This window comes from Herpailurus yagouaroundi, unplaced genomic scaffold, assembly GCF_014898765.1.
Source record: "Herpailurus yagouaroundi ecotype Mexico unplaced genomic scaffold, PumYag 209, whole genome shotgun sequence".
Classification (NCBI taxonomy): Eukaryota; Metazoa; Chordata; class Mammalia; order Carnivora; family Felidae; genus Herpailurus; species Herpailurus yagouaroundi.
This window is the reverse complement of record NW_024412440.1, coordinates 4079153-4151241: the sequence shown is the minus strand read 5'-3', so window position 1 is coordinate 4151241 and position 72089 is coordinate 4079153. Positions and strand designations below refer to the sequence as shown.

The following is a 72089-nucleotide window of genomic DNA, read 5'->3' as shown; positions in this document are numbered from 1 at the left end:
CAGACACAGACTCCTCACTATTTAAATCTTCATAGGGTCCAAACTTCCTGCAAAAATTACAAATTATTTACATTAGAATATTGGACTAAAAGCAGAAAGGCTACTTACAAAAAATGATTAAGAAAGCCTGAATGATTAAAAAAAAATAGCAGTGGAAAAGAATAATGATTGTGTGGTAGTTTTCCTCTTTGAATCTAAGGGTGTAAGCACTAAGGAATATAGTAGAAATAAGAAATTTTAATTTGTCCAAAAATGACAGAGAAAAGACAAGCAGTTATATTATTTTAAAATATTACTTGAACAATTTAAGGTAGGAACACTTCAGTATGCTTTTGTTTGTCGTTGGGACAGCACAGTTCAGATCATAAATTACAGGCCTGGGAAATGCTATAGTTTAGTGAGATTAATTTTTTTTAATCACACAATGCTTTGACATTGCAATCTGTACTTGTGTTTGTGTGTCAAAGGCCTTTACATTACTTTATACGTACTTTATATAGAGAAACTATGTTTGAACTTTGTCTAGGTGGTTAATTGCCCTGATATTCCTAAAGGAAGAATCTTTATAAAGGAAGCTCCTTTTCTTTCTCATGAACGCTGTATCAGGGACTGTGCTAAGCTACCTAAGTCCATACATTTGGGAATCTCTGTATTCTATCTAAGCCACATGTACTGCCTCTAAGTTGGCAGATTCAGACAACTTCTTCCTCCACATCATGGGAAATTAGGAAATAGATGTCTTTCATGGTTAAAGGCTAGTATTTATATGGTTCTCAACAATTAATCAATGAAAATAATATCAACTTAGAAGTTTAAAAAGCTATGAGAGATATCCAAAAAGTGAAATATCTTCCAAAGTAATAATAGTGTGTACCTCTCCATAGGTACACATAACATACACATTAACACATATTCCAAGGCACATACATACACACACCACACTCACACATATAAGTGAAATAACATTTTTAAGGAAATCAACAACAGCTATTTTAGTTTTAAATATAATATAATCAAATACACGAGTAGTCTTATAGGACTAAATATGTTTTAGGAAACATGTTCAGCTTTATTCTAACTGATTTATGTATGAATTCCTCACATAAGTTATATCTATCCTAAGAAATTAGTCAGTGTGGTTAATATGCACCTTAAAAATGCTGATGGGAAATACAGAGAAAGTAGTATCTTCCTCTGTCAAAGGACGTGCATTTAAGATTAGAAAGCAATAAATAGAATTTTTATAAAATAGAAAACAGTGTTATTAAAGGGATTGTCAACGGAAGTTCAAAATACTAAATTAAATAACTTGGTAACACTCTTTAAAAATTATTCCTCTGTTTTAAAAAATATTTTTAAAGCAATTACTCATTCATTAATTTTATAAAATTGTTGGTGTAAATCAGTATTAAATCCTGTAACTGATGCTATACTGTCCGGAGTAAGTAATTTAGTTTTTTTTTTTTTTTTTTTCTTGCACTCGTTTCTATGCAGTGTCTCCACTGTCTGGGGACAAATAGAAATATGTACACCTAGAATATTATTATGAAACTATCTTATCCTAGACAAATACTGTATGGTATCAGCTATATGTGGAATCTAAAAAGTCCAACTCATAGAAACAGAGTAGAATAGAGGTTACCAAGGGCGAGGTATTGGAAGAAATGGGGAAATGTTGGTCAAAGGGTTCAAACTTTCAGTTATATGATAAGTAAGTTGTGGGGATCTAATATATAGCATGGAGATTATAGTTAATAATACTGTACTTGTACTTGAAAGTTGCTAGGAAAGAAGGTTTTAAATGGTCTTATCACAAAAATGAAATGGAAGTTTTGTGAGGTGATAAAGGTGTTACTTAATGCTATGGTCATAATCATTTTACAATATATAAGTGTATCAAATCAACTTGTACACCTTACACTTATATAATGCAATATGTTAATTATGTCCCAATAAGACTGGAAAAATAAAATAGCATATGATTATAATAAAAATTGAAAAGATAGATTGTTTGCATTCATCAGTTATTATGCATAACATGTGGCCCTAAAAGCACTCATTCATTAATGTAGGTGGTGCATCTTTGCATTTTATTCAGCATGTGACATCATGATAGAGTGATACAATTTCATAAAATGTAAAAATATGTAAATTTTACTCCATGCTATAAAAAATACCGTGATTTACTTAGTCTTTCAGAAATTCAAAATATGTTCAAATGTAAGTTTGGTTTGAACTAAATTATAATACAGAATCTAATTCTTTTTTCCTTTGCCAAATCTCAGATCTCCATGTGTGCACCAAGACCCATTTTTAAATCACGTTCAATAAAATAGCTAAATTTATGTTATTTTTCAGTTAAGGATGATGTTTGCAATCTAAGACAATTATCCAAGATGCAAATTGAAAATTTTACATGCTATTATATTAAAACCATTCTGAAGGACTTTCTTTATAATAATACAAAATAAATTGCAAGCATTAACATGGTCTGTGAGATGTTCAATGATATCTCCTCTCCCTACTTCTCCATCCTTATCTCAAGTCTCCAGTTAGCACCTGCTTCATTCTTCATATCAGGGGCTACAGAAACAAAAGTCTTCAGAAGTTTGACAACTTACCTAAATGTGTGTCCACAGTTGGTCCCTCTTCCTTAGGTCCATCTCTGAATTCACCTGCGGCTATAGAAAATGGTTCTTGGCATATCAGTAGCATTTCACTCTAAACACTGCATCTCTCTCCTTTGCTGCGTGAGGGCTAATTCTAACCCCACGGAAGCTTGCTGACTAGGGGCAGTTACAACTGAAATTCTTGAGAATGACTGCTTCAAGGGTGAATCTTCACCCAATGGTGAAGTGTGGACAGGTGGAGGTTGGTGAATAAATGCCCGTCTCTCCATCTTCTTGTGGAACAATTCAGAAGGATGTTCTACATGGTTTCTCAGAGGGTCCCCATTTTGAGCTCCAACTGCCTAAAATGGAAACCCATTTATTAACACACACCTATTTGTGTTTCTTTCTCAGCTCTTTTTCATTTGTGCTTCTTAGGATCATCTCTCAAGCAAGTACCTATTCCCAAGTTCTTGTTCCCAGGTTTGCTTAATTTAACTTAAAAGGAATGGGAAGCATTGTATTCATCTGAAGAATCAATGACCAACACCAAAACATTTGATTTCTTTTAAGCAAACGAACGTGGGGAGGAGGGGGTCTTCAGAGGTATAAGTCCTTATGATTAAGCTTTCTGATACTGAATTGCTAGAAGTTCCCTGCATATATTGTTTTACTTCATGTGTCTATGTCTTTTGTGCTATTTTCTGAATGAAATGCCCTTCCTCAGCTTTTCACTCAGGTAATTTCTTACCTTTAAGAAGCAGTTCAGGTATTCTGAGAAACCCAGAGCCAAATTTCTTCCACAGAAACAGGTATGGATTTCATACTCTACACATTATATTGAGATGATCAGGCTAAGTTCTTTGAAAATAGAGGCCACAACTAATTCACCTTTGAGACTCCAGGATAGCACAGTGCCTGGTATGAACTCGGTACCTATAATACTAAATGAGTTAATACCTTCCCCCCCCCCAAAAAAAGCACATAGATGTCAGGCAATGCTTTAAGTACTTTCCTACATTAACTCATTTAATCCTCATGACAACCTCTTGAAGTCTGTACCATTATTATCACCATATAAAAATGAAAAAGCTGAGGCAGAGTGAGGCCAAGTGACCTGTAGGTCACACAGCTCGCAATTTATGAGCCCAGGACAGACTAAGGCTAGAAGCTGTGTTGTTCACAGCTCCCTGTCATTGCTTCTCATGAATTAAATATCAAACCATAACACCTAACCAATATAAAACACCATTTCCCAAGGCGCCTGGGTGGCTCAGTCGGTTAAGCATCTGACTTCAGCTCAGGTCATGATCTCATGGTCTGTGAGTTCGAGCCCCACGTTGGGCTCTGTGCTGACAGCTCAGGGCCAGGAGCCTGTTTTGGATTCTATGTCTCCCTCTCTTTGTGGCCCTCCCGCATTCATGCTCTGTCTCCCCTTGTCTCAAAAGATAAATAAACATTAAAAAATTTTTTTAATTAAAAAAAACACAATTTCCTATCATTTTTAGAGACCTCTATATCTAATCTGAGATAGTCCTTATTCTGTGTCTCTACCTAGTTTTCAAAAGAAGAAGCAAGAATCCTCTCTCAAATTACACAATACTATTTACAAAAGCACTAGTAAAAAAACATTTGAAATGCAACATTCCTAAACATCATATGATTTGTAAGTAATCATTGTAGATTTCCTTGTGTACCAGAAATTTATTTTAAAAATTTTAACATTCTATGAAAAATAAGATGCTCTGGGTGTTACTGGTTTTTAGAGGTCACTACTCTTCTGAGAAAAGATTCAATGATTATTTCTGAAAAGCGAATGACAAATGATCAATTCTCAATGCATTGTTTTGCTATGTAAATAAAACCAAAATGTTAGGCTCCTGCTACAGATGCTGTTAATGGCAATAGACTTGGTAAATTTCAGAGAACAAGCCTCAAGTGATACTGCAAGTCCTGTTTCACACTGTGTGCATCCTGTTTCCTGTCGACAGTGGCTGTAATGGGCACATAAACCAAAATTTACACACTATTTAGTCTGCAAATGTTCTGTGTCCTTAGCCTTTAGCAATGGAAATATACCAGTATCTTTTTCTTACATAATACCCTATCTTTATCAGATTTGAGGCAATTTTATCTATCATGGAATTATAAACTGTTAATGTCATTTGTACATTAGGAGGCTCCTAATAAACTTAAATCCAGATAAAGAGTTAAACTTAAATTATACCACAGTTATCTGATCAGAAAAGCCTACAGTACATATCTAAAATATATTGCATTAAAAACAACTTTAAATGCATAACCTACATAAACTTGAGAAATTATTTACAAATTTAGGAGTCCTTGGCCAAATCTCCACTGAGAGATGAAACTTCTAATAGCATTATCTAAATGAGTAGGGCAAAGTGAAGAGATTTATTTTGTTAGCCAAATCATATAATTTAACATTGACCTTTACTTTTTTCCTTTCCTAAATTTTCTATAATCTCATTTAAGCCATTATTTTAGGTATATGATTTATTCACCACATTCTTCCTTTCTAAGTAAATCTTAATAAGCAAACAAGATTTTTTAAATGTGATGATTATTTAAAATTTCAAACTCTTGTTTTTTCTAATAAACATTCTAGTAATAATTTACCAGAAACTACAGAGCAGAATAAAAAGGAAAATTAAATGAAAGGCTATGACCATACGTAGAGTAGGATATTGACTTACTGACAGCTGAGTTTATATATCTCACCAAATACATTATTTTTATTTTTCTAAGAGTTATTTTCCAATTATGTTTGTCATAAAGCATGGTAATCTCTCCAGCATAGAGAACTACTCAATGAAACAATGTACTTTAGGTTTTAGGTAGAAATTTTAGAATTGTTATGAATGCCTTTCTTCATTTGTATGGAATTGGGGTTTATCAAAAGTGGACGTACTATTTCTTGAAGGCTTAAATCAGGGATGAAATTTGAAGACAGATTTGGCTTAACAATTTTAAAAATTTGATCTGAGAAGTTATGAGGTAATTATCAAGTAGCATTAATGAGTATATCTTAATTCTGTAAAATAAATGAATTTTAAATTATTTCTTTAATGTTATACTAGACAACTACTAGATGGGAATAAAAAATCAATTTATTTGCATATTTATGTTTCAGAATTATCAACACATTTTCCTTGTAAATTTCCAGATTCTTGCTTATTTTGAAGTGTCAAAAATGAGGCAATAGTATTTTGCAATGCTGTGAACAAAAATTGTGTTGTTGATGGAGATTAAGAAGATAGACTTGAAAGGCTTTTGACTTGTAGGAAGTGGTTTGCAATTTGCATTTACCATGCATTTCTGGAGTTCAGAGTTAACTACAAAGGACCTGTGAACTTGAATATCTATGTGTACAAAACTGCATAAAATGAATACGTAGATAACATCACACACTTCTTGTTCCATTGCCTAAAACATATGCATGGTAAGGAATGTAGATACTTACTTAAAGCCATTAATTAAATCACAGTATTTTTTGTTATGATATATTTCTCGATCAACATATGCTGTAAGTATCACAACTAACTTGGTATAAAATTGCAATGGTATTATAAAAAAAATCTTCATATTCAAAACACTTCGGAAACTTTCCACCAAGGGGAAGACTTGCCACCAAGGAGAAAATTATTTATACGTTCAATTTCAGAGTATTTACTGTTCATATTGACTGATGTAGAGAATAACTTCAGTATGTCATTGTAGTAAAAGAACCACTTTCTACGAGGAGTGAGGAGGTCAAGGACATGAATGGATTGTAGAGACAAAAATTCCTCTTCATTCCACATTTACATTTTTACTAGAGATCTGAACTGTAATATTTAGGCATCAGTCAAAGAGACCATACAAGAAAAAACAATTTAAACAATGAAATGTATGCAGACTCAAAATCATTCTTACTTTCAAAAGTATACACTGTCATTAAACCAAACTCTCAACTATGAGGATAATTGAAATTTACCCTAATCCTGTTTTATGGGCTTTTCTTGTTATGAATGTATGTGTGGTAGAGAGACTAATGGTCTTCCAAAAATGTCCGGGCCCTATTCCCTAGAGCTTTTTGATATGTTTCATGGCCAAGGGGAATTAAAATAATAGACAGAATTAAGATTGCTAGTCAGTTGATCTAAAAATAAAGAGATTAGCATGCATTATCCTTATGGTACCAGTGTAATCACAAGGGTACTTAAATGCGGAAGAGGGAGGCAGAAAAGTCAGTGTTAAAGTGATGCCAAGGGAAAAAAAAAAAGACGTGGGGCTCCTGGGTGGCTTAGTCAGTTAAGCACCTGACTCCTGCTTTCAGCTCAGGTCATGATCTCACCATTCGTGAAATGGAGCCCCGTGTCAGGGTCTGTGTTGACAGTATGGGGCCTGCTTGGGATTCTCTTTCTCCCTGTCTCTGTTCCTCTCTCTCTCAAAATAAATAAACATTAAAAAAAAGAAAAAAGCGTCAACTGGACATTGCAGTTTTTGGAGCAGGACCATGAGCACCTCTAGAAGCTGGAAAAGGCAAGAAGATGGATTTACTCCAGAGCCTCCAGAAAGCAATACGGCCCTGCCGACACTTTGATTTTAACCCAGTCAGACACATTTTGGACTTCCAACCTCCAAAACTGTAAGAGAAAAAAATGTGTGTTGTTTTAAGCCACCTGGTTTGTAGTAATTTCATACAGCAGCAATAGGAAAGTGATAGAGTATGCTAAGGTCTATGCATTTGATAAATATATAAATTTTCATGACATTTGACATAATGACATTTTTGATATAATGAGAAAAGATGCCCTGCTTGTCCTTAGAAAAGAACATTTGAGCAAGTAGGATGAGGCAGAAATCTGGATAGGTGTATCAAGTTTATGGGGGTGAACAAAGCACTGGACCAAAACTGTTCAATCAGGGCCATTTCAGGACAACTTGGTCTTTGACTTGATCATCACAGCACTGATTCTGCACAGAGACAGGCAGAACAACTTAATGAAACTACATGATTCATAGGCAAGTGTGAATACTCCACAGGAGATGATGGGACTTTCTGTGGGAGAAGAAATCCCTGGGTAGGGGGAGGTAAAGTTAGAAAGGAAATTACGAATTTATTCTGGAAAAGGCAGAAGCAGCTCTAAGTATAATTTTATTATTGAAAAGACTTACATACTCAAGGGTAGGAAGGGCTAGGCATTTGATTTACATTTGAACGTGTCTCAATGGATTAATTAAAGAGGAAAAAAATGCAAATAATAAACGAGGAATGTAATTTATGTATTCAAAACCAGAGCACTTCTTCCCTGGGTCTTCTGTCAAGAGCACTTCCTTTACAGTGCCAAGGCAACCAGGTACTTGAAAGCTCGTGTTTGCTTCATGGACAGAGAATAAGAGCAAAAGAAATAGATGTCCTGAAAGAATATTTTATCTGGCCATGAGAAAACACAATGAACTATCCTTGCTCAAAAACCTTGCTCAAAAACTTTCCAGTGAGTCAAACACTAATGTCACTTGAAATACTACAATATTTCTCTCAGTGTCTTGGACTTAGACTAACCTGGAAAGAAAATGTCAAATTTTAGTATTTAAATTGTTAGAATAAGCAGTTAGTTAGGTCTAACAAGATGCCTGGAGGCCAGCAAGGAGGAAGTCATGGCTACTTATGAGAAAGTTAGAGGACCGTCCTGGTAGCATTCCAAAAGAAAGCCACAAGAAACCAGATCAAACCAGACAGGCCCAAAGTAGCTGGCAAAGTAGGCTGGAATCCCCTGAATAAACAAGGAAGAAAAGGCACATAACCCACATTCTTGGAAGAGACCACCCTGCTTCAAAGAAATCCCCACCTGAAGTAATGAATATTCCACCCATCTGTTAACAACTGTCTATAAAAATAGAAACCTAAACCCAGAATCCAGCTCTCCCTTGAGCTTGTCTGCTCTATGCTTTCACTTTAATAAGTTTTCCTGCTTGTACTGCTTATCCGCTGTGTTGTCTGTCCTTTTAATTCTTTCTTGTGACAAGACCAAGACATTTTGGCAAATCTTTTGGATGGGCTGGGTTGAGGTCTCAGGGTCTAGGTCTCCCAAGTCCACCTAGCAACAGAATCACCTTTATGAACTTATATGAGCCATATTTAAACATAAAGTTATGAAAAATGGCTTAAAACAAAAATATAATTTGTTATATTTTATATTTAGTTTTATTTTTGTCCTAAGGGTAAAACCTGGTCAGCTGGAATTTGAGAGTCTCCTGTCTTCATTAGGAATTCAATTATATAAGCAATATTTTAAGTTGGATTTCTAAAGATTGTCTGTCTCTCTCTTTTTTAACTCTTTCTCATTCTTTCTCCCTGGATATATAGGTACTTTGATTATTATCAGTATCCTTTTCAATTTTGACATCAGCTCCATATCCTAGATATTTTATTTTGGCCATCTATATTCTAATATGAAAAAGTAAAGCAAACAGCAAAACTTTTTTGACTAATGCTTAGGGAATATGCATATGAAAGTTACCAGGTTCCAAAAGCAGAGTAAAACTAAGACCAAAGAAAGTTTTCATTAAAACTGTTTCTCAGAGGTCATTTCTTTCACACACTTCCTAAGAATGACAACATACTGATCACAGAAGAAAACTTAGAATCATAGGTAATCAGTGATAAATGTCAGCACGTCCAATCAAGACCACAAAGGAAATGTAGAAACATCACCCAAACGGTGGCCATTTTTATCCTTAAAAGAGTGGTGTGAGTAAATATGTGCATGTGGAGCTGGGAAGGAATTTCATTATAAAAACACTCCAGGACTCTGTGTGAAATGTTCATGAAATTAAAAATAACAGAATTATGTGTAAATTTCCAACAGAGATGCCTACACTACAATATACACTTAGTCATTACTGGCCTCCTCTGACTGAGACACTCATTTATACTAAATGTGAAAAAATCACCACAATCAAGCTAAAACACTTATCCATCCCTCCATATAGTTACCATTGTGTGTGTGTTTGTGTCCATAAGATTTAAGATCTATCCTCTTAACATATGTAAAGCAGACAATGCAGTATAATCAACTATCATCACTATGCGGTTCCTTAGATCTCCAGAATTCATTCATCTCGTATAACTGAAAATGTGTACCTTTTGGGAGGTACAATATAATTAACTAAATTATTGACTTCACTCATATTTCCCCAATAATTCCCTAAATACCCCTAATAGATGCTTGTTTAATTTTCCCTCGTCCAATGACTAAGACTGAGCATAGTTTCATATATTTAAATCCCACTTACATTTATTTTTCTGTGAACTCTTTTCATAATCTTTTCCATTTTTCCATTGAGTTTAATCTTTTTTTATTTTTAGTAGCTCTTTATTTTTTTTTTCAACGTTTTTATTTTTTATTTTTGGGACAGAGAGAGACAGAGCATGAACGGGGGAGGGGCAGAGAGAGAGGGAGACACAGAATCGGAAACAGGCTCCAGGCTCTGAGCCATCAGCCCAGAGCCCGACGCGGGGCTCGAACTCACGGACTGCGAGACCGTGACCTGGCTGAAGTCGGACGCTTAACCGACTGCACCACCCAGGCGCCCCAGTAGCTCTTTAAATATTAGGGATATTAACCCTTTCTATGTGTTCCTTATTTTATTTGTCCCACAGTTTGTTTTTTGGCTTTTGTTTATGGTTTTTCAGTTTATGTTTGAATAAAATTCTGTTTTTATTTTAATATACTCAAATTTATTAAACATTTTAAAAACTAAAACACTTTCGATTTTGAGTTATTTTTAGGAAGAATTCTATCCTCTCCCAGATTTTAATGAAATCTACCCATGTCTTCTTTTAACTTGTAAAGGGTTGTATAGTTTCATTTTTAATATTTAAGTCCTTGGGGCATTTGGATTTTATCATCTTATAAATAACAAGGTAAGGATCTACATTTATATTTTTATAATGGTTATACATTTGTCTCACCATAATTGTTTTTAAAACGCCAATCTTTTCCCACTGATGTAAAAGGTACTACTATTAAATATTGATTTTCTCTAATATTTAAGTCTACCTCTAAACTTCAGATTTTTTTCTATCGGTCTATCAAAAATTACAACACATTTTTTTAAACTGTGGAAACTTTATGATTTGTTAAGTATAGGCTTCTTCTCTTTGTTATATGACTTTCTTGACCATTGATATGTATTCTTTTTTTTCTGTGTCATTGTTTAAATAGCACTGGGTTGGGAGGCAGGGGCACTGCTTGGAAATAACTGAGATTTTATTAACATCGTGTCCATTTTTTTAAATTAAAAGTAAAGTCTTTATTTGTATTTCAGGAGTGTTTTAATGTTTTTCCCCAGATATATTTTACATATTTTTATTATTATTTTATGTTATATTTCAAAAGGGAACAAAAAGAATATAAAATGTTTTTCTTGAAAATCATCAGTAGGTGGGAATTTTAGAAATTTTATCACAATGGTAATGCATATATAAATACTATACCTAAAAATGGAATTGAATTATTTAAAAAATAAGGACAGGGTGCCTGGGTGACTCAGTCAGTTGTGCATCCAGCTCTTGATTTCAGCTCAGTTCATGATCCCAGGGTCATAGGATCAAGCCCCACATCAGGCTCTATGCTTAACACAGAATCTACATAGATTCTCTCTCTCCCTCTTCCCCACTCCCCAGCTTATGCTCTCTCTACAGAAAGAAAGAAAGAAAGAAAGAAAGAAAGAAAGAAAGAAAGAAGGAAAGAAAGAAAAATAAGGACATAAAGGATAAATAAAGTGTGGCAACACATTGCTAGTTTTAAAACTGAGCATTAAAGTGTATGGGGAATTATGATATTCTAATTCCAAACTATAGCAAACATTGTATGTTTTTTTCAAAGATTTTTTTGTCAGCAAAATCCATCACATTAACTTAAAAATTATTTCAAGAGTTATTGATATCAAAAAAAATTTTGCTTCCCATAGTAACAGTTAAGAAATGAAGTGTATTTAATTACTTAAAAATCCTGCAACAAGGAACTAATTTGAGTTACCAATGACAAAAGCTGGAACTATTGGATATCAAAATGAATACTGCAGTTACTAGATTGTAACTGAAAATGTAAATACACATGAGTCTGTATTGATGGAATAAATTATTGAATAAGTAAATGTAAGAGAAGAGATAAATCTTCCTTACAAAAGAATTAGAAATAATTTGTGTGGATACTTCCTCTTCCAGGAGGTAGAACTTAATTCTGCCCCCCTCCCACTTGAAGGCAGGCTGAACTTAGTGACTTGCTTCCTAAGAATAGAGCATAAAAAGTTTGGGAAAAAAACTTTCAGTGGAAAATCCTGGCAAATTCTACCTAAGCCAAATGATCAAGGTTAGCATCACCAGTGCAAGTCATGTTGATAGTATATACCCACTGATAGGTTGTGATAAAAAGGCATTCCACTTCTTTGGTATTTTTTTCCTAAACTCATCCAGTCTAGTCATGGTAAAAACATCAGACAAACCCAAAGTAAGAGATACTTTACAAAATACCTCACCAGTATTCCTCAAAACTGCCAAAGTGGTGAAAAACAAGGAAAGACTGAGACACTGTCATGGATAGAGGTAACTAATCAGGCATGACTAGTAAATACAATGTGGAAAAAATAAAATAAGTGCAATGGGGAATTCTTGATTAGAACTTGGAACAGAAAAATGGCAGTAGTGGAAAAAAGTGAAATCCAAATCAAACCCAGTTTAGTTCATCATCTAGGCACCAATAGTGATTTCTTTGTTTTCACAAATATACTATGGTAATGTAAGACATTAACAATGGTGGAAACTGAGGAAAGAATATGTGGGGAACTCCTATACTATCTTTGCAATATTTTTATAAATCTGATTCTTTCAAAATAAAATGTTTATTAAAAATAAAAATTTCTAATCAAATTTAAAAACTTAAAATATATTGAGTCCTAGTATAATTAGCAATACAGGATCAGAAAACAAGCCTGTTACAGGTCTGCAGGTGGGGAAGACCACCATCAAACTATGATGTAATAGTAGAGCAAAAAAAGTGGGAGAACTGTCAGAGGACTAGAGGCTAGAAGAGAGGCAGAATAATGGTAGCTCTTTCTTTTAATGTTTCTTTATTTATTTTGAAAGAGAGAGAGAGAACACACAAGTAGGGGAGGGGCAGAGAGAGAGGGAGAGAGAGAGAATCCCAAGCAGGCTCCATACCACCAGCACAGAGCCCAAAGCAGGACTCGAACTCATGAACAGCGAGATGATGACCTTAGCTGAAGTCAGACACTTAACTGACTGAGCCACCCAGGCACCCTGGTAGATCTTTTTTTAATCTAGCTTTTTTTTTTTTTTTTAAAATCCAGTTGCAGGTTAAAGCCCCAGTGGAAGAAAAAAAAGGAATCTTGTAGGAGGCTAGTAAAGTCACAAGCAAACTGGAGTGCTTAGACATGGGACATGAGTAGAGCATTTTCCAAGCCAAAAGCTTTTAGTCACTTTCAGATGAGCTGAGGGAAGGCCCAGGAGTTATAAAAATCTTATTCCATTTTCAACTCTGCCAGTAATATGCTGACAGTGAGCAAGTCATTAAATTTTTCTCATCTTGGTTCTCTCATCTATGGGTTGAAATCCATCCGTAGTTTTGATTCTATGAATTTACAAAGACAAGTTTTTTAATGCTTTTGGAAATGTTAAATGAAGTTGTATATTTGACAATGACATAAAAATTAAAATAGGTTGCAATATAAAAAGGAAAAAAGTTTTGGTCAATATATAAAGGTTTAAATTTTCATTTTGGCAAGTCCTTGGACATGGTCCAAGGTAATTTATCATACGATTACAGCATAGGCAGGTTTGACCATAGTCATGCCTTTAATTCCTGAAGTATTCATCGTGCTTGCTATAATAATGCCTGAAAATATCATTCATAATCAGAAGAATATGTTGAACTGCACCATGAATGTGCAATCAGCAAGATTCAGATAGTGGGGAAAATTATAGCTCAGTTTTTCAACAGATAAATTTTAAGGAAAAGAAGGGGATTGATGAGGGACCTATTAAAAGAGACTTAAAAGTCATAGTAAGTTGAAAAAAGGGAGAGGATAAATATAATATCAAAGGATACATATCTGGGTTATAAAATTAAAAATCAATGATCTTTTTGAAATTCAGAATAATAGTTACCCATGAGAAGATGGAGGGCTGGTAATTGTGGTGTGGCACATGGATGGGGCTTCTGTGTGGCTGGCAAAGTACTTTTTTTTTTTTTACCTGAATAATGATTACAAAGGGTGTTAACATTTAAATAATTTTTATGGCATGCATTTGTTTTGTGTGGTTTTCAGCACTTTTTGTGTGTATTACAATGTGTGATAAAATGTTCAAAAAGGTAAAATTATGATTTTTTTCCAAATGTAAAATAAACATACATCTAAGGTTTTATTTAACTCACTAGTTAATGAGGGAATCAGTAAGACATCATATAGGGGGTTCAAAAGAGAATTGAAAACATTCGCACATATACTGGTCATCAAGAATACTAAAATGAATTTACAAATAGATGCAAAATTATCAACATCCATAGGGCAATAGTCAAATGCATCTCCTTAGGGCTAATCTGCATATCTGTGAACAGGAATCACAGGCATTACTATCCGTGTTCATGATTTATAGAACTGTAATATGCTTCAAAGACAATGAAAAGGGAAGATAACTCTGAAGGGTGAACTGGGCAGGACACTCAGTAATCTTTTCCCTATTTTAAAGTCTTTTACTATTATTCCTGACATTGTAAATACTAAGTATTGCAAAACAGCACCATCCATTGTAAGAATGGCAATGATTTTATATAGCTGGGGTTAAAAGGACAGAATGGATGGGGTGAGAAATGAGGCTGGAAAGATGGGCAGGGCCCATATCATAAAGCTGAGTGATGCCTTTTATTTTGTTTGGCACTGGGGAAGAGGTAGAGACAACTCTGGATGGCCCTGCTTGTCCTCTCCTCTTCTTCTTTTTTTCTGTAGGATAGGAATAATTTAGCATGGCAGTTGTGAGTTGGCTCAGTAGAAGAGTGTGGTAGACTCTGGAGATTCTTTCTTTCAAATAAGGGCATTTCCTCAACCAGTGCACTCCCATTGATACACAGCTGCTATCTGTCCTCCTTTCCTTATAAATATTTTGATGATTGGGGCGCCTGGGTGGCGCAGTCAGTTGAGCGTCCGACTTCAGCCAGGTCACGATCTCGCGGTCCGGGAGTTCGAGCCCCGCGTCAGGCTCTGGGCTGATGGCTCGGAGCCTGGAGCCTGTTTCCGATTCTGTGTCTCCCTCTCTCTGTGCCCCTCCCCCGTTCATGCTCTGTCTCTCTCTGTCCCAAAAATAAATAAAAACGTTGAAAAAAAAAATTAAAAAAAAAATAAGTATTTTGATGATTGAGGTAAAGTCTCTGTCTTGAAGCTCTTCTATGAAGTTGTCAAGTGCAGCTATGCCCATGTCAGACATACTTTTAGGTGAAGTAGTGCAGGTGTGGGAGATCTTTTACGCTTTGCTGTTTCTCTGCCTGTGAGCTTCCTCAGTAAAACATAATATATAACATTTACACTGAAGATGTAGAAACTTTTTCCCCCTTTGCATTAGAGGTAGTCAATGAATTTGTTTTCTGTTTGGTTTTTTTATTGCTATTGCTGGTAGTAGAAATACCGTGATTTTTGAATTAGTATAATCCTGTAGAGTATTGGAAGAACTAGTGTGTTCCAGTATTCACCCTGAGCTGCTGTCTTGAAAAATTACCAAATTACTATGATTGAGAGTAGTTGGGGGTAATTATGGAAAGAGAGACTTGATTTATTTTCTGATATGTAAGTTCTTATAGAATTTCCTCACCCCAGGTGTTTATGTAGTTACTCTTAAAATGGCTAGTAAAATCATATGTCAATTTTGACCACGTGATTAGTAGTAGAACATGGGTGTTTTCTAGATAAAAATCAAATAGACTTCCAGGTCGAACTAATGAAGCAATTAGTTCTTTATTTGAAAATACATATTTGGTTTATAGATTAATATTTTTCACTCGGTCCACAGATAAAATTCTAATTCCCTCTTATTTCAATCACCTTTTCCTTGAAGAAGTGAACTATATAGTTTCCCCCAGTCTGGATCTCACTGATTGCACATTCATGGTGCAGTTCAACATGTTCCTCTGTCTTCTCTCTTTCCTGCTAACTAGCAACTGGGTCCAGAGACTGGATCAAACTCTGATCTGATCTCTTTGGAAAACTGTAAGCGGGATATGGCAAGGCTATAGGAAACCTATAATGTTTGTCTCCTTTTGTGACCTTAGCAACCATTGTCGCTTAATGCCTATATCTAAATATTTGTTTGTTTAAAAAGTTGAAATTTTGATGCTATTATTTCACTTTTCTTTGTTGGTTAGAATAATTTTAAAAGAAATACTTCCTCTTATCTACTGTTTGATTACTCATTGCAGAATTAATAGGAAAGGCAGGAAAATAGCTTAATTCTTATTTTAAAATTTTTATTTAATTTATTTTTTAAATTTACATCCAAGTTAGTTAGCGTATAGTGCAACAACGATTTCGGGAGTAGATTCCTTAGTGCCTCTTACCCATTTACCCCAAGCCCCCTCCCATAACCCCTCCAGTAACCCTCAATTTGTTCTCCATATTTGTTTTTGTCCCCTTCCCTGTTTTTATATTATTTTTGCTTCCCTTCCCTTATGTTCATCTGTTTTGTCTCTTAAAGTCCTCATATGAACGAAGTCATATGATGTTTGTCTTTCTCTGACTGACTAATTTCACTTAGCATAATACCCTCTAGCTCCATCCACATAGTTGCAAATGGCAAGATTTTATTCTTTTTGATCGCTGAGTAATACTCCATTTTATTTATACACCACATCTTCTTTATCCATTTATCCATCGGTGGACATTTGGGCTCTTTCCATACTTTGGCTATTGTTGATAGTGCTGCTATAAACATTGGGGTGCATGTGCCTCTTCAAAACAGCATACCCAGTGTCTTAGAGAAATACCTAGTAGTGTAATTGCTGGGTCATAGAGTAGTTCTATTTTTAATTCTTTGAAGAACCTACATAATGTTTTCCAGAGTGGCTGCACCAGTTTGCATTCCCACCAGCAGTGCAAAAGAGATCTTTCTCCACATCCTTGCCAGCATCTGTTGTTGCCTGAGTTGCTAATGTTAGCCATTCTGACAGGTGTGAGGTGATATCTCATTGTGGTTTTGATTTGTATTTCTCTGATGATGAATGATGTTGAGCATTTTTCATGTGTGGGTTGGTCATCTGAATGTCTTCTTTGTAGAAGTGTCTATTCATGTCTTTTGCCCATTTCTTCACTGGATTATTTGGGGTTTTTTGGGTGTTGAGTTTGATAAGTTCTTCATAGATCTTGGATACTAACCCTTTAACTGACATGTCATTTGCACATATCTTCTCCCATTCCATCAGTTGCCTTTTAGTTTTCTGATTGTTTCCTTCACCATGCAGAAGGTTTTAATTTTGATGAGGTCCCAATAGTTCATTTTTGTTTTTGTTTCCCTTGCCTCTGGAGACATGTTGAGTAAGAAGTTGCTGTGGCCAAAGTCAAAGAGATTTTTGCTTGTTTTCTCCTCAAGGATTTTGATGGTTTCCTGTCTTACATTTAGGTCTTTCATCCATTTTGAGTTTATTTTTGTGTATGGTGTAAGAAAGTGGTCCAGGTTCATTGTTCTGCATGTTGCTGTCCAGTTTTCCCAGCACCACTTGCTGAAGAGACTGTCTTTATTCCATTGGATATTCTTTCCTGCTTTGTCAAAGATTGGTTGGCCATACATTTGTGTGTCCATTTCTGGGTTCTCTATTCTGTTCCATAAAAATCTGGAACACTTCACGAATTTGCGTGTTATCCTCGCGCGGGGGCCATGCTAATCTTTCCTGTATCGTTCCAATTTTAGTATATATGCTGCCAAAGTGAGCACGAAAACTTCTTAATTCTTTATTATTCCTTTTATTAGCAAGTTTCCATGACAATAAGTTAATTTCTATAATCTTCTGAAGGTAGACCATTATTTTTAAATAATATTATGTACCCCACAGATATAAATAAGTTCGATGTGTTCAATCCATTATAATTATTAAAATTCTTCAAATTCAAATGGTTTCATTTTGTTTAGTGGAAGACTTGCAGTGTCAGCCCTTGAATATCTTTTATATCTATTCTATTTGTCTTTGATAGTTACTTGCTAACTGACATGACAAGATTGACCGGCTCAGCATGTTCATTTCCTGTCTCAGACATCAGCAATATCTCCACTAAACCTAAGCTGCTTTTAGTAAGGGGTGACATTCCAAGACCACAATCTGGGTCTTAATGCTAATGAATTAGTAATTATGTATAGGTCTTTATAGTGGAAAGAGGTAGGAAATATTTACAGGTAGGAAAAATATATATCCTGTGTCCAATATAAAAGACTAGAAACTGTGACCAATCAAGTATCAACTTGCAAAGTTGATACTGATTCTTGCAATCAAATTTCAAGACTAAGGAGATTTTATTAAACTATTTCCTATTGCATCTATGTGTCCCTTATTTCACCCTAAGAATTCAGTTTCTCATTGGCACAGGGAATGATAAATTAGAACATCCACTAATTACTCATTTCTTAAATTATTCTCAGAATAATATAAACACTACCTCCACTCTGATTACTGAAATTTAATAAAAATAGAAAAGCTTCCTTGAAACCTGGTCCTTTCTAAAAGCACAAGAAAACTAATTTCACAACAAAAATGTATCAAAAGAAATTAAACAACAGAAATATATCAAATTCAAATTCCATACAAAGTTATAATAAGGAGAATAAGGAACATAACTGTATAAATTGTGTAAGTTCACAAAAGATAAGTATGAAACCCAGCCTAATTTTAATGGGCCTTAATTTTTCCTAATGCAATGGAAAAGAAGGTGAGGATTCCAACTATCAACTTACTACACTGAAGTTATAAACCAATCATATTAGACTGGAAAATAAATTAGAGTATAGCAATTTTACAAGGGTTTGTTGAAAGTACTAATATTTATACAGAATCTATTTATTGATAAATTTAAGAAAACTAATTGGAAAAAAATCTATGAGTTAATTCTATGAGCAATAATAGAATTCAGTAAGGTAATTGGACATATATCTGTCAGGTAAAAGATGGCCAGGATCGTGACTAATTGGCCATGATCATGATGGCCATGGCCATGATTAATTAATAAACACATTACCTTTTGCCAAAAAAACTACAAAACTGAAAAAATAAATGTAATATAACTGTTTCTAGACACTGAGGAATCTGAGATCCTTAACATATGAGAGACAATGAAATGAACCATACAACATCAATCACTTTCTTAAAAGACTGTAGTGTGGGGAAGAAATATCAGTCTCATTTAGAAACTGAGAAGTTTACAGGGGTATTCCTTAAACAGAAAAAAAAAAAATACGATTTTAAGTTGAGGAAATAGCAAGAGTAAGGGGGGCAGAAATTTGCAAGACAAAGTATTAGAAAGAGTATAAGAAATTTGTGCAAGGTTACCTTTGAGTCTGGCTTATTACCAAGCGGCTCACATGCAGGATAAAACTCCATGAGTATTGGCAAAGAATACTTACCATAAGATATAAGTTAATAATTTTCAGAGCTCATGCAGAGCTGAGGGACATTCAATTTCTTAACATCCAAAATAGGAAAGCTTTAATGAACACCCTGGGAATTCATTATAAATTTAGGTGTCATCATACCTCAGTAATTAAGGCTAATATGCACCCATAATATCAAGCTTTTAAATAAAAGTCTTTAAAGACAAAGCTGATACTTAAATAACTGCTGATCAATGTCAACTCATCATCATTAATGAAGACCAACAAAATTCTGATATTTAACATCATAAAATTCAAATACCCAGCATCCAATAAATAATTATTGGACATCTGATGGATTGAGAAACTGTGCTGTCATCAGGGAGAAAACAAATATAAAAGCAGACCCAGATCACAGAGATGAATTTTCAGAAATGAACTTCAATATAGGTACTTAAAATATGTTCAAGAACATTAAAAAACATAATGAAGGTAAAATATTCAAATTATAAAAAATCAAATCTCTGGTGCTGAATTAACATTATTGGATAAGCTTAACAACAAATAAGGCATTGTGGCAAAAAAGATCGGCGAAAATTGTTGTGAAGACATAGCGATGAAAAATATCTGTGAAACAGAGAGAAAAGAGGCAAAAAACTGAATATTTCCTAAGTGACTAATGGGACAATATCAAGAGGTCTGACATACCTGTAATTTGAGTCTCTGAAGTTGTGAGAAAGGGAAACAAAAAATGGAGAGCTAGTACCTAAAAGTTTCCAATTTTGACAAAAATTATAAACCCACAAATCCAAAAGGCTCAACGAATCCCAAGTAAAATGAACACCTTTCATTATCTTAATCAAGTCTTTAAAAACCAGAGATAAAGAAGAAATCTGAAAAGTGGTCACAGTCTTACATTAGGATGTAAGAACTCTTAAACGAATTAGCAGTGACTTCTTAACAGGAATAATGGAGGCCAGAAAACAAAAATACAACATCTTTAAAGTTGCTGAAGGAAGAAAAAACAACTGTCAACCTAGATTCTATCTTGTGAAAATATCCCTCAAACTGAGAAGGAAAAAAAAATTTAAGAGACATTTTCAGAATATCAAGAGCTGAGAAAATTCGTTTTCAGCAGACCTTCACGACAAATTTTAAAGGTGTTCAGGCTAAGGGACTTGTGTACTTCTGCACAAAGAAGTGAAGAGAACTGGAAATCATTAACTTGTAGGTAAATATAAAAGACTGTTCTCATTTAAAATATATATTTAAGAGATTATTGTGCCCAAGAATGCTGGCCACCATGCAGCATCCACCCTTTTCTTTCTCTCCTGCTTCCGACTGTTTGCATACAAAAAGAGTAAATCCACACATCTCATAGTTCTCTTTCAGATCTTTACACAGGCCTTTAATGTAATTTCCTTGTGTCCATATTTTCACAATATCTCTCTCCTTAGTTCTATGAGCTTGCACACAATTTCAACACATCTAATGAAAACACCAGTAAGTTTCTGTCTCTCCTCTGGATATAGTACTTCAAATATAGTCTCATTATAGTCATCAGTCAAGATGAATTTAAAAATGTGTTCAGGGGCACCAGGATAGCTCAGTTGGTCAAATGCCTGATTCTTGGTTTCAGCTCAGGTCATGATCTCACTGTTCATGGGTTCAAGCCCCACGTCAGGCTCTGTGCTGACAGCGCAGAACCTGCTTGGGATTCTTTCTCTCTCCCTCTCTCTTTGCCCCACCCCTGCCCTCTCTCTCTCTCAAAATAAATCAATAAACTTTTTAAAAAATTATAAAAATATGTGCAAAGTAAAAGTTATCGAATCAGGAGGGTGTGTGTATAAATGTATACTAAATATTCTTTAATTTCAGTTCTGTAAATGTTTTGAGCTCCTAGGTGGCATCCCTGTCAACTATTTTCTTGAAATCAATAATTTGAAAAGACTAAAACTAAAACAGGTTTCTTATACATTTGTTAACTTCCTTTGTAGTAGACAAAATTTTAGAGGAATTAAAGCATCCACTACTGGAGATCAAAGACTTTTCAAAAGACTAAATCACATGCTCCTGGTGATCAAAGGCTCCAATAATTCCAGATCTTTTTTTCCACTGACCTCTGGGGCTTTGCAAGAATAAATCACTTAATATCTATCATTCTTGATTTCCTTTTCTACAAAATGTAAGCTATGGACTATATCAGTATTTCTTAGATATGTGGGTGTCTTAAAACAGTGGAATAAGTGGATGTTGAACCAACTTGGAATTGTCATTTTTTTTTAATAAGGATGTAAAATAAACACAAAACCTGCCATCTCTAGTTAAAATGTTTCATCAAAAAGAATTTTTTAACAATCAAAAAGGTACAAGGGCAACTTCAAAATAAGTAAATCCTTCATATTAATATATATGTAGTTTAAGAAAAAACTTACATATTATCTTTTTATCCCCATTTTTACCATGGACTGCTTAAAAATTTCTTAAATGTCTAAAATCATTCCATGAAACTATGCTTAAAAATTATTGAATTAAATGCTTTCTACTGTCTCTTTCAACTATAAAACTCCATGATCTATATTCTTATTTTGATACAATATGTTAATCAAAGGTAATTTACATTACATAGCATTATGTCAAGTAAATGAAATTTACTTAACTCCTTGTAATTAAAATATGCAAAAAAAAAATTAAGAACAAGGGAAAATATCTCCTAATGTTTGATGTAGTACTTCACCACCCCATATTTGAATACACACTATACACATTTAAAGATGTTTTAAAAAGTTCCTGTGGGAAATGACAGTGTCATTTGGGCCGATTAAAGCATCATTCTGGTTGCACAAACTAGAAAGAGAAGTGCCACTGTGGTAATACTAGTCTTTATCTTAGGGACCAAGAGTCATTTTGCAAATTTGTAGTATCATTTCCCTAAACAACTCAGAACCAAATTGCACTTTAGTTCCTCAGTTCTACTTTTTTGTAGAGGCAGACACACAGCTCTGGACTCTTTTTTTGTTATTGTTTTTTTTGGGGGTTTTCTTTGGCAGTGCTGACAGAGTTGAGATAACTTTTTATTGTACCATGTATAACTGTGAAATACCATTAACAAGTGAAAGATGTAATAAACTAGACATCTCTTCCTTTTAGAGAAAGAAGATGGAAACATCTTTGGTTTTCTTTTCTCAATTAAATATGTGTGAACCAAAGGAAAAAGCTTTTTTCAAGTTAATACATGGTTTAGGAAAAGAAGAAACCAGCAAAGAAGCCAAAATCAGGTAAAATCAGTTTTATACTTCTAAAAACATGATTGATGTTGAATATTTGTTAGCAGTTGTTTTTAAAATATCTGGTTGAAAATATATTGACTGTACTGTTAAAACTGGAGGAAAAAGGTCTCTTTGTTAGGCGTAAACAACTGTCAAATCTAAAGTGTTTTTATTTTTTTTAATGCAACAATTTTAACCACACAAAAGAAGTAATAACAATCTTAATTAAAATATAGCCTCAAATACTTCCTAGTCACTGTGGGAAAAAACAAATATATTTCACATATGCTCTCCTAATTCCTCCACAAATTGAATGAAATTCATTAGGAAAACCATTTTGAGTGTGTGGAGAGTGGGTGGTGGATGAGAAGAGATGTTCAGGTGATTACCAATTCCAAATTTGTTCGACAGTCAGAAAGAAAGATTTTAATTGTCATCCAAATAGTCCTGAAGCTGATGCGTTTTCATTTCAGAGCTAAGGAAAAAAGAAATAGGCTAAGTCTTCTTGTGCAGAAACTTGAGTTTCATGAAGAACCCCCCTCCAGCAGATCTGGGAACTTGGCCAAAGAAACAAGGTGAATAACTTTTAATTATTTCAGGGGAGATTTTGCTGATTCTAACATTAAAGGTTTAAGAAAGAGGAAATTAGGGATTTGCATTTTATTGGAAATTACACCGTAATATAAGGAAGGTTAGAGATCTCATTTCAAAAAAACTAGGAATATTCCATAAAACTAAACTATTTTAATAGCTCAAATTAAATAACCTTATAAAAATTTAAAGGTGCTCTTTTAAAATTATATACCTGTCAATTTTAAATGATATATTTTACTCCTTATTAACTGATGAAATACTCATTAATTTAAGAGTTTTCACAATGTAATATTGTCATAGAGGAGAGCTATTCATCTCTTCCTTTAGTAGTTTGAAAAAAAAATTCCTCTAGGTATAAAAGAAAGAAAGCACAAAAAGGGATGTTTTGTCACTTTAGGCCATTTCTTCAATTCAAACAGAAAATGAAATAGCCTTATCTACTAGTATAATACAGATTCTTCCAAAAATGAAATATGACCAATAAAAGATCCAAAACAAATATATTATACTCTGTAAATTATAACTCTAAAATACTTGTTGTATTGCAGCTTTTTAAATATATTTCTTATCCCTTTAGAACTTCATTAGCCAAACTTCCTGTATCTGTTTTTTTTTTTTTTTTTAAATTGCTGCATATTGTGGTAAGAGCTTCAAGGAAATTGCAGTTAAAAAGTTTGACTAAAAGACACCGTCAGTTTATGTTCTTCTAATTGTTGAATTAAACTGGATATGCAGAAATGAATAAATTGTTTTCTTAAAAAAATAAAAAAGATAAGTGACCTGATTTCTTTTCCTTTGTTCTTAACCTAACACATGATTAATTTTAAATAAAATGATTTGTACACTCATGAGAAAATAATGAATGTTATTTTATTATATGTTAAACTTGACCAATGATTTTGAAGTTTCCAATGTAAAAACAACTTTCATTGAATAATAATAAAAGAAGAAACCCCATGAAATATGACTGAAAAGAGCAGTGTAATAGCATATGTTAGAGCAGATCCATAAACAGACTTTCTGCATACTCCATTATAAACATTTTGTTTCTTGAACAGAGTCTCCCCTGAAGAAGCAGTGATATGGGGTGAATCATTTGACAAACTGCTTTCCCATAAAGGTTAGTGGTATTTTCCCCAAATGCTTTACATCTTAATGGAAAACTGCACAACATATGCATGTAACTATACAAAACAGGCTGCAATAAAAATGTAGTCTGATTGGTAATTGATGGCAATCTGAGTTTCTGATCAAGAGAAATAACTAAAAGAATAGTCAACAAATGGAAAGTATTTCTTCAATATTCTAATTTTGCTGAGAAATACTTATTGTGGTTGAAATATTACCTCTTTGTGTCATGATTAACAGTTTCAAATTTTTCATTTATTGATTTTTTTAATGAGGTCCTTGGATTTTTTTATTTTTAATATTTATTTATTATTTATTTTGTGTGTGTGAGAGAGAGAGAGCAGGTGAGGGACAGAAAGAGAGAGGAAGAGAGAATCCCAAGCAGGCTCTGCACTGACAGTGCATAGCCTGATGCAGGGCTGGAACTCACAAACCATAAGATTGCGACCTGAGTTGAGATCAAGGGTCAGACGCTTAACTGACTGAGCCACCCAGGGACCCTAAGATCCTTTTTTTTTTTTTATTAAAAATTTTTTTAATGTTTATTTATTTTGAGAGAGAGAGAGAGACAGAGCATGAGTCGGGGAGGGGCAGAGAGACAGAGACACAGGATCCGAAGCAGGCTCAGTTCGCCAAGCTGTCAGCACAGAGTCCCACGCTTCAAGATCATGACCTGAACCAACATCAGTTGCTTAACCAACTGAGCCACCCAGGTTTCCCAATCCTTGTTTTTTTTAAATACTTGATTATCCTATGTTACTTTTATTTTTAAGTGATCCAAAATGTAAAGAAATTCTTTTATTGGAAATTCAGGAAACCCTCATGAAAATACTTATTTTTCTAAATTTTGTAAATATTTCACTCTTTGTATCAATAATCTCTTATGATGAGTTTTGTAGGTGACATGGAAGGTGAGGACAAATATTGAGTCCTTGTTTGACTATTCAACACTATGATAAAGCATGAGTCAGAAGATAGGCTGCCTAGATTGTTACTCTTTAGTGTCAACTTACATAAAGCAGCAGGGGTGTGAGCATTTTTTGTCTTTATTGAGTCCATGATTCCTTTCACGAAGCAAAATTGATAAGTTTAACTGAGTAAACGATGGGTCTGTGAACCACAGGGTTGATCATTTTCGGCAACCAAGCAGAGTTGTTTCAGAAACACTTTACCATTACACACTTCCTCAAGTGCACCACCTTTACTTGTATCTCAAAATTTCCCTGGTTCCTCACCTCATTCTTTGTCTAAAACACAAACCCTCCTTGCTCTTGCCCAGACCATTCCAAGATGAGGCTAGCTAAACTACTGTACTGTCACTCTACTGTTTATAGTATTGCTAGTGGAGTTCACATTCTAAGGTTTCTGTTGGAAAAAGAGGTTTCTGTTGCTAGGACAGCTAAGAGTGCACTACTTGTAATTTAGCCTCAAGTACTGTGCTCTGTTTGACGAAACACCAACTTTTCTTGTCTGTCTTCATTTTCTGTATTTTTCTCCTTCCTAGTTGTCCATCTCTGTAAGGTCTTGGTGTTCTGTTAATGCTTCCCTGAATTTACTGACACAACAATTCTATTTCTGTACACCATCCCTGAATACTTTCCCTCTTCCAATGAAAATACATTCTACTTCTGAATTGTAATATGGACTGAGAGAAAGAAAAATATAGGTAGAAAAACCAAGGCTTACATTTAAGCAAGAATGTAATCAATGAAAATGACATAAGAAAGAAGTTGATGCTAAAAAAAAAAAAAAGTAACTTCTTACTCCTTTCTCCTTATTTCACCTTAATACTGTATCAGTCCATATTTTGGAGAAGAGTAATTTAAACATCTTTCCTCAACTGCTCACTTTTCTTCATCCCCCATATCCAATCATTTTTTAACTATTATTCCAATTCTTGCTCAATATATGTCAAATCTGTCTTGTTCTCACTAACTCCACTGTCTTGGTTCAGGAATTTGTCAGTTCTTAAGACAAATTACAACAATCTATATAAAACTTTCCTCCATCATTAATTATGCTCCCCAAATTTCTTTCTTTTCTTATTTCTTAGTATTTCCAACATTTGAACACATCCCCCTTTATTCTCTTCACCAGTCACAGCAAGAGAAAAAAGGAATGGAATTCTTTCTTTCTCTTTCTTTCTTTCTTTTTCTTTCTTTCTGGAATTTGATAGTTTATTACAAGGAAGCATTTCATCTGTGGAGGCTCAGCCCAGTCCATCACCTGATAAATATTAAGTTCTTAAATAATATAACCAAATTTGTTGCGAAGAAAATGTTAGCCCACGTTTCCTTTGACATTTGAGTTCTGGTTCTCTTCAGCTACATAATGATTGCGTAATCTTAGTTAAGCTTCCTAATGTCTCTGACTTTCAGCTTCTTCAACTGTAAATGGAGATAACAGTCTTTAACTCCAATAGGAATGGGTTTCTCTCAGGATTAAATGAGATGATGAATACGAAACCAGTAACTGACACTCCATAAATGTGAATTATTACTGCTATTATGAAAAAATTAGAATTATCAACAATGAATTTAATAATCTTTTTCTATTTTCCAGTTCATTCCCAACAGGGTTAAATTTCAATTAAAAGAAATATATAAGCTGTATTTATTTATTGAACTTAATAAATTGGTACATAATAATTTCATCATATTCTCATGACTCAGAGAGAAGAAAGATTTAGCAAGGCTAATTAGTCCTACAGAAAATTCTCCCCTGGCATTCTGTAATCATTTTGCTTTGCAAGTAGTCAAACCTGAATGGAAAAAATTGAATCTGCTGCTGTCTCTCTTTTCTCTGCTGGTGGAAATATTAAAGAGCTGTGAAATAGCAATTTGAATCAAGAGAGTTCAACATGATAACAAAAGTCAGCACTGACCCACTTGGACATTATTATCATTGTTCATGATCAAAGTGCTAATTAAATTATATGGCATTCACAAAAAAATTATGTTACTAGTGTTCGTTTAATCAATCCCTCAAAATCCAATTATTTTTAATTGCAAAGCTTATCATAATATTAAATAATAAAGCTTAAAATAATCAGCTAAAAAGGTCTTTTTGGTTACAATGGTTAAATTCAGCTCAATTCTACTGACTTGACTCCAGACCAAAAAAAAAGGAAAGATCTTACTCATTAGTACCCTCCCCCCCCACACACACACATATGCACACACTTAAAGAAAGATCTTACTCTATCAAATTTTATGTAATTCCCCTTTGGTTAAATGAGTAAGTTTCTCAAATTCTATATGTCATGTCTATATAAAGGAAATAGAGATTGTATTAAATTTAGGCAAATAGGAAATGTAGTGATACATAACAAAATGTAAAATCAAAATACAATGGAAATTTGAGTATTTAGTTTGACAAAAATGGCTGATATTTAAAGCACTGTATGCTGATTATTACTATCTTTAGAAATGGAGCCACAGAGTAGATGGTTCTTACGCTAGATTTTAGGGGATTAATCAAAATTCACCAGCTGGACAAGAAAAGAGAACACCCAAGTGGAGAGTCATCATAGGCGTGGGGCATTAACCAGTTTAACTTAGGGAATTAAAAAGAAAGTAATTCTTTGTTGAGAAACATAATTTGAAAAAGGAAGCATGGCTTAGAGTGACACACAATAGACAGATAAGACTAAAACAGAAAAAGCATGATTTTTACTATATCTTCCATGGAAGCGACAGAATTCATGGAGTATTTAATAATTCCACTATTTTATCCAAATTTCATTCTTCAAATGTAGTTTTACTCTTTTAAAAAAACAGAAGATAAAATACAAGTAAATCTAAACAAAGTATGGACTTTAGTTAGTAAAAAGTTTCAGTATTTGTTTATTATCATATATGTACCTTACAAATGTAAGATGTTAATAATAAGAGGGAACTGGTTGTGGGATATAAGGAAACTGCACTATCTTCATAACTTTTCTGTAAATTAAAATCTATTCTAAAATAAAATATTCCTCATTTGTTTCTATACAGATATTAGGATACATTTTTTCCACCATCCCCGTTTATTGACAAATTTGTCTGGAATTGTGAAATGAATCATAAAAGTCTATAATTTAACTATACATTTATAAAAATCAGTAATTTTTTTTAATGTTTTTAATGTTTATTTATTTTTGAGAGAGAAAGAGAGAGAGAGAGACAGAACACAGCAAGGGAGGGACAGAGAGAGAGGAAGACACAGAATCCAAAGCAGGCTTCAGGCTCTGAGCTGTCAGCACAGAGCCTTGATGTGGGGCTCGAACTCATGAATGGTGAGATCATGACATAAGCCAAAGTTGGACACCCAAATGACTGAGCCACCCAGGTGGCCCTCCAAAAATCAATAATTTCCAAATGCTATTTAACAGAAATAAAATTTATGAATAAATCAAAAACCAATGTCAGATGATATCTAATTCATAATCACCAATTTCATATTTAGTTATCAGTCTCCTCATTCACTGATTGACTTTATAAAAGTAAATGCTATTAATATGAACTTAGCAAACCAATTAATACCAATAAAGTTATATATATACATATATATATTATACTTACATATATATGTATGTGTTTGTATGTATATAGGTATGTTCCATGTAAGACATCTTTGAAAATAAAATCATGATGTTGATCAATATATGTTTGAAAATTCTTAGCTAATTTTATAAATGTTATATAACTTGCAATGTATCATGTAGCCTTTCAAAAAATTTTTAAAGACATTGGATAAATGGGTACAAGGTTTCAACAGGCAGAAGAAAAAATAATTCCTGAGCTGAAAAAAAAGGCAGGAAAAGTGCTGGAGATTTTGTTGTAACTTGGAAAAGCAACCAGTTATCTTTCACTGAGGCAGAGTACTAAAAAAACATATTGGAAAATCAAGTTGGGGACAAATTTTGGAAGAGTTTGTCAGAAAACTCTGATGGACAGAAAAGTAGAATTCTATACATGTAATATGGACTACCCACAAGGTTGTTACAAATATAAAAGCTAACCTCACAGTAAGTGCTATTTTGGAAAGAAAATGGATGAACTTGGTGATTGATTGAATGTGTATGTGTGTTGTAAAGTGAGATGGTGAAGAGATATGAGACGAAGAAAAAGGATAAGCCAAAGTTCCCTAGATTTTATTCCACATTAAATAGGAAGATGACAGTGCCTTTTAAAGATGAGAAAAAGAGGTGGAAGAACAAGATTTGTGAGAAGATAACAGGTCAGAGTTTGAACTTATTTAGTTCCTGGTAAACTACATCAGAAGTTTTGCAGGGTTTTATAAGCATACACCTGGAATGTGGAAGAGTAATCGATCATAAATAGAGATTTTTCTAGCCATCTCACATAATTAATAATTGAGGATGTGAAAGAGGATGTTATTTCCTGCGGGGAGTCTCTATCAATAAGAAAATCTTTCCACTACATAACTGTATATTTTCCTGTGCACCCTTTTTTCCAGTCATTACAAATAATTCCGATATTTTTGACCTTTTCATTAATGAGTATTTGCTTGACTTTTTGCACCCTGAATTGTGGTTCAAATAAACTTAATTCTGGGAATAATTCATAATAGATGAGAGAAATAGAATATATAGGTCATTGCACCCCCTTGATTTAAAAGTATAAACTAATTATACTGTGGAAAATACTTATTACTGACTGAGTAAAGGCTGCAAGGAAATGAGTACTTCACTTTTGGGGAAGGAAATGAGTACTTCTCCTTACACTTTCTACCTTGTGGCTTTTCAACTTGCCCTTCCCGATTTTCGGTTACTGATTTTCTGCACGATAAGGGATTCCAGTGTTCTGCAAAGTTAAATTTCTGAGTCAAGCTGAATCAAGCTAAACACTCAATTTCTTAATCGTTTAAGAATAAAAATAAGTAAAATCCAGTTAAAACTAGGAATGGGTTACATAAGTAAATCATTATTGCAAAAGTAACCACAACATTCTGTGTAGGGTCAAGAGCTATAAAGCCCAGTATTAAAGGGGAAACAATGCAACCTAGTAATACTGTACTTGAGCTTCCAACTTCAGAGTTTCTTGACTTTTTGTTTCATTTGGTTTCTTGGCATCAGAAAAATACTCCAACAGATGCCAGCGTTTCAATTTAGAAACATGCAATCACAAGTGTTTCATATTTGTATGACACATTGAGCCAGCTTCTTCCAGTGTGAATTCTAATCCCAATAGGTTCCATCAGGCACTTATGGCAGCTGCATTCACCACTGCTGCCTCCTAAAGGACTGTTTGGTCAGTTACTCCGTCCGTGTGAGCAGTGGTTCCATGATGACCTGACAATGCAGCTGCCCAGAGTAAGAGAAACAGGAAGTCACTCATGTGCTGGGATAATCTTTCACAACATTGCTTTTTACTGTTTTTTTTTTAAGTTTTTTTTTAAGTTTTTATTTAAATGCTAGTTAGTTAAGCATATTACTTTTTAAAAAGTAATTTACTTGAACTTTTAAAATGAACTACTTCTCATTCATTTTTTTTTTATTTTTTAATGTTTATTTATTTTTGAGAGAAAGAGAAACAGTATGAGCTGGAGAGGTGCAGAGAGAGAGGGAGACACAGAATCCAAAGCAGGCTCCAGGCTCTGAGCTGTCAGCACAGAGCCCCACGCAGGGCTCGAATTCACGATTGTGAGATCATGACCTGAGATGAAGTCAGAGGTCCAAGCGACTGAGCCACCCAGCCACCCCTCATTCATTATTAACTCATTTCTTGAATCAGTATTTCTTCTTCTTTATTGTATTCATATATGCCAACAAAATCCATTCACTTTGATTTTCCCACTTATCAGCACTTTTTAGCACATTGCACTTCTCCTATTCAGAGTTGGACTTCACTCTGAGTGTCCATATCAAACTCAAGACCAATCATGGTAACAAAGGCCTTTTGCATGATATTTCAGAGCACAATGGCAGACATATAGTCAACACTCATATTTTATGAATTACTAAAGGACTGTATTTTAAGAAACATTTGTGCTATTTTCTGAAGTCTTCAATTTGAATTCCATACAAGCTGATTTTCCTGGGCTGCTCCAAATAGAATAAATCACCCCACAAATATCCTTCCTTAGTCCTTGGTATAGAAGTGTGTGCCTTGTCCATTAACCTTCATATTACTCAACACTAGGGATTTTGTTGTTTTATGGCAGTTTATAACTTTGAACAAAATACACTACAGTTCAGACGTCTGCTCTATAGTTTACCAGCTATAAATTTAGGGCAACTTAACTCTTTGAATCTCAACTTCTTTATTTATAAAAATGGGTATAAAAGGACTTACTCCACAAGGTTGACATGAAAATTAAATGGAGCCACACTAATAAAAGTCATATAGCAATGTGCCAAGACCTTAGCAAACACTCAAAACTTCCATTATAATTAATATTATTGCATTTTCAGTATATAATACAGTTCTCGGGCTCATACTAGGTGTTTCATAAATAGATGAAGAAAGTTATTTTTAATATGTAGCAATTTCAGTTGCCTGGCATATGGATGATCCCTTTTGGATGTTAGTGCAAAAATTGAGATCTATTAATAGGAAAAGTAATGATCATATTCTCCCAAAATTATGACATTTATTAAATCACTTTAGGAATAATTTGGCATTTAAAAATTGATCAATCATGCTTATGCATGTCATGTGGATAGAATAAACTGAAATCTGAAAAGTTTTTTCCTTCACTTGGGTCAATGTAACTTTATTCACAAGCCCAATAAAGCTTATAATTTATTTCCTCTTTCTAAACTAGGTTTAACCTGGAACAGATTATTGTCTCATTGTAAGATAGCAGGATTTTTTTTAACGTTTTATTTATTTTTGAGATAGGGAGAGACAGAGCATGAACGGGGGAGGGTCAGAGAGAGGGAGACACAGAATCTGAAACAGGCTCCAGGCTCTGAGCTGTCAGCACAGAGCCCGACTTGGGGCTCGAACTCACGGACCGTGAGATCATGACCTGAGCCAAAGTCGGCGGCTTAACATACTGAGCCACCCAGGCGCCCCATGACAGCAGGAATTTTATTTTTAGTCTAAAACATATACATTTTAGGTATTTGAGGAAAAGCTTCTGTGTATCAAAATGCTTCAGAGAATCATTACCCATTCATATTTCCCTTGCACCTTCTGAGAAAAGCACACTGCTCAACATGAGAAATAAATCTTGAAAATGAAACACAAAGTGAGCTAAAGAAATTAGGAAAGTGGTTAAATATCACCTATATTGATCATTCTTGCTATTCTCAGTGATAAGAATTTGTTGACTCACTCAGGAACTGCTTAGCACTAAGAGCTTTTTAAGAAAGTTCTGTTTAACCAGGAATTATCTTACCAGCATCTAGTGACTGTAGACAAGTTCTGAGTTGCTTGTCAGTCTTAACTGATAGCTTCTCAAATCTTGTAAGCCCAATCTTTGCTTGTCTTCCTAGTTTTTCCACGAACAGTTAACCATCAACATCTGCTCAGTGTTAATTTACTGAGAAAGAAAAATGGCAGAATCTCCCTCTTTATCTCAGTAAAAACGCCAGCGGCAGGAGCAGTGGGTAGAGACATGATTCTTTTGTCATGGTTGTGGTTGGAGTGATGCCATAGTCAATATTTTGGAAATACTTGTAGGTTGTCATGTCATTTTCTGTTCCTGTATCTCAAATATATGTTTTAATTGCTTACAACATTAAAAAAAAATGATGCTTCATGACAAAGAGGACAAGTTCGGGGCGCCTGGGTGACGCAGTTGGTTAAGCGTCCGACTTCAGCCAGGTCACGATCTCGCGGTCCGTGAGTTCGAGCCCCGCGTCGGGCTCTGGGCTGATGGCTCAGAGCCTGGAGCCTGTTTCCGATTCTGTGTCTCCCTCTCTCTCTGCTCCTCGCCCGTTCATGCTCTGTCTCTCTCTGTCCCAAAAATAAATAAACGTTGAAAAAAAAAATTTAAAAAATAAAAAGAGGACAAGTTCTATATATAGGAGAAATAAATGGTGAAATGTAAAGCATCATTTGAGGATTGTATTAGTTTCCCATTGCTACTGTAACAAATTACTATAACTTTAGTGGCTTCAAACAACACAAATCTCTCTTATAACTCTGTAGGTCAGAAGTATGGTATGGGTCTCATTGAAAAAAAAAGTCAAGGTGTGAATAGGCTGCTGTCCCTTCTGGAGGGTCTAGGGGAGAAACCCTTTCCTGCTATTCAGCGTTTTAGCAGAATTCAGTTATTTGTAGTTTTGGACCAAAGTCTCCATTCTCTTGCTGGCTCTAAACTGATGGCCATTCCCACCTTCTAGAAGCCACCACATTTTTTGGCTCATGATCATCTTCTTTCATTTTCAAAGTCATTAACAGTCCTTCTTGTATTGTATCTCTCTGACCCACTCTTCTGCCTTTTTCTGCTTTTAAGGATTTATGTGCTTAGATTGGACTTGATTATTCATCTGGGTAATCCAGGATACTCTCCCCATCTCATGGTCCTTAACCACACTCACTTTTTCCAGGTAAGGTAATGCATTCACAGGTTTTGTGGATTAGGGCATGGACATCTGTGGAGGGCTGTTGCTCTGCCTACCATAGGAAGTGTTACCTTCCTGAGACAGATACACTTCTACAATTTGTTTTGTTTTGTTGTTTGAAAATGAGATCTGGGGAAATTGAACTTATCTGAAACTCAGTTTCCTCATCTATGAAAATGAATATAAGACATATCCCAAGCAACTGTTGTAAAAGTTAAATGGCTAAATGTGGTAGTGCATATAAGCAGCACTTAGCCCTCAGAACCTCTAAACATGTCACAAATGCCAGATCTCTTAATTGCCTTCATTCTACCAATAGATTCATTCTTCTTGCTTCACTCAATATGGAACTTTTTTCTTAATTAAAAAAAATTTTTAATATTTATTTAATTTTGAGAGAGAGAGACACACACAGAGTGCCAGTGGGGGAGGGGCTGTGAGAGAGAGACACAGAATCTGAAGCAGGCTCCAGGCTCCGAGCTGCCAGCCCAGACCCCAACGTGTGGCTCAAATCCACAGACCATGATATCGTGACCTGCTTATCCAACTGAGCCACCCAGGTGCCTCAGAACTTTTTATATTAGACACCATCACTGACCATAAGGAATAGTGCTAGACAGAAGTGAGTATAAGAAATTAATGTAGGTGAAAATGAATCAAGGGGGAAAAAAAGCTATCACTTTATTTCACAGTATTTTTTCACCATAATGCTAGAATGCTTGCTTCTTTTAATATATTGCTAAATTTAAGTCTTTAATATTTTTTCAGATTCTTTGCATCTGTGATCATGAGGGATCTAGGTCTGTAATTTTCTTTTTGCTTTCTTTCTTAATATTTATTTTATTTATTTTGGAGGAGGCAAGTTTTGGTATGAGAGTTATCCTAGCTTCTTAAAATGAGGGGGAAAGTATTCATCCCTCCACTGTTTTAGAATACTTTCTCTCTTTTTTTAGGGAGAGAGAGAGAGAGAAAGAGAGAGAGAGTACACACATGTGAGCACAGGTTGGAGCAGAGAGAGAGACAGAGAGAGATAGAATCGTAAGCAGGCTCCACTCTTAGCTCAGAGCCTGACTCAGGGCTCCATCCCATGACCTTGGGATCACTACCAGAGCCAAAATAGAGTCAGACGCTCAACCACCTGAGCCACCCAAGTACCACTAGAACACTTTTTCTTAAAGGTTTGATAAAATTCACCAAATCTGGGCCCAAAATTTTTTAGGGAGAAGAGAGAATATTTTTATTATAAAATCTGTTTATTAATTGGATTAGGGCAATCAGATTTTTTACTTCCTCGGTGTCATTTTGGGTAGGTTTTCTTTTTTTAATGATTTTCTCATTTTATTTAAGTTACATTTATTGGTGTGAAGTCATTCATAATATTTACAGTCTTTTTACTATATGCCAGATATGTGGTAATATCCCTGATTTGCTTCCTACTATGAAGCAGGCTTACTAGGGGTTCTATTTTATTAACGTTTTCAAGGAACCAACTTTTGGCTTTTGTTAATTTTCTCTGTTTTTTTTTTCCTTCATATAGATTTCTGCTCAGTTTTTAATTATTTTTCCTCTCTACTTACTGTGGTTTTAAATTGTTCTTATTTTCAAGCTTCTTAAAGTAGAAACTTAAATCTTGATTTTCATACCCTTTTTTTATTAGTACAACTTTACATGTAATGAATTTTCCTCTAAATATTGTTTAAACTCTACCCCACAAATTTTGATGTGCCATATTTTCATTATAATACAATTGTAAATATATCATAATTTCTCATGTAATTCTATATTGACCTATGAATTTATGTGTGTATTTTATTTTCAAATATATGGAGACTTTTATAGCTATGTTACTAGTTATAATTTTTTATTAAAACCCTTGTGGGCAAAGGACATACTCTGTAAGGTATCAGTCTTTTGAAGTTTGTTTAGATTTATTTTATACCCTATCTAGCATGTGGTCTGTCTTGGATAATCTTTTCTTGTTCTCTTGAATTTTATAAGTGTTTTATAATTAGCAATTAGGTCAATTTGGTTGATAATGTTTTACATTACTTTATCAATATTCTGTCTACATGTTCTATAAATTTATACATGAATATAATTAAAATCTACAATTATATTATAATTTTTTTACTTCTTTCAGTTCTTCCACTTTGCTTCATTTATTAAAGCTCTTCATATATTAAAGGTCTACAATTAAGATCATGTATATGAAGAATTGTTATATACTACTTTACAATTACGAAATGGAAAGACGCTCTTTTGAAGTCACTGTGTCAGGCCACATCAAATTGTGTTTTTGGGTTTGTTTTGTTTTGTTTTGTTTTGTTTTGTTTTGTTTTCTTCTCCCCTCCCTCTCTACTGAGAGAGAGCCATATCAAATTGTTTTTATACAGATTTCTTATGCAAAACACCTTGTGAATCATTTTCATCTTTTTATACTACCTTCCTGGTATTTTATTTTTAGCATGAGTCTCATAGCCAATATATAGTCGTTTTAATTTTTAATAAAATCTGACCATCTCTGACTCTTAATCAGAATGTTTAGTCCATTTAAATGTAATGTCATCATTGATATAAATGGAATCTATAGATTACATCTTATTTCCTGGTTGTCCCATAATTTTGTGTGGTCATTATTCTTTTCCTCCTTTCCTTTTCCTTAGATTAAATAATTTCTATTCAACTCTGTTCTAGTTTACTTGCCCTTTCTTCTTTAATTTGTTGTCATGCCCATTCAATAACTTTTGACCCCAGATATTTTTAAGATTCAGATCTAGAATTTCCATTTGATTCTGTAGTTTCAGTTTCTATGCTGAGTTTTTTGCATTTATTTACTCATTATGCCTTAATTATTATGTTCTTCAACAAATTAATAATAGCTTTTTTACTGTCCTTGCATGCTACTTCCAATATTTTGGATACTTCATGGTCAGTTTCTTTTTTTTTTTATTTCATTTATTTATTTTGAGAGAGAGAAAGAGAGAGAGAGGGTGGGAGAGGAACACAGAGAGAAAGAGAGACAGAAAGGGCTCACTTCATATGTTTCTTTTCTCACACTGTTTCCAGTTCCTATTACCAGTTGTATTATGCTTGACAACTCCTGCCTTGATACTGGGTCAAGTTTTATGGTTATGTATGGTCAGAAGGCAAATTGGGTTCCTGCTACTCTGTCATGGCCCTCTTATTTATAGTTTAATAGTAAATATGTCTTCTTATTAACATGGGGCTCTGTAGATTAAATCAAGAACTTTGTCTACTTTGTTTAGCTGGATTCTTCAGTATTGAGAACAGTGTCTGTGATATAATTAGCACTCAATAAATGTTTTATTTTTTTATTTATTTAAAAAAATTTTTTAATGTTTATTTATTTTTGAGACAGAGAGAGACAGAGCATGAAGGGGGAGGATCAGAGAGAGGGAGACACAGAATCTGAAACAGTCTCCAGGCTCTGAACTGTCAGCACAGAGCCCGCCATGGGGCTCAAACTCACAGACCGCGAGATCATGACCTGAACTGAAGTCGGCCACTTAACCGACTGAGCCACCCAGGCGCCCCAATAAATATGTTTTAAATAAATTAATGTGTTGCTCACTGGAGAATTTGGGATGAAAACAAACTTACTTAATAAGATAGTTGACCAAAGTTAGGAATACAAAATAGAATTAGGAATATGCTTGAATAGCCCACAGTGATATCCAAAAGGGAGCAATGTACCCCCAGGAAAATATTTCAGCTTGTCTGAAATTACATAGGATGGCATTTACCACAAACTCTAACCTTGAAGGTTGTGAATATTGATGTTGTCATCTTGTTAACACACCATGGACCCAATTCTCAGTAGAAGGCTCACATTGGCAAAACTCACGAGGCCAACCTCCAACTTACTAATAGAGATTCAGAAATAAAACGCATCAGTTGCCATTTCTCTCCCTTTCTGTTTGCTCAAACAAGTAAAATTATAATAAAAATTCTGCCTGAGAAGCTTGAAATTAGAACATTAATTAAATATTTAATAACAATAGGCTAAGATAAGTTTTGACTTTTAAATGAATATATTATTAATTTAATACCTTATGTATCCATATTTATAATATGACAAGATTTTTTGTTTTGTTTCTTTGTTTACTGCCTTTTTATACGTACTGGCTTTAACAATTTCTTTCCTAATTATTATAGAATTGATGTTTTATGAAGAACACAAAACATTTTCCAAAACTTTTTTATTTTTAATGAAATTTTTTCTCATGTATTTAATTATTTGTAGATCATTTATTTCAGTAAGTAATTATTGAATGGTTTCTTCATGTTGGACATTTGGTGGCAAATTAGACAAGGGTCTTCATCTCATGAATCTTAAAAAGTAGCATGAGATATAAAAGCAAGCAAGCAACTGTAGCACAATGTTCTAAGTTCTTGGATCTTAAAATGTGAAAAAGAGAGTGGAAAGAGATGAAGGGCACCTGGAAAATTTTAAACAGTGAAGAAACATGATAAGGTCTATACTAGCAAGATAATACTGACCAGACTGTGGATAATAAACTAAGAGGTTGTGGGAAGAAATAAGGGAATCCTGGAGCCAGGGTCACTAATTAGAAGGTTGTTATAATAATCCATGGGTAAAATAACTCTAATAAGTAAAATACGTTTAAGAAAACCAGCCTCTTTATGTTTTTCAATGGGCAAATAGTTAAACAAATGGTGGCATATTATTATCTTACTTGTGATACTTACTGTATTACACTTGACCCTTGAACAACATGGGTTTGAAATGCACAGGTGTACTTACTCTTGGATTTTTTCAATGAACACAGTGCAATACTATAAATGCATTTTTTCTCTTCCTTATGATTTTCTTAATAATAGTTTCTTTTCTCTAGCGTACTTTATTGTAAGAATACAGTATGTGATACACATACATACAAAATGTGTGTTAATCAACAGGTTATATTAGCTGTAAGGCTTCTGGTCAACAGTAAACTATTAGCAGGATAGTTTTTGAGAAGTTAAAACTTACAAGTGGATTTTCGATTGCATGGCACCCCTAACCCTTGCATTGTTCAACAACAACTGTATAGTTTTGGAAGATGTTACCTTGGTGAAAACTGGGTAAAGAGTACATGGGACCTCTGTTCTCCTACAACAACATGTGAATTTATAATTTTGTCAAAATAAAGAAGTTTAATTTTTTAAAATGTATATAGGCCAAAAAAATGTAGACTATCAGGGACACCTGGATGGCTCAGTCAGTTAAGCATCCAACTCTTAATTTCAGCTCAGTTCATGATCTCACAGTTTGTGGTTCAAGCCCCACATCAGGCTCTCTGCTGACAGTGCAGAGCATTCTTTCTCAAAATAAACAAATATATAATCTAAAAAAATTTTTTAAAAAGTAGAATATCATAAAAAGTTTAATGAGCACTAGTTTTAAAGTCAGTTTGTGTTAGAGAGGAATTCTAAGCCTGCCACATTCTAGCTATGAAAACTTAACCTGACTGAACTTTAAATAAATAATAGTCATCAAGACCATTATCATCACCACCAGCACTGAAACCCATACAGTATACATACTATGTGCCAGTCACTGATTTAAGCACTTTGCATGTTTTAACACTTTTAATTCTCTCCTCTCTTGTTTACTTCTCTCATGGTTTGCTGACTTACTTTAGTGATATACTTGTATTTTGTGTCATAATTTACATCCTTTTATTTTCTTAATCCCTTGACTTATTTTTTATAGATATACTTACTTTTACTGTTTTCGTGCTTTCTACTTTTCTTACTTCTACTTATGGTTTTCCTTTCCTTTCATAGAGTTCCTTTTAGCATTTCTTTTAGGGATGGTTTAGTGGTCATGAATTCCTTTAAATTTTGTTTGTTTGGTAATCTCTTTATCTATTCTTCTATTCTAATGCTAGCCTTCCTGCATGGAGTATTCTTGGTTGCAGGTTTTGTTTTTGTTTCTTTTCTTTTAGCACTTTGAATATATCATGTCACTGTATTCTGACCTCCAAAGTTTCTGCTGAAAAATCAACTGATAGACTTTTAGGGTTTCCCTTGTATGTAACTGTTTTCCTTTTTTTTTTTTTTTTTTTTTTTTTTTGATGCTTCTAAAATTCTCTTTTTATCTCTACTTCTTCCCATTTTAATTTCTATGTGTCTTGGTGTGGACCTCCTTGGGTTGATTTTGTTGAGTCTCTCTGTGCTTCCTGGATCTGGGTTTCTGTTTTCTTCCCCAGACTGGCAATTTTTCAGCTATTATTTCTTTAAATAAAATTTCTTCCCCCTTTTCTCTCTCTTTTTCTTCTGGGATCTGTATAATGAAAAAGTTATTATACTTGATGGTATTGCTGAGTTCCCCAAGTCTATTTTTCTATTTTGTCCTGCTCTTTTATTTGGGACATAGCCCCTGTCTCCTCATTTTGTCTAGCTCTATGTATATCTTTCTATGTGTTAGGAAAGTCAGCTATATCTGCTCTTGAAAGTAATGGCCTTATGAAGAAGTCTTGTGGTTCCCTATAGTGCGATATTCCCTGTTCAGCAGAACCTGGAGCATTAGGGGTGTCTTCTATGTGTGTTATGTGTGTTATACTATTATGGCTGAGCCTGGGGTGCCTGACATGAGGGTCCATTTCTCTCCCCTTTCAGGGCCTTCAGCATCCCTTCCTCCTACAATCGTATGGATCCATTTGACTCCTAACTATGTCTCTTTCCTTCCTACCTACTTCAATGTGTCCTCTTCTCTACATTCTCTACATTTAGCTGTGGAGTGTCTGTTCTGCCAGTCCTGAGGTCATTCTCTTGGTTATTTACACTGATGTGGTTGCTATTTATGGAGCAAAATGAGCTTAGGGTCCTCCTTCTCCATCTTCACCTGAAATCAATGCTTTTAATTCTCTAAACAGCCCTATCTGGTAGGTATCATCATTATCTTAATTTTAAATATTGAGAAAATGAGGCAATGAAAGAAAAGTATTTCACTCAGGACCACATAGTAACTGGCTGAATATGAACTTGAAACCGGGTTATCTTCCAAAAGGCTTGATACCAATGACTAACATTGAAGGAGCTCAGGAAAAAACTAAAAATGGAGACCTCCATACTAAATGTCTAAATGCTTAAGAGCTATAAATCAAGCTAACAAACTGTCAAAAATGTATATATTTCATCCTTCTATTTAGACAAATATACTGTGTAACCATTAAGTTTAAATTTAAAATTCTCAGACTTTTTACAGTTCTACTCTATCAACATGGACTGCCTCTCTTCTCTTTCCACTCATGGTTTGGTTCCACACTGTGAAAATTCTTTTTGTACATTTTTTTGGACACCCCAGCCTGAAGATCCAAGTCCTGTCCTAAGGATATACATACCATTGAGTCAGTGTGCCTTTAGTGGATGAATTTAGGGAAAGAAGACCATGCAAACCCTGGTAACACAGAGCTTTTAGATAGGGAATTCCAGGGTCCTGTATACAAAAGCATAGTCTAGAATTGGGGGGATGAACTCCAGATAGAATGGTTTCTTGACTCTGTAGAATAACGCCCACACCCCTGAGAGAGGCGCTGAGAGATCTGAAAGAAACCCAAGCAAGGTCCTGAATAGGGGTTTGTCACTCTTACTCAGATCTAAGTGTGATACAGCCTCATTTCAACAGGAATGATACTTACCTTTTATAATTGTGAAGATTACAGCTTATTTACATGATGTCCCTCATTATATTCTTCAAGATGTGTGTTACTTCACTGCATTAGAGGGAAGAGGTAGTTATTCTGTTAACATTTGCAATTGTACTTTAATATCAAGTAGTACATTACTGGAGGGGAGTTGGGCAGGGGATGGGTTCCATAGGTGATGGATATTAAGGAGGGCACTTGTTGTGATGAGCACTAAGTCTTATATGTAAGTGATGAATAACTAAATTGCACACCAGAAACAATATGACACTGCATGTTAACTAACTGGAATTTAAATAAATATTTGGAGTAAAAAATAATATTATGTAATATAATTTCTCAGCATTAATATTCTATAGTTAAAATATATCACTTCTTTTCTTGGTAGATGGACTAGAGACTTTTACCAGATTTCTTAAAACTGAATTCAGTGAGGAAAACATTGAATTTTGGATAGCCTGTGAAGATTTCAAAAAAAGCGAAGACCCTCAACAAATTATCCTTAAAGCAAAAGCAATATATGAGAAATTTATACAGAATGATGCTCCACAAGAGGTATAGTAGATGATCGTAAAAATTTAAAACTGTTTGAAAAATTTTTTGAGAAAGTCTGCCTTGATCAAATTGATATCCTCATACATTCCACCAAAAGGTCAATATTTCACTGAAGTAAAAATGGGTATTAATGTAAATTCCTACATACAAACAAAATTCACTGTAAGACTTTGCCATGGAAATAAAATTATAATTGAAGTCATTACTTGGGGTTATTTTTATTCTAGACTAAGAGTCAATGCAATTATTTGCAACATTTAGATTCATTCACTTATCCATATTAATAACCTAAATATAAGCAATGTCTCATCAAAACTAATGATTTCTATAAGTGAGGAAGGCAAGAGAAATTAAGAAGTTTTTATAATGTGCCATTTTAGTGTGAACTCATCTACCAATGCAAAGTTTTGATTGCCCCAAAATAATTATTCCTCCACTTTAAGATAGACTAAAGAAAATTTCGTAATAAATAGTTGAGGGAAACCTAATGTGGCAATGGTTCAAGTAAAAAAACAGTTGTGATTTTCTTTGACCACAAGCTCAATGTGAGATAACTGTGTGATACAACTACTAAAACAATAGCTATAAAACTAGCCAATATTACCTGACTACCCTCAAAAGTAATTTAAATAGAGTTTCTATATTTCTGTGTGTTCAAAAAATAGTGTTTCTTCGCTAAAGGAGTAGAACTGGTAGTCTATCACTGGTAAGAGTTCTGTTTTACTATAAATTACTATTGTCCATGAGGTAGCATCATCTATGTGGATATCATTTCACATGGAATGATGATTGCTTTTCTCGTTTCAGCATGTTTCAGTTGGTTCTGTGTTTCAGTGCATTATTCTGTTTTTCCCATGGCCAACCTTATACATGGATTTTTAAAAACAGCTAGTTTTATGGTGTTACCTATGAGGGAAAAGGAAGGACCCTTACCCGAAAACACCTCTACCAGAATCAGATATAGCAGTAGTAGTTTCATAAAACCATTGAAAGATTTTATATCTTTATAAGATCTCCATTTTCAGCACACATTTGCTTGTAAGAAAGCATCATAATAAAATGAAAAGAGCATGGTGATTTAAAAAAAAAAAGCCCCACATTGAAATCCTAGATATGCCCCAAACTCACTGCCCTCACTCAAAATAATTTGATTTCTGTGAAGCTTACTTTCCACTTTGAAAATGAGCTACCCTGATGGTCTTTATGATATTTACCATGTTTCATTATCTTAAATTAGCAGAAGTGAGAAGGACCAGGAGCGTAGGAAGAGAAGACCCTGATGAAATGCCAACCCAGAGTAAATCATTGGCTCCCTAGACCCATAACAAAGAAAATCACCCAAACATTCAAGTACATTATGCCCACTCCAACACTGGATCAGTCCTGCACTTTGTTTTTCAAAGGTGTTTACTTAAGTAGATTGACTATATTCATGCTTTTTTGTTATTATTATCATCCAGGTTAACCTTGATTTTCACACCAAAGAAGTTATTACTAAGAGCATCACCCAACCCACCCTACACAGCTTTGATGCTGCACAAAGCAGAGTGTATCAGCTTATGGAACAAGACAGTTACACACGTTTTCTGAAATCTGACATCTATTTAGACTTGATAGAAGGAAGACCTCAGAGACCAACAAATCTTAGAAGACGATCACGCTCATTCACCTGTGCTGAGTTCCAGGATGTAAAGTCAGATGTTGCCATTTGGTTATAAAGAAAATTAATTTTGTTTATTTTGATGGCAAATTTGTAATCTGTTTCTAAGATATAGAATATTTACTTTTTACAAGTGGGTACATCTTTTAAAATAAAACACACCATGTCAATGGATTTTTAAAATGTAAATCAAAACTTACATTCTAACAACACATACTGTATCTGCCAATTTATTCTGTAAAACCTTCCATTTGACTTCATTCCATTCATAATCACAAAAACATTACTTAATTAAAAAGAAGTAAAGAAGTAATAATATTTTATGAGACTGTAAAGTTGAATTAAAGTTAAGCTTTTGCAAAATTGTCAATGGTTAGACCCAATATCTACTTTGGATTATTTTTCTAGATTAAACAATTTATTGCTCAGATATCCATATATTCAGAACACAGTTTCCATACTGATGAAGACTCTTTCTCTTTCAGTCATAGAGAGTGTAGAAGTGATCTGGTTCTACAATAGGAGAAGACAATCATTTGCTCTTGTGTTACTAACACTGGTTCATGAATAAGCATTGTGTCACCTCTAGTTATAAACCAGAAATGGGAACTTTGGGGAAGACACATTCACATCTATAGAATTTCCAAGTTCAACATAACCCATATTGATAACTGAGAATAGGATCCACATGTGGGCTCATTCCTAAATAAACATGGGCTTACCCAATAAGTGGAGCACATTTCTGGTGGTCACAGAAACATGACCAGGTCATACATAGCTCCAGGTTGAGACTAGGAGCATCTTCTTACCTGCTAACATAAGTAACCTGCTACTAAAATAGTGGCAGTCAGTGGTTTGAATGACGCCCAGAGGAAGTTTACCCCCAGCTGTAGTTAGGTTTCGTGCTTAGACTTTTAGGATTGGGATGAACGTTAGAAATGAGAGGAGGTAAAAAAGCAAGGAGTCAAAGGCCCTGGAGACTCATGCATCTGCTACATTGGCTCATAGAAAGAAAGTGTTCCCCATTGATCATGTTCTTATTTCAAGTCTCATTGAATCATTTAATTCTATCTTATTCAAAATAAGATTATGGTAATAAATATATGTCTCTACTTTAGGGAAATATTTAATTTTCAATGTGTGCTGCATGTAAATGCCTATATAATTAAAGATGTCATACATTTGGCTTTGGCAAATGTTATATTAGTTGAAATGTAAAATATAAAAATCATGGATTACCTATAGTAATAAATATTTTTAATTTCTTCTTTTGTACAGTTAATGTTTATTTTACCATTAAGTGTTCTTGCTAATTATTGAATATTCTTTCTGTCATCAAATTACACATAGACATATTTTCTTATTTTAGAATGATAATGGAATAGAAAGAATTAAAATGTTTTGTCACTGATTTTAATGCTAATTCAATTCTTTATACAGTTATAGATATGAAAACAAGGTATCATGCTTTTCAAAAATCAACCAAGAAAGTTATTTTTTCTTTGGGTTATTTGTATTTTATTTTTTGTCTGATTGCCTCATGCACAGTTAAGACTTGATACAAGGTACCTTTTTTATGTTTATTTATTTATTTTGAGACAGAGACAGCACATGTGGGGGGGAGGGGCAGGGGAGGGACAAAGAGAGAGGGAGAGAAAGAGAATCCTAAGCAGGCTTTGCACTGTCAGCACAGAGCCAGACACAGGAGTCAATCCCATGAACCATGAGACCATGACCTGAACTGAAATCAAGAGCCAGGTGCTTAATTGACTGAGCCACCCAGGCATCCCTGCAAGCTTTCTGATATCATCAGAAAAATCATGGGCTGATTTTAACAGCATTGTTCTAGGACTACAAATACATATTATGTAGTTTTTTTTTTTTTATTTGTAATACTTCACAGATGTGTCCAATATCTTGTTTAAAATATTCAATGGGACCCTTCAAAAACATACCAAGGATAATGTGGCCACAAACAGAAAATAAAATAAACATTTGGAGCAGTGAAAGAAGCCGAGCGAAACTGTGCAGACAGTACTGAGCAATGGCTGAAGGAATTGCAGAAATATATGATAAAAGTCTGAGATCTTGAGAACCTCAGTGCCTGGGCTCCCTAAACAGATGTATAAGCCTCAGAAATTCATTTAACTTCTAAACATATCTATCTTAACCATGTTTTGTTTAATAAAAGGGCTCAGCATTTCTAATTCTAATCCTCTTTATGGTCCCTACATTTACTGATTCTAAGTACATCACCTGATATTCTCCAAAGCACCTCTTGATTAATGCCCAAGGAAGGAAAAGAGGCAAATATGTATAGTTAATGAAGGAAAACTTCAGACTAAAAGTTAATATGGGATATTGGTCTAATAGTAAGGAATAATTTTATAGAAAACTTAGAAATACATGAAAGGAAAGAAACCACAGGAAATGTAGCTTACATTTTTTTGACTGATCATATGTATAAAACAGAATGTTTAAATGGCTTGAATAAGATAATTTTGAGTATCTTGAAGTCCATAGGCAAAAGTCAATACCTATGCTGCCATATTTTGTATATAATAGAAATTCAATACGTGAATATGGAATCAAATGGAAGCAAAAGGAAGCATTATGAGGAAAATTCACATTTCAGCAAAGAATAAAGGCATACTTTAATTGAATGTGGCATATTTTATTTGAATCCTGGGTCTGCCACTTACCAAGTGTAGTATGTTGGGAAAGTTACCTAAATATACCTAAATATTTTGAACTTCAATTTCTCATTTGTGATATTGAAATAAACATTTACGGTGATCTTAAGATGATTAAATTTTAAAATATTTGTAAAGTGCCAAGTATAGATTCATTGAGTTAGTGCATGAACATTAAAATATCAGAATTATTCTCAATATTTACGTATCACAGTTTAATTATGATATAAATTTTCCTAATGTTTATGTTAAAAACAAATATATGTCCCTTGAGAATAATGAGATTTTTCCTGAATAAAATACGGGGGCGGGAGAACAGTTCTTGCTCTCACCTAATCTTTTATAAATTTGCCCTCCATTGAAAAGTAAGTAATGACATTTTAGTCATATAAAAATATTAGAAAATTATAAGCTAAAATATTCTTCTAAAGAAAAGCTGAAAAAAACTTAACTTATTAATTATGTGCAATGAAGTCCTTCTCTAGGAGAAAAAAAAGGACAAAGCATATTAAAGATACATACTTCCAAAAGTGCTCACAGATTTAACAATAACATTAGCTAAAATTTAAACACATTAATTTTATTTTCACTGTGTTACATTGATTGGTCTTCTATTTAATTTCCTTGCTTTTTAATTATTATCTATCTATAAAAGAGAAAACAAATACAAAGATCCTTGCCAATTTAACCATGGGTTTATTCATAAACATTAACTGGAATCTTTTCAATAATGAAAATTAAAGATAATATAACATAGCCAAACCCAGCTTCTGAATGAATGAACAAATATTTATTGAACACTTTGTGTTTGACTGGTACAGTTAACTGCTGAACATTCAGAAGTGAATCAAGCAGAGTGAAAGGGAGAGAGAAAGAAACTTTCTTCATGGTATGTTCGCTGATAAAATTTGCATAATACAATATTCAGCTAAAAGCCATGCTTTACACAAGATGTTCCTTCATATTTATACCAGATAATAAATCCATCCATGACTGATGATGCAGATATCATTTATCTTTCGAAGCTAAGAGTTGGATAGCTAATTTCTTCACTTGTTTAAGAGAAACACAGTAGTCCCACTAACTTGTACAAATTTCGTGCACCTTTTATAAAATGAAAGCGGAACTAAAAGCATACACATATCTAAGAATACATTTTATTTAAGACTGAGGGGTTATGTTAATTTCATGTGTTTTTACTTTATAAACAACCAATTGTACAAAAGTCCTTTGTAGAGTAAAAAAAAAAATCTAAACAACATTTTAAAAAAACCATATCATTTGAGGAACAATCGAGAAAAATGAACAGCATAAGTAGAAAAATATTGCATATGAAAAATAATGAGCCAGTATTAACTGTGCTTTTAAAAGATATGACCATTTTACAGAAAATACACATATTTTTTGTGGAACCTTACCTTCAAATTGAATTTTGTAGAGTGGAAATGAAACTTTTAGAAGTAATAACCAAGGGAAATATTTAAAATAACACAAATTTAGTAAAAACAACAGTATTAACTTTCAGATAGTCTGTTTACAGTCCATTTCTGATATCACTAGCAATACACAGAAAATAAATAATAATCAAAATAAATATTCTTTTTGCTAGAGCAAGGAAGGAGATAGAAAATATTTGGAAAGATGGCCATCAACATGTAAAACCCAATAATTATCTTCTGAACATTGAACTATTGTTACCTGCAGAGAAATTAGAATATTTAAATATGAATTCAAATGATGTCAAATCAGTATTAACAATATCTGTAATACATTTATTTAATAACCTATAGTTTGGAATACTCTATACCTAATTTATCCTTATTTTATCATACAGAACCCCTGAAGTTCAATAAATATTGGCTATACTTCACCTTTGTTCCAGTCACTGTACTGGATGGTAGGAATGCAAAAGTGAAAAACATAGAGTATATTGTTGAGGATATTACACCTGATGATACTCCTATGTAGGCAAACACATAAACTAGTCATTTCAATCCAACATGCAAAACAGTCACAGATATCTTGCTATCCCTATCTCTAAAAAATTGCCAGACATTTTCATGTGATGTAACAAAACACCGGAGTCATACCTTTGTGTCTTCACAATACGTCTGAGTATATTTTGTAGTATGAGGTGAGATATTGAATTGTTATCTTGCCATTGAAACTTGCTTTAAAATGCTTGTCTCTATAAACCTGAGATCTCATGGAAGAGATAAATGGACTTCATTCACATTATGATTTGATTCATTAAAGGCTACCTTTAAGTAGGAGATTTCAGAAAAGTATTTAGGTTTTATTGACAAAAAAATTACTTAACATAGAGGCTTTGGAAGTAGATCTTTAATAGAAAGTGACAAGCAGAGTATTGAGACTCTGGTAAATGAATATCAACCAAAAAATTAGATGAATGATATCTGAAATTATGAAATATTCATTGAAAAATCATTATTGAAACCATAACATTTTACTTATTTATATTATTTATAAGCATATTTATTGTGAAATAAAATTAACATTCTCTAAAAGGAATCACATGCTTATGAAGGAAACAATAACCTTGCAATTTGGTCCACTAACATTATTTGCTAGCCATTTATAGTGTATTTTCCTGTTTGTTTTTTCTCCAGATGGCTATTTTGCCAAGAATTTGTAAGTAAAAGATGATTTCAGGATGGTATACACATATATATATATAAATATACCAGTAGTGTGATTTTTTAAAAAAATAATAATAATTATCATTATTTTTCAGTCTACTGGGTAAACTCTATTCTCTCTGCCACACAGTATCACAGTTTCTTCATCATTGAAAAAAGTCTTATAGGCAAATGTTTGGGGTGATATAAGACAATATTTATACTTTGCAAAAAATTTTGACTTGAAAATTAGAATCTCTATTTAAACAGATAAAAATAGAGAGAAATCAATAAAATAGTAATTTTTGTGCTTTAAAAATCATATAAAAAGAAGCATTTTTTAAATCCCTGAATATTGCAAATAGTATTGTGTTTAGCAACTGTATCTGCCTAAGAAAGGAAATGATATCATTTAATCTTCATTTTTTCACTTTTCATACAGAATCTATGAATGTTTTAGAAATTTCGGAATAACTTAGATTGGGGCCTCCATTTTCTTGAATGGCTGAGTCAGAAAGATTACATAAAATTACATAATTATCATAGAACATATCATATTCTCAGCTAATAAATATCTTTCTCAGCTAATTTTCCAGCAAATATTTGAAACATGTCCAAGTGGTCTTGAAGTCATCGGTAAAGGTTAAATGGGGAGAAAATATCTTAATTTTAAGAACATGCATATTGGCAACAAAAGCAATGTATACATTCTGGAAAACAAGAATGCATTATAGAAAACTGAAAATTATCATAATCTGAATCACAATCTCTGATATCACATCATGGTTTTAAAAAGTACTATAAACATATCTAAGAGAAACAGTTTTTAATTCTACATATGATTTAAAGACAAATACAATGTATGAAGAAAATAAATTGAAGAAAAAAGACCTAATCTTTCAATTCAGAACAAGCATTTTAGTGCACGTGTATATTTCCTTCTAATTGTTCTAAAATCTATTTACTATTGTCATCATTCTAATGATGGATTATAAACATGAATATTAATTAATAGAATTCTGTTTGTTGATAACAAAAAATTAAATTTTCAAAATAATATTGAAGTTTGGAAAGAATAAATTCTCCTTATTTAAAAAATATAATTTATAATATCAATTTGAACTAGAGCAATAAAGCCATGAACAAAATATAGCCAAATCTCAAACATGACAGGTGATAATATACTTGAGGTAAATCCTAAAAGCAGTATGTGAAAAAAATTAATGGATTACAAGGTATGAAGATAAGGGATGAGGAAGAGTAAAGGAAGTCCAAAAGCAGAAAGATAGACATGAGGTATACAATAATGGCTTTTAAAAGTCAGTATATTTTTAGTTATAATGCTCTGGAGAGGCACCTGCCTGGCTCAGTCAGTGGAGCATGTGACTCTGGATCTCGGGGTGGTGAGTTCCAGCCCCACGTTGGGAGGAGAGTTTACTTAAAAATAAAATCTTTGGAGCACCTGGATGACTCAGTCAATTGAGTGCCTGACTTCAGCTCAGGTCATGATCTCATGGTTCATGAATTTGAGCCCCACATCAGCCGGCTGCTGTCAACACAGAACCTGCTTCAGATCTTCTGCACTTCTCCCTCTGCCCCTCCCCCACTTGTGCTCTCTTTCTCAAAAAAAAAAAAATTTTTTTTAAAGAAAGAAAACATTGCATGTTGGTTTTGAACAAGGGCAAATTGGCAAGAGTTGAAATTTTCTATTCAAAGCATGACATTGTTCTGGTAAGGGAAATCCACTCCAATATGGGGAAACTGCATTGGACAATTTGCAGATTTCTTACATTTTATTCCAACACTTAACACTAGTGCTGAAAGGAGATTTAGAGATTGTGTCCATCAATTTTCACATTTTATAAGTCAGGACAGTAAAGTCATCTCTGGAACAGTTGGAACAATAATAAAGAATTTGTGTGAAAACATGATTCCGATATCAACCAATATAATTTATTTATTCATCTCATCAATAAAAATTTATCAGTACCTACTATCAGGATTTTCTTCTGATATAAAATACATTATCAGATGAGTATACCAAATACACCATCCTTTCAAAGAAGTCATCTAGTTTGCTTTACTGAAAATTAAACCTTAATCAAAAATCAAAATAAAACTAGATTCTACCCTTCAAATCTATTTTTGCTGATTTATATAAATATATAAGTAAATATAAGTATATAAATATATACATAAATTTTAGTGAATACACACATGTATATATATAATTGTTTAAAGACATTAAATTAATTATTTTTGTTTTATTTATAAAATTCTAAAGACATAATTAAATTGAATGGCAATTTTTGAAGCAATGAAAATTCACAGAAGTTTATTTTATGGAAGAAATGAAATAAATTAATTGCCAGGCATACCTCAAAGATATTGCTGGTTCAGTTCCAGACTAGTTCAATAAAGAGAATATCACAATAAAGCAAGTCAAGTGAACTTTTGGTTTCCCAGTCATATAATACTATGCTCACACACTTCTATATTCTCTTAAGTGTGCAATAGTGTTTTAAAAAAAACAATGTACATATCTTAATTAAAAAATACTTTATTGCTAAAAAATGCTAACAATCATCTGAGCTTTTATCAAGTTATAACTATGGATCACGGATTACCATAACAGAATAATATAATGAAAAAGTTTGAAGTATTGCAAGAATTATCAAAATGTGACACAGAGATAAAGTAAGCAAGCACTCTTGGAACAATGGTGCTGGTAACTTGCTCAAGCAGGGTTTCCAGAAGCCTTCAAATTCTAAAAAATGCAATATCTGCAAAGCATAATAAAGTCAAGTTCAATAAAATAAGGCATGTGTGTGCATTTATTAGCATAGTACCTGATTTTTTAGTCATAATTCATAACAGTATTATAATTTTAATCATATGTATAGATAGATAGATAGATAGATAGATAGAGATATATATGTGGACTTCCCAACTTCTTGACCTTGTAACCACTGAAATACTTACTATTATGCTTTACATTAAAATTGTATATTTAGTTTATATGACTACTCAGTTATAATATACTAAGCTAAGTAGTTTGGTATTTGGCTCTTATACTGAGGACGTGTGTCATATATTAAATGGGCTAATCGCTTGAATTCATTTTTAAATAGAAACTACCTTAATTTTTAAATATTTGGTTGAATAATTTTAATAAAACATAACTGGAGCTCTGCTGATTTATTATTTTGTTTTATAAAAAATCTCATTCCTTCTTTCATACTTTATATATACTACATATACTTAAATGCTAGAATGAGTAATGCCAGTTAAAATTAATAATATAAAAAGTGAACATTTAAATTATAAGTTTTGGAGCGCCTGGGTGGCTCAGTTGGTTAAGCGTTCAACTTCGGCTTAGGTCATTATCTCATGGTTTGTGCTTCAAGCCCCATATTGGGCTCTGTGCTGACAGCTCAGAGCCTGGAGCCTGCCTCAGATTCTGTGTCTCTATCTCTCTTTGCCCCTCTCCCTCCTGTGCTCTGTGTGTCTCTCTCTCAAAAATAAATAAACATTAAAAAATTAAAAAAAAATAAATTGTAAGTTTTGACCATAGACATTAATTTTTCTCTTCCATGTTATAAGGCTAAGTCTTTAGCAAAGATATAAAGTGGGTTGTTTGCTCAAGTCTCCTCAAAGGGTAAGTGATAATTCTGACCAGACTTGACCTCAATGAGGAAAAAAAAGGGGGGGTTCAGATACTAAATGTAAAATCACAATTATACATTTGAAAATTTGTGATTAAATATTCTTTTTAAAACCTCTAATTATGCTACATAAAGTAAAGGAGCACGTAAAGTCATAGTAAAACAATGGATTGTATAGAAGGAAATGTAGGATTGGACAAAAATGGAAAGGAGGAGAAGGGAAGTTCTGGGAGAAATGACAATTAATCTCTATGAAAAATTCCTGAAGTGGGAAAGAATTTTGTACGTGTATTGATATATGTAACTGAATCATACAATTTATTAAGCAATTATGGAATCTACTTATATATTTTTTTGTTTCTCAACCCCTAACATCAATAAGCTTGACAATTTTACCACTTCATATATGGCTATTCTTTCTTCTACTTCTTTTAAAATTAAAATTCCTAAAAAATAAACTGGATCTCTTGATTTTATAGATTTGGTTATTTTATATCTCAGACTTCATCTTCCTAAACTAAGTAATAATTGAGATTATTCTAAAATATGTAAACTCTCTTTTTATAGGTGTGTTCCCTTTAAATCTGGCTTACAAACAAAACTTTCTGGGTGCACAAGTAAACACCAACACTTCTATTTTTGATGCCATGCATGATGTTACATTAAAAAATACTTTAATATGAAAATTGAATCAGGATGTTTGGATAAAAGAAATAAAGTCCATGTAATATGATTTCAGAGTGTTGAAAACAAGATGCTATGTGAATTTAAAATAAATGGTGCATAGGAAGCTCAAAGTTTTTCTCCTTCTTTAGTATACAAGACATCACTGCCACCAGGCATCATGAGGTTACATTTGCAAATTTTAGGAGAAAGCTGAGATTTTGTGAATAGAAAACACACATCCTGTAGTTTTATTTTCCTCAGAAATCATCGAGATTTAACAACTATTCTGAAAGCACTCTCAGATAAAACAGAAAACAGTTTATTATTTGTAGTAACATGGAAAATAGCATATCTTTTTTGTTTCTAGGTATTTAAGGTATTTTTTATTTCTTAATATGTGAATATATTATTGGAAGTACAAATTGAGGATTTTTAAATATTTCCAGAATTGAATGTCTTTGTTTCAATATGTGTTTTATCAATTTCAAGCAGCCTGAGAAAAATGTCAGCTATGCCAGTATATGGGTTGAAAAGCACCTTCAAATCTTGAAAATATTAAGAGCTAATTGTTGCAGTTACTCTTTTTCTTATCTACTAAATTCTAATATTTTAAACACTGTTATTTCATTTTCATCTTGAGAAAAGCAAAGTATTTTAATTTTTTATCAATTATCTCAAATTTCATTTCATTATATAATAGGATTGATGACTTGGAAGGCTAAAGGCTTCTGTTAAACCTCAACAATGTAGAGCAAGCGACATTTTTTTGAAAAAGATTTTCCTAAGCAGATTCACTTTACAATTTAATTTCCTTCAATGAGGTAAAGGTCAGTGTGAGGCTATAAGAAAGTTAATTTGCATGAGGTATGCACATGGAATATGAGAATAATATAATATGAAATATTCATAATTCAAGCTTTAAAAACCAACCTCAGGGCTAAAAAAGCAATTATTATAGGAAATGGCTCAACAATTACAACAAACTTTTTGTGATGATGTCAACTAGCATACTTTCATTCTGAGAGACACGAAGAGACGATCCTGTAGGATAAAAACAAAGTCTGAGAATTAGCCATTGTTTTCATTGTCTCTTTCATTTATTCATTGGCCTTAGAAAATGTTTATCAATGCTATTTGTCAACTACTAACATAATTCTCTATGCAATTCTACTAATCATGTAAGTCTATGTCAATTTTACATTTATGCTGATTGTCTCTTCGTCTCTCATTAAACCTATATCAGTATTTTTTCAACCATGGCAACCAACACATACATCTTTATTGACTATGTTCCATGTTTATCGATTTGAACAAGATTAAAATTGCATTCTTATTCACAGAAGTGCGGCAGATGTCTGTTGATCTGTTACTTCTTTATCTTAAAATCAAATTGTTTGAATAAAAGTTTCACAAAATTACAGTCTCTCTCCAGGTCACTCAACTGATTCCTATCCTGTTCCCTTTAAATCAGAATAACTAATAATTCTCTACATTTCTTGATAAAGAAGTCTGATTTTCATGAACCTTACTGAGTATGCAGATGAGTTTCTTGAAATTATATAAAGGGTCCTGCAAAATATTAATTCAGTAACATGATCCTGTGTTTCTGTTGATCAGAATGAGCATAATGCCTAAAAAACACATTGCATGACTTGTCTTATTCCTAGGTTTCTTCCTGTAGCATTGGGCTCTTGGGTATTAAACTTTTTAAAATGCCTCTTTGCCTCCTGCGGCCTCCTTTGTCCTTCCATAGCCACCTCCACCTGCTAGAGCAACTGTGACATAGAATCTGATTCCTAGTTGCTTGTTAGGCTTTGTAGTCTATGCTGAGATGGGAAAAATAAAAGCATCAGGGGCAGAGTGCACCGTAATAAGAGATGAGGAAAAGGCACGGTACTGTTGTTACCTACAATCAACCATGGGGATCTGGAGAGGTCATTATCTAGATTTCTGCTGGCACAGCCAAAATCAAACTTTGAGAGAAACACATCATCTTCTTGCATGACCTTAGCTTCTTTACCATGAGGTCAAAGTTAGGTTACACCAATAAATGAAACCTGGATTAAATGCTTTCCATTCACTATCTTTTTTTTTTTTAATGTTTATTTTTCAGAAAGAGAGAGAGAGAGAAAGAGAACATGAGCGGGGTAGGGGCAGAGAGAGAGGGAGACACAGAATTCGAAGCAGGCTTCAGGCTCCGAGCTGTCAGCACACAGCCCGATGTGGGACTCGAACTCACAGAGTGTGAGATCATGACCTGAGGCAAAGTCGGACGTTCAACCGACTGAGCCACCCAGGATCCCCTTACTATCTTTTTTTTTTTTAAACTAGTGCAGATCCTATCCTGGTTTATTTATATTATATAGCAAACTATGATGGGATAGCCACTTCCATAAATACACAACCCTGACAATTCCCTTGATTTCAGCATGGTGAGACCCTAAGTAGAAAACCAAGTTGAGCCCTACCCAGAGTCCTCACCCATGGCTAAGTTTGTTGTAGTTTGTCATGCAATAATAAAAACACTAATACATTTCTTTAAACTTCCAAACGCTTATGTATACACATTTATGACCCTTACAGAGTCATCATCTGATATGAATGAAGATATTAAGTATTTACTGAACAACTATTTTATATCATAAACATGTAAGAAAGGTTTGGGATACATGAATTGATAAATTAGACAGGATCAATTACTCCTTTTTAATGTTTTAATGTTTTAAAACATTAGACCTAAAATTGGTTAAATACATTAGATTATTTCAGACCAGTGCAAAGTTCAATGAGACCATTGATCTGACTGTACACTTTGAGGGAGACAAAGGGAGCAATAGATTTGCAGGAGCTATTTATTCAACATTAGGTCATTTATTCCCATAGAGAAAATTCTTTTTAAAATGACATTTTTTAAAGAGATCTGTTTCATTTTTCACAGAGTTACTGTGAAGCAGTACAAAGATATTTAAAACATACTTTCAGCCTTTTGAAGGAAGCACACTTTACAAATGCAAAAGATTACTGTTAAAAAAGCCATTTTCATGATCTTATATACAGAGACACACTTATCTAAATATTTTGGATATATAATGTACTATTTATTTAAGAACAGACTTAATTTTTAGTTATTGAATCAGGTCAAATATCCTCCATCATTTAAAAAAAAATATTTATTTATTGTTGGGGAGGACAGCATAAGCTATCCCTCGGCAGAGAGAGGGAAACAGAGGATCTGAAGCGGGCTCTCTACTGACAGGCTGACGACAGCAACCCCAATATGGGGCTCAAACTCACAACTGTAAGATCATGACCTGAGCTTAAGTTGGACTCTCAACCAACTGAGCCACCCAGGTGTCTTGTCTTCCTCCATCTTTTAAAATGTTAAGCAATGATTAGTGCTAGAAATGAATATTAAATTACATTTTTATAAGCATAATTTTAACTTTAATTTCCACAGAATCAGACTCAGTTGATTATGGCTTCATAATTTCACATAGTAAAGTAGATTAAAATACAACCTTATATTTAATCCTAGCATTAGTATTCACATTTAGAATTTTTGAGATGGATGTCAGACTACTATATTGTCTAACCTAACCACTTTATTATTATTTTACCACCAATCCTTGTAAGCCTCCAAAAGAGACAATTATAATGTCCAATTGCCTGCTGCCACACTTACTGACTATAGGAAGCGAAAGCTTTCAGTCATGTTGCAACTAGAGATGGAAAAAAGGAGCACTATGGAAGAGAAGACAAACACTTTTTCAAAAAGCCCAATGAAACCTATGATTTACTTTGAAAAAGAATGTTGCTAAAAAAATACTTGCTTTTCATATCACATATGTACACACTTACCTGTCTTTAGCTTGTAGCAGAATAGTAAAATACCAATTAGAAGTTACTATTGGTGTCATGGAGTGAATCTAAACCTGAAAGCAGTGGACATTTCTGGAAACATCTATTGTAATTGTTTGGAGATTGACACATAGTAAAAATGTTTTATAAACAGCTTGCATAATACTATATATTGAACTTCTGAACACACTTCAATGTACATTAAAACTACTAACATTTAAAATAATTTTATGACCTCTGAAAATAAATATACAAGAAAAACCAGGCAAGAATTTAGGAAATAAATATGTTTCATGTAAAGCCCTATGTTTTTTCTAGCCTTTTTGAGTATTTTCCCTCTTTATCTTGTGACCAAATTTTATCTCGCTCCCTGGGACACACATTACAGGAGGAAGAGGGGAAGGTTTAGAAGATTGTAGGAGAGCAAATGAATTATTCTGAGGTTAGTTCTCCAAAATACAGGAGGCTGTCAAAAAGGATCCTATACGGGGGAAAAACAAGTGTTTATGAAACTCTGCTTATAATAGAACAACAATATCTGGGCCATAATAACTCTAACCATTCACTTGCCTGTCTTCCTTGAAATCTAGGAATTCCTTAAGGATATCAACACAGTTTGGAAAACAGAAAAACATACTGCTGTTGGAGTTGTTTAGGCCCGTGTTTTGTGCTAGCCTTTCACGTTCTACCTGTGTGATTTTATTAGTCAGAAACTAGCAGTAGCTTTAAAAAAAAATTACAGCCTTGTTTTTCCTCACATAATAAGCAGGCCAGGACTGGTCTGTTGGCTCAATCTGACATATGTATGAGCTAGGGTTCCTCTAATTGCTCTGTTATTTTTTAAGGCCTTTTGTCCTCATGATGGCAGTATGCTGCAGCAATAGTAGGCCTGAGTTCTGCTTGTCCAACAAAGAGAAGAGAAAGTGAAGAAAGTGCTAGGGGCTTCCTCTGATCACAACAGGACCCTCTTTTCTGAAAGGACACACTCCCAAAGGGCCTCTGCCTATCCACCTGAACCAGAACTGTGTTTCATGGCCACAGTGGTTTAGAGACCTGAAATTTCAATTTTATAATTTTAAAATGGGTGACAATTAAATGATATAATATATATGAAAAACCTATCACAGCACCTGACTCATACTGACACAAAATAAATATCAATTGCATAAATTAATACATAGAACATATTTATTTAAAAATAAAAATATATATTTGCTGAATTACTATTGTTTTTTTTTTTCCATGTGGTGAAGGTGGGAGGTGTCAGGACAGGGTATGGTGGTTTGTATTTCAGCATTTCATTAGAAACCTGAGTTTTTAGAACTAAAAGTAGATTTTCCCAATCACATAATTCATTGAGTAGCCTATTTACCACAAAATATGCATACTTCTATTTTACCTATAGTATACTTGAACTGTGTCTGCAGAATTATGTACATATTGTTCTGACTCATTGGTAACTGAGTTAAAATGAACCATATCCACATGGGGGGAGGTATCTTGGAATGTATATATTGAGATACTTATACATTTGTCCATGGAAATATTTATATAATTTGTATGACATTTTTATATATGGTGTATACGTATGTGTTTATATGTATTTACCCATTTAAATGGTAGTTTCTAGGGTTTTGTTTTTAATTAAAAATGTGAATTATATTTGCCTCAATTTATTTTTATATTACCTTTTGAAAATCATGAGTCAGAATAAATTAATAGATTTATAACTAGTAGATGGATTCTAACATGTCAGTTAAGGGCAGATTGAACAGACCAGGTAAGGAGAACTCTTTATAGAATAATGACTCAAACATCCATTCTTTTATACAAATTAACTCACTTAATGAGTATACTGTGAATTTTTGGATAACAAAATTATGGGAGCAATCTGTGTCCATCGATAGACAAATGGATAAAGAAGATGCAGTAGATATATGATAGATGATAGATAGATAGATAGATAGATAGATAGATAGATATATGGTAGATAGATAGATAAATGCTAGATAGATGATAGATGATAGATAGATAGATAGATAGACAGATGATAGATATTATTAAGCCATAAAAATAATAAAATCTTTCCACTTGCAACAACATGGATGGGGCTGCAGACTTAAAAATATATGCATAAGTAATGCTATAATAAGTACAATAAGCATATACTATACTAACTAATAGTATATAGTATATATGTATAATAGTATATAGTATAATAAGTATTAAGAAGTATATAGTATAATAAGTATAAGTATAATAAGTATAAGGGAAAGACAAACACTATATGATTTCACTCATACATAGAATTTAAGAAACAAAACAAAGGGAAAAAGAGAGAGAAAGAAACCAAGAAATCAGACTCTTAAATATAGAGAAGAAATAAATAGTTACCAGAGGTCAGGTGGGTAAGGCGAGGGTGACATAGGTGAAGGGGATAATGAGTACACTTATGATGAGAACTGAGTAATGTATAGAATTGTTGTTATATTGTATACCTGAAACTAATATAATACTGTATATTAACTATAATGAAATTAAAATAAAAATGTAATTTAAAGAAGTAATTTTGGCCATTCTAATTACCTATCTACCTTACAGTCCCAGCCCAGAGCTTAACTATAAATATCAGGTGTACTACAACCTCAGGTCAGTGAATTACCAACCCCACATTAAATCGTTCTTGTGGTAGATCAGAAAATGACTTTGGTACATCATTGGCCTCACTTGATTTCTCTACTTTACACTCTAGTTCTTTAGTGAAAAATACAGCTTTCAACCTATAAGTATTACAGTATTTTAATTGTCTTCCTGGGGTACACAAAAATGTATACTGGTTACAAGTGCAGAAACTGAAATACAATGAAGCCAACTTTAAATCTCTGTTCTAAAACTTAATTGTTGTATAGATTTGCCCAAGTTGCTAATGACTTTTTACTCATAAGTTTCCTCATCTATAAAATGAAAATAATTATTCCTCCTTTATTAGTTGTTTGGAGAACTAAAAGAGATAATGTATTTGTCCAATTAATATTTTTTAATATCCATTATGTTCATGGCTCATTTTTACTTAGTATAGGGAAGCTTTTTTAGTTTATCATCAATACTATTTTTTAATCATCTGTCCTACTCAATGTCTCTTGACTTTGGTTTTTGCTGTATATTGGTGGAAGCTTCATAATCTTTCTAGTCCTATATCAACATTCTGATGCAATTATATTCTACACATATGTTTTCATAAATTTTTTTTAATGTTTATTCATTTTTGAGAGACAGAGACAGAGCATGAGTGAGGAAGGGGCAGAGAGAGAGGGAGACACAGAATCCAAAACAGGCTCCAGGCTCTGAGCTATCAGCACAGAGCCCGACACGGGGCTCGAACTCACAAACTGTGAGATCACGACCTCAGCCAAAGTCAGACGCTCAACCGACTAAGCCACCCAGGCGCCCATCTTCTACACATATTTATGGTTATTTCTTTTTCTCTTTAACGTTTAATTTTATTTTTTGAGTAATGGAGAGAGACAGAGTGCAAGCAGGGGAGGGACAGAGAGATAGAGGGAAACACAGAATCCAAAGCAATCTCCAGGCTCTGAGCTGTCAGCACAGAGTCTGATGTGGGTCTAGAACTCATGAGTGCAAAATAATGAGCTGAGCCAAAGTGAGACACTCAAATGACTGAGCCACCCAGGCGACCCATATTTATGGTTATTTCTATTACATCTTCTCATCCTCTATATAGAAATCTAATTTATGGTTTATTCATCTTTATATTCTATATAGGGTATCATATAGAGTAGAAACTGAAAAAAGTTTCAGTGAATGAATGGATGTCTGGACTTAAAACAGAAACAAACTTTTTAAAAACTTTACACTAAAAATTTTTAAACATTTTTAAACATCCACCCCTGTTTTAACTTAAGATGATAGTGTTTAAAATGGGATTCAAAATCAGATCCCAACTCAAATCCAATTACAATGTCCCTCCCTATGACTTTCCTAATCAAAACAATAAGTGTGAAGTACAACAATGGAAACATTTAAAGCTATAATTATACCATTGGTGGAAGGGCTTATTTGGGGTTTTAAATTCAAATTAATTTTATATTAAATACTTTCGTCTTGTATTAAATTAAAGCTACAGAAAAAAATATAGCTATAACTTTTTTTTAAAAAAGGGAAAAAAGTAATAGGTAATTTCATATGCATTGTCATACATCAGACCCAGCATATTTTGTTTTTGAGACTTTTATAATGTGGAGGTGTCTGATATTCTTGTTCGGATTCTGCCCAAACAGCTGCCATTCACCACCTGCTGTGCAAATCCCACTCATACTTTTAAAAGCCTCTAGAATTATGTAAAAAAAAAACCTCTTCTTCCAAATCAGTTAACCGTACTTCAAATGTCACCCACACCTTTGCTTGGCAGTCAAAAAAAGTATCAAAGTGAGAAGGTAAATAACACTAAGATTTACTTCTTACTCTCATCCAAACCCACAAAATCTTTCACATGCTAGCATAATTTACTTTGAATTATTCTGAAGAGTTAAAGAGTGAAATGGGCACAGGACAAAAATGTGTACAAGGAGCTACCTATATTTTCATAGTCATGTCTACCTGCAAGCCAAGTTGTTAATCCACAGAAGACATTAGTGGATCCTAATTATAGGACTGATGCCAGCTTTCAGGAGGAGACCCTTGTATCTATCAGCTTTATAATGCTTGAGTACTGCTGAAGCCAAGTTTATATTTATTTTCATATAAATTCCTGGACACTCTTCTGCAACATCAGCTTCTCAGGGACAATCCAGACACTTCCACCAACATCTCAATGCTGGGGTAGGCACGGGTTGTGTGGGCTGTGGGTTCAGCTAGGCTACTGTATCCTAAAACAAATAGCACATGTTTTTAGGAACATAAAGGGACTCCTTTCTCTTTCACAGTTATGACACTCTGCTTCTTCATGGGACTTGATATGTTTGGGAGACAGAGACAAAAGGTGGTCAGGTTGAGAAGCTTGGTGTGGAAGAGACAGTGGCAATTTGTTTTAACGGATATGCACACATACACACAAATCTATGTACATTTGAAGTTTTTATAAAGATAACTTTCTATTGTTTAGTCAGTTTCCCAGGACAAGTGGCAGCAGAGGAAGAGCAGGCCCAGCACACAATAGCTGCCCTGATTCATTTTTACTAAAAACGTACCACTATTATTCTGTCACTGCCCCATATACGTGACATGTTACTTGCAGTTTAGAAAACTAATAGAAAGACACTTCCTTTCACATGACAGGAGAATTGTAACATTATATGAACAAGGAAGAAAATTTAAGAGGAAGATTTTCCTGGAATTTCAATTTTCAGAAATTCAGATATCTGTTCCCATAATTTCCAAAGTTTACCTGCAATACTGACTCATCCCGCCATGGAATTTTTATTTTTTTTTTTTAATTTTTTTTTAAAAATTTTTTTTCAACGTTTATTTATTTTTGGGACAGAGAAAGACAGAGCATGAACGGGGAAGGGGCAGAGAGAGAGGGAGACACAGAATCGGAAACAGGCTCCAGGCTCTGAGCCATCAGCCCAGAGCCCGACGCGGGGCTCGAACTCACGGACCGCGAGATCGTGACCTGGCTGAAGTCGGACGCTTAACCGACTGCGCCACCCAGGCGCCCCCCGCCATGGAATTTTTATATGATTGCCAAAAGTATCGGAACAGCATTAAATTGGGGAAGTCCCGCCAAAGGAAAAAATAATAACCATGAAGAGAGTTAATTCTGAAAGATAATTTCTTAGCAAATAACCTGATTACCTGTACAGTATCAAAGGAAGGAACACACAGTTTTATTTCATTTCAAATATGCTAACAGGCACAGTCTGCTGAAAAAATAAAGATTTGATGCTCCTTCAATCAAACAGGAAAGATTTATTTTTAATCTAATTGGAAGTTATTTGGGCCATAAAATATTATAAGAATGACAAAGAATGCATAAAACATGGGTGTTATACACTTATGAGGTTGTTGTCATTACTAAAAGTCACTAAGCATGCTCAATGTATTGGGCCACGTATATAAAAAAAAAAATGTTGGACCAGATCTTCCCTGAGAATTTAGGAGGTTACAGGGAGGAGTTAAGATGGCAGAGAAGTAGAGGGACCTGGATTTCCCTCATTCCTCAAACACAGCTGTACTGAGGCCAGAACACTTGGAACACCTAGAAAATCAGTCTTCAGAGTGACAGAAAAATCTCCACAGGTAGACAGAGACAGCTTGGTGGGACAGAGGTGCATGTATGAAAATTGGAGAAATAAAACAGCATGGGCACAGAGGGTGGGGGGACAAAAGGCAGAAAAAGAGAGGCTTTGGAAGGAAGTATGGTGTTGCGTTAGGACAAGAGAAAAACCTCTCTAGACCACAGGCAGGGGAATGAGAAATACAGAGAGTGCCAGTTTCTTCTTTGGAAAAAAGCTCTAAGAAGCTGAAGATCAGAGTTTTCAGGGGTGCATGACTTTCTGCCAACCAAAGCTGCCCTGGTGTGCGTGTGCGGGGTAGAGGATGTGGAAGGGAGAGCCAGTCCTGGGGCATGATACTGATCTCCCGAGTGCACTGGGAAAGACCAATCCACTCCCTTGATCACTGTGGGAAGAGGGTATATTGCCCCACCAGGGACAAAACCTTATAGTCCAACCATATAGGCAGGGTAGAGTGGCACTACCCCAGAACCAGATCCTCGAGGTGAGGGATCCTCTAAGATGTCAGTTACTAATCCCAGTCAAGCACCTAAGAAGCACCGGGGCCCCTGTGAGGACAAGCCGCAGCCCGTGTTATGCTGTGAGGGCTGCCTGAACAGCATGGTTTGAGGCACCCGGTCCAGGGAGGTTGTGGTTTTTTTCCCCTTTCCTTCTCTTCCCCAACATGGTGGAGCTTCAGGGGACAGCGCAGCAGCCACTAATGGAGGTGGGACCTGCTTACAAAAAATCCTACCCCTCTGTGCCTGGTAACTGCTTATTTACTGGAGCGAGGGACACTGAATGAACCAGATGGCCTCTCCTCCAGACCAGCAGAGCCACTAGTCTCAGGTACCAACAGACAACTGTCTTGCAGTTTTATATGTTAGTCTGTATTTTTTTGTTTGTTTGTTTTGTTGTTTTGTTTTTCTCTTTTCTTTTCTTTCATTCTCTTCTCTTTCCCCTTCTTTTTCTTTCTACCTTCTTCTTCTTCTTCTTCTTCTTCTTCTTCTTCTTCTTTTGTCAGTTGGAATCAGGCTCATAGTCTCTGATTTTAGTTTTGGTCAATTCATATTATATATGTATATATTTGTTTGTGTGTTTTTTTCATCTGTTTTGGTTGTTTGTTTAATCAGGCATTTTTACTCTATTCTTTTTATACCTTTTCTGTATTTCCTTCTTTATTTACCTCTCTCTCTCTCTCTCTTTGGATTAAGACATAGTTTCTTTTATTCTCTGCTTGGTCTTTTTTTTTTTTTCACCCCTTTCATTTTTCTCTTTGTATAGGATCAGTTTCTCCTGTCCTCCTTCCTTTTTTCCAGTGTTACTTCACTGAACAAATCAAAACACACCTGATGGAAGGTCCAAAGAATCCATCACTATAAGTAAGGAGGAGTTTTGTAGAGGGCTGACTAGTAGAATAGAGCAGCCAAATATTCAACAACAGACTGCATGCAGCACACTCTAGAAACACTTACTGGAATGTCAGGCCCTGGACAGTGTATGATACCTTTTTAATATAGTAGCACTCACTGGTGCAGGACACATAACAAGCTATTAAAACAAGTAAAAGACAGAAATTTAGCCAAAATGATGAAACAGAAGAATTCTCCTCAAAAGAAATTTGAGGAAGAAATGACAGCAGGAGAATTGCTTGAAACAGAAACAATATGTCTGAACAAGAATTTAGAATTATAGTCATGAGTCTAATAGCTGGGCTTGAAAAAGCAGAGAAGACAGCAGAGAATCTATTGCTGCAGAGATAAAAAAAAAAAAAAAAAACAAACTAAGGGGGCGCCTGGGTGGCTCGGTCGGTTAAGCATCCGACTTCAGCTCAGGTCATGATCTCACGGTCCGTGAGTTCGAGCCCCGCGTCGAGCTCTGTGCTGACTGCTCAGAGCCTGGAGCCTGTTTCAGATTCTGTGTCTCCCTCTCTCTCTGCCCCTCCCCTGTTCATGCTCTGTCTCTCTCTGTCTCAAAAATAAATAAACGTTAAAAAAAATTTTTTTAAAAAAAACAACAAAAAACTAAGAATTAGTCATGATGAGTTAGGAAATGCTATAAATGAGATGCAAAATAAACTAGATGCAGTGACAGCAAGGATGGAAGAAGCAGAGAGGATAGGTGAAATAGAAGATAAGATTATGGAAAATGATGAAGCTGAAAAAAAGAGAGAAAGGAAATTACTAGACCATGAGGGGAGAATTAGAGATCTAAATGATTCCATGAAATGAAATAATATCCATATCATAGGAATTCCAGAAGAAGAAGAAAAGAGAGAAAGGAGCAGAAGGTTTATTTGAACAAATTATAGCTGAGAACTTCCCTAATCTGGGAAAGGAAACAGGCATCCAAGTCCAATAGGCACAGAGAACTCCCTTCAAAATCAACAAAAACAGGTCAACACCATGACATATCACAGTGAAACTAGAAAAATGCAAAGACAAAGAGAGACTCATGAAAACAGCCAGGGACAAACATGCCTTAGCCTACAAGTGTAGATATAGGGGTAGTGGCAGACCTGTCCACTGAAACTTCACAGGCCAGAAGGCAGTGGTAGGAAATATTCAATTTGCTGAATAGGAACAATATGCACCCAAGAATCCTTTATCTAGCAAGGCTGTCATTCAGAATAGAAGGAAAGATAAAGGCTTTTACAGACAAACAAAAACTAAAGGAGTTCATGACCACTAAACCAGCCCTGCAGATGACCCTAGGAAGAACTCTGTGAGTAGAAAGCAACAAAGACTACAAAGGACCAGAGACATCACCACAAGCATGAAACCTACAGGTAACACAATTACACTAAATTCATATCTTTCAATAATCATTGAATGTAAATGGACTAAATGCCCCAATCAAAAGACATAGGCTATCAGAATGGATAATAAAACAAGACCCATTTATATGCTGCCTACAAGAGACTCATTTTAGACCTGAGGACACCTGCAAATTGAAAGTGAGGGAATGGAGAATTATCTATCATGCTACTGGATGGCAAAAGAAAGCCAGAGTGCCATATTTATATCAGACAAGCTAGATTTTAAAACAAAGACTGTAACATGAGATGAAGAAGGTCATTATATCATACTTAAGGGGTCTATCCATCAAGAAGAGCAGACAATTATAAATGTTTATGCCTCCAATGTGAAAACACCCAAAGATATAAATCAATTGATCATGAACATAAATAAATGTATAGATAATAATACCATGATTATAGGGGACCCTAATACTCCACTTATAGCAATGGACAGATCATCTAGGCAGAAAATCAATAAGGAAACAATGGCTCTGAATGACACACAGGACCAGATGGACTTAACAGATATGTTCAAAACTTTTCATCCAAAAGCAACAGAATACACATTATTCTTGAGTGCACATTGGAACATTCTCCAAAATAGACCACAAAAAACCCTCAATAAATATAAAAATATTGAGATCATACTGTTCATATTTTCAGATCACAATGCTATGAAACTCAAAATCAATCACAAAAAAAAAGTTGGAAAACCCCAAATACACGGAAGTTAAAGAACATCCTACTAAAGAATGAATGGGTCAACCAGGAAATTGAAGAAGAAATTTGAAAATATATGGAAACAGATGAAAATGAAACCATAACAGTACAAACCCAGTACAATGCAGCAAAAGCAGTCCTAAGAGGAAAATACATTGCAATCCAGGCCTATCTCAAGAAACAAGAAAAATCCCAAATATAAAGTCTAACAGCACACCTAAAGGAAATAGAAGCAGAACAGCAAACTAGCACCAAGGCCAGCAGAAGAGGAGAAATAAAAAAGATTAGAGCAGAAATAAACAATATAGAATAAAAAAAAAAACAGTAGAACAGATCAATGAAACTAAGAGCTGGTTTTTTGAAATAATAAACAAAATTGATAAACCCCTAGCCAGACTTCTCAAAAAGAAAAGAGAAATGACCCAATTAGATAAAATCATGAACAAAATTGGACTTATCATAACCAACCCAGAAATACAAACAATTATCAGAGAATACTATGAAAAATTATATGCCACCAAACTGGACAATCTGGAGAAAATGGGCAAATTCCTAGACATCCACACACAACCAAAACTCAAACAGGAAGAAATACAAAATTTGAACAGACCCATAACCAGCAAAGAAATTGAATCAGTTATCAAAAATCTCCCAACAAATAAGAGTCCTGGACCAGGTGACTTCCCAGGGGAATTCTACCAGACATTTAGTGCCGAGTTAATATCTATTCTTTTCAAGCTGTCCCAAAAAATAGAAAGGGAAGGAAGGCTTCCAGACTCATTCCATGAAGCCAGCATTACCTTGATTCCCAAACCAAAGACCCCACTAAAAAGGAGAATTAGAGGCCAATATTCCTGATGAACATGGGTGCAAAAATTGTCAACAAGATACTATACTAACAAATTGAATTCAACAGTATATCAAAAAAATTATTCACCACGATCAGGTGGGATTCATTCCTGGGCTGCAGGATTGGCTCACAAGTATTCACAAATCAATCAACGTGATACATCACATTAATAGAAGGAAAGATAAGAACCATATGATCTTGTCAATAGATGCAGAAAAAGCATTTGACAAAATACAGCATCCTTTCTTAATGAAAACCCTCAGGAAAGTTGAGATAAAAGGCACAAACCTTAATGTCATAAAAGCCATATTAGCAAGGCCCACAGCTAATATGATCCTCAATGGGGAAAAACTGAGAGCTTTCCCCCTGAGATCAGGAACACAACAGGGATGTCCACTCTCACCACTGTTGTGTTAGTTCCACACACTGTTATGTTCCACATAGTGTTGGAAGTCCTAGCCTCTGCAATCAGACAACAAAATGAAATAAAGGCTTCCAAATAGGCAAAGAAGAAGTCAAACTTTCACTCTTCATAGTTGACATGATACTTTACATGGAAAACCCGAAAGACTCCACCAAAAACCTTCTATAACTGATATATTAATTGAGCAAAATTGTAGGATATAAAATCAATGTACAGAAATCAGTTACATTTCTATACACCAATAATGAAGCAACAGAAAGATATCAAGGAATCAATCCTATTTACAACTACACCAAGAACCATAAAATACTTAGGAATAAACCTAACCAAAGAGGTAAAAGATCTATATGCTGAAAACTATAGAACACTTATGAAAGAAATTGAAGAAGACACAAAGAAATGGAAAAACATTCCATGCTCAGGATTGAAAACAAATATTGTTAAAATGTCAATACTACTGAAAGCAATCTATACATTCAATGCAATCCCAATCAAAATGGCACCAGCATTCTTCACAGAACTAGAACAAACAATCCTAAAATTTGTATGGAGACATGAAAGTCCCGAAAAGACATAGTAATGTTGAAAAAGAAAACCAAAGCTGGAGGCCTCACAATCCCGGACCTTAAGCTGTATTAAAAAGCTGTAATCATCAAGTCAGTATGGTATTGACACAAAAACAGACACACAGACCAATGGAGTAGAATAGAGAACCCAGAAATGGACCCACAGATATATGACCAACTAACCTTCAACAAAACAGGAAAGAGTATCCAATGAAAAACAAGACAGTCTCTTTAGCAAGTCGTGCTGGGAGAACTGGACAGCAACATTCAGAAGAAGGAACCTGGACCACTTTCTTACACCATACACAAAAATATATTCAAAATTGATGAAAGACCTAAATGTGGGACAGGAAACCATCAAAATCCTACAGGAAAAACAGGCAGCACCCTCTCACTTGACATGTCTTTGAAGGCAAGGGAAATAAAAGCAAAATCAATTTTTGGGATCATCAAGATAAAAAAAAAACTTCTGCATGGCCTATGAAACAATCAACAAAACTAAAAGGCAACTGATGGAATGAGAGAAGATATTTGCAAATGACATATTGGATAAAAGGTTAGTATCAAAAATCTATAAAGATCTTATCAAACTCAACACCTGAAAAACATAATCCAGTGAAGAAATGGGCAGAAGACATGAATAGACACTTTCCCAAAGAAGACATTGAGATGGCAAACAGATACATGAAAAGATGCTCAACATTGTTCATCAGCAGAGAAATACAAATCAAAACTACATCGAGGTGCCACCTCACACCAGTCAGAGTGGCTAAAATTAGCAACTCAGGAAACAACAGATGTTGTCAAGGTTGTGGAGAAAGAGAAACCCTTTTGCACTGCAGGTGGGAATGCAAACTGGGAATGCAGCTACTCTGGAAAACAGTATGGAGGTTTCTCAAAAAGTTAAAAGCATAATTACCCTACAACCCAGCAATTGCACTACTAGGTATTTATCCAAAGGATACAGGAGTGCTGTTTCAAAGGGGCATGTGAACCCCCATGTTTATAGCAGTGCTATGGACAATAGCTAAAGTATGGAAAGAACCCAAATGCCCATCAACTGATGAATGGATTAAGAACATACACACACACACACACACACACACACACACACACAATGGAGTACTACTCGGCGATGAAAAAAATGAAATCTTCCCATTTGCAACAACATAGATAGAACTGGCGGGTATTAGACTAAGTGAAATTAGTCAGTCAGAGAAAGACAGATATATGATTTCACTCAAATGTGGAATTCGAGAAACTTAACAGAAGACCATAGGGGAAGGGAAGGAAAAATAAGATACAGAGAGGGAGACAAAACATAAGAGACCCTGAAATTCAGAGAACAAACTGAGGGTTGATGAGGGTGGGAGAGTTGGGGGTGTGGGGAATATGGGTGATGGGCATTGAGGAGGGCACTTGTTAGGATAAGCAATAGGTGTTGTATATAAGTGATGAATCATGGAATCTACTCCTGAACCAAGACTATACTGTGTGTTAGCTACCTTGACAATAAATAAATTTAAAAAAAATTTTTAGGAGGTGACAGTTTATGCGTTGTTTCTGCCTTCTTTCATCTGTGGACTATTTCGTACCATTCTTTGTTCTTACTGCTTACTATGTGCTTTCAGAGCAATTACATTCTATTTCTGCTATAAAAGTTTCAGTAATTCAGGGGTGCCTGGGTGGCTTAGTCAGTTAAGCATCAGACTTCAGCTTAGATCACGAACTTGTCATTTGTGGGTTCAACCCCCACATCAGGCTCTGTGCTGACAGCTCAGAGCCTGGAGTCTGCTTCGGATTCTGTGTCTCCCTTTCTCACTGCTCCTCCCCCACTTGCACTGTCTCTCTTTCTCTCTTAAAGATAAATAAAGGTTAAAAATAAAAATTAAAAAAAGTTTCAATAATTCAAATCCAAGGTGAAAGTGGAAAACCATTATAAACTCACCAAGAAGACCATAAGATGAACAACAGAGGAGAGTCAAGGAAAACTGATTAAAACAAACTGTCATCTTCAGTATTAGACATTATGGACATAAGGTTATGTAACAACAAAAAATAAAGGTGCAAGTTACCATTGGACAAATGTAGATTATTGTTGTCACCTGCCTTCTTTATTCTAAGTTCACAATATCTCCAGTTGGAATCTCTCTTTACTACAATAATCACAACTAATCCCTTGGCACAGCAACACAAAAATCCTCTATAAGATGCTTATACAGAGTGTATTTTTAAATTTATCTTGAACAGCCTGTGGATATTACAGTACAGACATCAACATCATCATTGCTTGAATACTGGAAGTATAAGAAACGTTTGAGACTATTTCAAAAGCAAGGTGATATTGAGACACATCTTGTATAATAGGTGGAGTTGTATAGATGTGGAAGATAAAAAAGGGGCATTGCAGGTATGTGAGGAGAAGATAGCCCAGATGTAGACGTTTAAAAGTGCTTGTCGTAGTCTAATAAATGGCTACTACTGAAGCATATTGGTACATAAAGCAAGAGGAGAGGGGCTTTGTGGATGGTGTAGCTGGGAAGAAACTTAGGGACAGATTGTAAAGGGATTCAATGGTTGTTGAGTTTTAGAAAAGATAAAAGATTTTGGAGTCTGATTTATGTTGTGGCAGTTATTTAGAAAATCTTTGGGGCATCTATTAGGTATTAAGTATTGTTTGAGACATTCAGATTCAGCAATTTAAAAAAAGTAATTAAAAAAAAGTAAAAAGCAATTTAAAAAAAGTAAGCCTTCACAGAGGCTACAGTGTGACTGGAATGTGACTACTAATGATACCAAATCTTGAGAAATGTATGCCATGCCAAGCAGCAATATGAGGGCACTTAACATTTGAGGATGTCAGGAACAAATTCCTGAGGAAGTAACATTTAAACTAAGAACTGAAGGATGAATCATAGCCCTCTGGAAAAGGAAGGAGTCTAACATAAAAGGAGATTAGATTCCAGAGCAAAAAAGAGGAAAATATTGCAAGACAAAAATAATAAGTACTGGCGAGGATGTAGAGAAATTGGAACCTTTATACACTGCTGGTGGAAATGTAAAATGGCACAGCAGTGTTGTAAAACTGCCTGGTAGATTCTTAAAAGATGAAACATAAAAGTGGCCATATGACTCAACAGTTCTATGACTATGATATATCCAAGAAAACTGAAAACATATGTCCACACAAAAACATATGCACAAATGTTCATAGCAACACTATTTATAACAGCAAAAAGTGGAAACAACCCCAAAACCTGTCAACTCAGAAACAAATAAAATGTAGTAATATCCATACAATGGCATGTTATTTGACAGC

The 72089-nt window shown here is 34.2% G+C and overlaps 1 protein-coding gene and 1 non-coding gene across 2 annotated transcripts; one reads left to right on the top strand and one right to left on the bottom strand.

Moving 5' to 3' along the window:
- Nucleotides 1–17506: 17506 nt before the first annotated feature.
- Nucleotides 17507–17613, bottom strand: LOC121016188 (U6 spliceosomal RNA). Its single transcript, XR_005784151.1, has one exon. It is a non-coding gene; the product is annotated as a U6 spliceosomal RNA (small nuclear RNA).
- Nucleotides 17614–22218: 4605 nt separating this feature from the next.
- RGS18 (regulator of G protein signaling 18) lies at nt 22219–45160 on the top strand. The gene is made up of 5 exons (XM_040453612.1): nt 22219–22535; nt 23000–23101; nt 24179–24240; nt 41830–41996; nt 43457–45160. The coding sequence occupies exons 1-5, from the start codon at nt 22417–22419 to the stop codon at nt 43712–43714; spliced, it is 708 nt and encodes a 235-aa protein (XP_040309546.1). The 5' UTR covers nt 22219–22416; the 3' UTR covers nt 43715–45160.
- The last annotated feature ends 26929 nt before the right edge of the window (nt 45161–72089 follow it).

What these genes read in the sequence shown, in the direction of transcription:
- RGS18 (XM_040453612.1), top strand. Translation starts at nt 22,417, where the DNA reads ATGGAAACATCTTTGGTTTTCTTTTCTCAATTAAATATGTGTGAACCA. An exon ending in AACTTGGCCAAAGAAACAAG is followed by an intron (nt 23,102 to 24,178) that starts GTGAATAACTTT and finishes TTTCTTGAACAG; the next exon opens with AGTCTCCCCTGAAGAAGCAG. An exon ending in CAAACTGCTTTCCCATAAAG is followed by an intron (nt 24,241 to 41,829) that starts GTTAGTGGTATT and finishes TTTTCTTGGTAG; the next exon opens with ATGGACTAGAGACTTTTACC.